Source organism: Dama dama, chromosome 9 (assembly GCF_033118175.1).
Source record: "Dama dama isolate Ldn47 chromosome 9, ASM3311817v1, whole genome shotgun sequence".
NCBI lineage: Eukaryota > Metazoa > Chordata > Mammalia > Artiodactyla > Cervidae > Dama > Dama dama.
In genome coordinates, this window is record NC_083689.1 from 16,497,936 (window position 1) to 16,570,024 (window position 72,089).

General features: G+C 41.5%; 1 protein-coding gene and 2 pseudogenes across 1 annotated transcript; all 3 read right to left on the reverse strand.

The window, feature by feature from the left end:
* Positions 1–855: 855 nt before the first annotated feature.
* Positions 856–20,888, reverse strand: LOC133061904 (zinc finger protein 709-like). Its single transcript, XM_061150212.1, has 4 exons — positions 20,769–20,888; positions 3,943–4,069; positions 3,680–3,740; positions 856–3,300 (listed from the first exon to the last, which is right to left on the reverse strand). The coding sequence occupies exons 1-4, from the start codon at positions 20,769–20,771 to the stop codon at positions 1,893–1,895; spliced, it is 1,599 nt and encodes a 532-aa protein (XP_061006195.1). The 5' UTR covers positions 20,772–20,888; the 3' UTR covers positions 856–1,892.
* A 13,192-nt stretch (positions 20,889–34,080) lies between these two features.
* LOC133062738 (zinc finger protein 709-like) lies at positions 34,081–39,304 on the reverse strand (annotated as a pseudogene).
* A 5,843-nt stretch (positions 39,305–45,147) lies between these two features.
* Positions 45,148–58,392, reverse strand: LOC133062739 (zinc finger protein 709-like; annotated as a pseudogene).
* Between the last annotated feature and the right edge of the window lie 13,697 nt (positions 58,393–72,089).

Consider the following 72,089-nt stretch of genomic DNA (forward strand, 5'->3'; position numbering starts at 1 on the left):
CATGGGCATATCCCATTGACCACAGAGACCACAGGCACTGCATATTATCAGATCCACCTGCTTACTTATTTACGCAACACTTTGAAAGGGGACACAAATAGCTCTAGTATTTTTTCTTTTAAAAAAAGTTTTATTTAAATATTTATTTGGCTGCATCAGGTCTTAGTTGCAGCATGTACATATCTCAGAAAATGGATGTCAAACAGTTAGTGGTGGTCTTGAGGATACTTGACCGGAAGGAAAAAATGTAGAAAATGGGCTGGAAGATAGTATACCTGAAGCTCCTATGCATTTGGCTCTCTTTAAATATGGTGACTGTGAAATCTGACTAATACCTTCCTTGTTTCTGCCTTCCAAATCTCTGGCAAGTCACACTATTGGTGGACTCTAAGAGGAACCACAAAGAGGATGAGTTCTGGAAAATCTAATTCCTAACATTACCTACAGAGAGGATAGCTCTATCCTCTAGCTTTAGATTTTGTTGCCCCACCATAAGCCTCTCTTCTTTTTTATTTATTTACTTGGCTGCACTGGGTCTCAGTTGGAGCATAGGGGATCTTCATTGCATTATGTGGGATGTTTCATTGAGGTACACAGGCTCAGCTGCTCCACGGCATGTGCGTTCTTAGTTCCCTGCGAAGGGATCAAACCCAGGTCCCCTGCATTGCAAGGAAGATTCTTAACCACTAGACCACCAGGGAAGTTCCTAGGCCACTCTTCTTAATTCCAAGTCTATTCACCAAATTACAGTCAGAAGGAAAGATACAAAGCAAGATATAAATATGAAAATAATTATTCACATAGAAACTATATTCATTTATAAGTGAGGCATACACAAATATTTATTGAACAGTTTATTAGCATAGAAAATGTTAAAAGGCTCTTATACTCTTCACTCCAACAAAAGAGCTTGGTAAGAAAGATAAATATATATATTGGACTAGAGATATCCGAGAACTGCCATAAGGCTGTTAGGAAAATCCAAATACCAAACTGTCATTTCTCAGTGGTCCCTTAACACAGAGCAAATCAAACATTATAAAATAATTTTTACCTAATTGAATTATTAGGCATTTACTCTGATTCACCTATGATCCAACTGGCTTCAAAAAGAAAAAATAAAACTGATTTAAAGAAAAAGCTCTATCTATTAATTTTATGTACCACTGTGGAAACATGACTTACAGAGTCATCTCCCCTCATATTCATTTCTGAGAGTAATTACTAGAAATCCACTGTCCAATAGTGCACTTTAAGAAAGAGGATTGATAAACACAATGTATTTCCAACTTTAATAACTTTTTCCTGTTACACATAGATTAATTTTCATCAAGCTTTCTCATATTACTTATATTTCTTTCCAATGTGAGTTTTCACATGTAAAGATGTGGGCTCATTGAAATCTTTCCAAAACTGTTTAACTCAGGGGTTTTTGTCCAGTGAGTCCTTTCATTCTTTTGGAATTGGAATGACTGAAAGTCTTCTGACATTTTTTTACATTATACAGTATCTCTCCAGTGTGCACTCTCTTCAAATAGTTTGTGACAAATGAAGGCTTTACCATACTCCCTCCACTCTGATCTTTTTCAAGTCATCAAAAATAAATAAAAACCTCTGGTAACATCTGAAGGCTTTTCCATATCCCTTACAGTCACAGGGTTTCTTTTCAGTATGAATTCTTTCATGCATTTCTAAGGAGGTATAATTTTTGCAGGACTTCCCACATGGTTTACAAGGTTTCTATTCTATGGGAATCCTTTCATGTGTTTGCAAACTTTGAAAATATCTTAAGGTTTTCCCACCTTGTTTACACTGATAGGTTTTTCTCTCCAGTGTGGCTTCTTTAACATTTTCAAAGTGAAGTTGGTTGACTAAAGGCTTCTCTATATTCCTTATTCATAAAATTTCTCAGTGTGAATTCGTTTGTGCTTTTGGAAGGAAGTGTAATATCTGAAAGCTCTGCTGCACTGTGAGCATTCATAGGGTTTCTCTCCAGTGTGCAGTCTCATGTGTACTCTCAAGGTTTGGTGATGGGAGAGGGCTTTCCCACATTCCTTGCATTCGTAGGGTTTCTCTCCAGTGTGAGTTCTTCCATGTGACTGTAAGGAATTGTAATGACTGAAGGCTTTACCACATTGTTTGCATTCGAAGGGTTTCCCTCCAGTATGAATTTGTTTGTGTTTGTGAAAGGAAGGGTAATATCTGAAAGCTTTACCACATTGTTTACATTCATAGGGTTTCTCTCCAGTGTGCAGCCGCATGTGTATTTTTAAGGTTTGCTGATGGGAGAGGGTTTTCCCACATTCCTTGCATTCATAGGGCTTCTCTCCAGTATGAGTTCTTCTGTGTGACTGTAAGGAATTGTAGTAATTGAAAGCTTTACCACATTGTTCACATTCATAGGGTTTCTCTCCAGTGTGAATCCTTTGATGTATTCGAAAGGAACTAGGAGAAATGAAGGCTCTCTCACATTCCTGACATTTATAAGGTCCATCGCCAGTGTGAGTGATCATGTGTGCTCGAAGGCTTGAGAGACCTCTGAAGGTTCTCCCACACTCCTTACATTCATAAGGCTTTTCCCCAGTATGAATTCTTTCATGTTTCCGAAAAGAACTAGGACAACTGAAGGCTTTACCACACTGCTTACATTCATAGGGTTTCTCACCTGTGTGAGTCCTTTGATGTGTTCTAAAAGTATGGTAGTATCTAAGGAATTTTCCACATTGCTTACACTGATAGGGTTTCTTTTCACTGTGGGTTGTTTCATGTGTTCGCAATGAAGAGGAACAATTAAAAGCTTTCCCACATTCCTTACATGTATATGAAGCATTTCCAGTGTGTGTTACCATGTGTCTTCGAAACCCTGTGCTCCACATGAAGGCCTCCCCACATTCCTTACATTCATAGGGTTTTTCTCCTGTGTGGATTCTTTCATGTGCTTGAAAGGATGCACGGGAATGGAATGCTTTCCCACATTCCTCACATTTATATTTTTTCTCTCGATTGTGATTTTTCTCATGGGTCTCCAAAAATTGGAGATAGCCAAAGGCTTTACCACATTCCTTACATCTATATGGCTTCTCTCCATATTTCTGATACTCAGGTGGTTGACGTTCAGTGTGATATCTCATATGTCTCTTAAGGGATGAATGACGTGTAAACACTTTTCCACATACACTGCATTCACGTGGTTTCATTCTATTAGTTTTCTTGCTCCGATTGAGGTTTGGAATAATGCTGAAGTTTTCTCCACACTGACTACCCTCTTTACTTTCACAGAGTCTTTCAACTACATGACTTCTGTGGGAAACAAACAAACAAACAAGGAGTACATTATTAATGAGTTCTTTATTAACAATTTTATACTTAGTAGGACATTTGAAGTACATTTTTTATCACTTATAGCAATAGTGTAGGTTTTATGCCTTGTCTGAATGGTTTCAAGTTTAATATAAGAAATGCTCTTGCAATCATCAAAGCAGTGACAATTCATATAGAGAATTTATTTAAAGTGTTGAACTATTTTGTAAACACTGAACATCTATGTCACATAAGTAATTTTGGTGAAAATTTTCCGAGAATAACTAAATTTGGAGCACTAGTTATTTCATCCTTTTAAAATTTCATAACATAACAGAATACTCACGAGTTACTATATTATATTGTGGGTACGACTTACCTTAATTTTCTCCCCTGATTTTTGTACTGATCTTCAATGTCATGATCTTCCCATTTTTCTCCTAAATTGCAGATCAAGGAAAATGATTCCAAAATATTATTAGTTATAGAAAAATGACTAGATTCTATATCCACTGTTGGCTGTGGCCTTGCCTAGTTTTATTTAACAATATTCTGCATTTCCACATTTAATATCTTGGAACAATGAGTAAGAAACACTTGTTGTTACTAATTAACAAAGTAAAGGCAAATTGTCATCCTCACCTATTGAGATCAGGTTCCTCAAGGTTTCCCGCATCACATCTCTATAGAGCTTCTTCTGTGAAGGATCCAGGAAAGCCCACTCTTCCAGGGTGAAGTTCACAGCCACATCCTCAAAGGTCACTGAATCCTAAAGCATCCCAAATGTGTGCATAGGAGGATGTGTGAGACTAACAGCCCTGGACATCTATACACCATTTATATGAAGGCTCATTTTATGTATGAGCCTGTCACCTCCAAACATTTATTCTCTGGCTTGATTATGAGAAAGTACTCTCTGTCCACACTTACTTCCTCGTAAGTTTAACAGCATCATGAAAACATGCAAATTATTTACACAGTTTATTGTGATCTCATCAGATATTATTTCTGTCTCATCTCAGGGTCCAAGCATGTTGGGAAATGACAGAAATGCTACACATATGAAACAAATATTATCATTTTAAGATCATGGATTCCTTGTGAGGAAAACTTCCCTCTCCCTTATTACCCACTATTAACAGCACTCTATGAGGCAGAGGGTGAAATTTGCATAAAACTTTACTAAGTAAAAACACAGTGAAGAACTAGAAACTTTTACTTCTATCCCTATCACCAAACATGAGTGTCTAGGACAAGTAGAAATCCAACTTTTAATAAGATCCAACTGGCCATTTAGTCCTGAAGTTCCAGGTTTTTAGAAGTAGTATAGTGATAACAGCTGGTAGAATGAAAATATCCTGACTACCAGGACGTATTGCTTTTAACTTGTGTAATATTTACCACAGGCTCAGCTCTCCCTTTCTCTCTCTGATTTTATGGACTCGAAGTTATTTGGTATTTAGAAGTCAGACACCAGGAAGAAGATGTCACAACTTAGACCACAAATTCCCTATACTCATGCCCCTTGGGGCTGCTCAGAGGCACACAAAGTCACACAAAGCGGGATAATATGCCAGAAGCACTCTTTATGGCAGAACCGGAACACTGTGCCCTGTGCTTTGCTGACCTTGAGTAACAGGTTAAGAGCTGCAGACTGCAAGTGTGTTCATTGAAAATCACATAGCAATTTGACCTTAAAATATAATGAAGGATTCAGCAGTGCTTTCCTCCAAACAACCCTAAAATCTGTTTTCAAACTGCAAGAAGTGGTTTCAAGACCAGCCATTCTAGAGGCTGTTCTCCCAAGTTCTCTAATTCTCAAACACTCCTATCTGATCTACAGAAGTATGATGGCTTGACCACTGAACATATGAATCCCTTCGCTGATGACAGCACACAGTGCCAATAGTGTATGAAAGGGTTTACTTCCCATAATTGAGGTCTTCGGGAAAAGTAAGGCCTACTTCCCCAGCAGTCAGGAAATGCCTTAAGAGAGAAAGGAGCCTGGACTTCTTTTAAAAATTAGGGGGTAGGTTTGGGTTCACACACAGGAACAGGATCTTATGAGGGCTTAATGTCTTGTTACTGCCAATAGAGAGGAGCACCAAAGGCACTCCTATCACTATGTAGAGGTGTGGGTCAAGCAGAAATGAGGGGAAGGGCCCTGCATACACTACCTCCTCTCTGAGGAATCCCGAGTTTTTCTCCAGTGCACGTAAGGCAGAATCTTCCTGACACCAGTGTGGATTTTAAACACTGGTGAGTCTGAAAGGACCACAGGTTCTTCTGCAGCTTTTCTCCTAGCATTTGCCGCCCCGAGTCTTGACTGATTTGAATACTGTTTCTCCCTGTGCCACTTCCCCTCCCACTTCCACTTCCTGCCTTCCACTGCCCTTGTATGAACGGAGTTTTGTAATTCTAGCTGTTGTATTTTGTGGACCTGTTATTTTTGTTTTTCTGTGAAGTACAAATATTAGATGTGGGAAGTAAAGGAGACTCCACTGCTCTCGTCACTCCCTTTATAGCCAGCCATCACTGTCTTGTTTCTTGGAACTAAAGTTAGATTTTGGTCTCTTGCTCCACTGCAAAAAAAAACAACAACAACAACAACAAAAAACCCCACAAGAGATGGGACAGGAGGAAAGACCTCACAGCCAGATCTGCCGGGTTTGAGGAATGATTTTCTTTCTTCCTCATAAAGAGGAAAAAGCTTTTTCCACTGGTACATTTAAAGTTCCCCCAACAATAGGGAGGTACCAATTTTGGATAAGTGCCACTGTAACATGGAATGCTCAGAGAACCTGAACTTTTATTTATTTATTCTTTTTTAGAACCTGAACTTTTAAACTCTGGAGGTCTAAACTTGACTGTTGGCCACTGCTGAGTCTGATGTTTCAAAGGAATACTGGGTGCTGCAAATAGGAACTGAAGGGGTAAACTTACAAAACCCATTAAACCTATGGGGAAAAAAAGAGAAATGGGTGGGGGGGAAATGAGACTTTAAAGTTAACAGCAGTCAGCCATCAAAAACAGGAGTCTGAGAACTCTGGTTTTGGGTCTGGTATTTAAGGGACTTGGGGGACTTCCCTGGTGGTCCAGTGGTTAGGAATTCTTTGCCTTGAAGTACAGGGGATGCAGACTGGATCACTGGTCAGTGTCTAAGATCCCACATGTCTTGGAGCAGCTAGGCCTGTGTGCCACAACTACTGAGCCCAGGTGTCATAACCAGAGAGAGCCCAAGCACTGCAACAAAAGATCCTGCCTGACACAACAAAGATTCTGTGTGCCGTGACTAAGATCTGAGGTAACCTAAATAAATAAATAAATATTTTAAAGACCTTGGATGCCATTCCCAACTTCATAGAAAAAACGTGAAAACATTTGAAATCAATAACTCTTCTTAGATCCATCAGAGCACTGAAGTCACAGGAAAACCACTGTTTTCAAAATTGAGAAAGAGAAAATAAAGGTACAAGGCCTGGGAACTTCCTTGGTGGTCCAGTGGTTGGGAATCCACTTTGCAATGCAGGGGTTCAAGAGCTGGATCCCTGGTCGGGAACTAGGATCCTACATGCTTCAGGGCAGCTAAGCCATGCACAGCAGCTGGAAGGCCCACTTGCCACAACTACTGAAGCCTGCCCACTATGTAGCCTGAAGGCCACAATTAGCCTGTGTGCCACACCTGGAGAATTTGTGTGCTGAAGCAATGGATCCCAACTAAGACCCAATGGAGCCAAAACCAAACAAATATTTTAAAAAAGTCATTGATGGCAAACCGCAAATGCAGCAAGTTCAGAAAACACTCTATAAAATAGAGTCTGGCTGCCAGTACAGGAGACACTATTGAACCTGTGTACCAGAGCACAAGAACTGCAACTACTGAGCCCACAAGCCACAACTACTAAAGTTCGGGCACCCTGGACTCTGTGCTCCGCGATGAGAGGAACCCCAGCTTGCCACCACTAGAGAAAGCCTGCACAGCAACAAAGACCCAGCACAGCCAAAACCAAATAAATAAAAAGAAAATTATAAAAAAAGAAAATGCACACCCAAGTATTTCATATTGACATAGAAGAAAGAATATATTTAAAAGATGTAGAAGAAACACCTTAGTTTACACAGATTTTTAAAAAATTTACTTTAAGTATAGTTGATTTACAACATTGTGTTAATTTCTGCTGTATAGCAAAGTGAATCAGTTACACATATACATTTCTTTGCATATTCCTTTCCATGCTGGTTGATTGGAAAGTGAAAGTTGCTCAGTTGGGTTCCATGGAATTCTCCAGGCCAGAATACTGGAGTGGGTAGCCTTTCCCTTCCCCAGGGGATCTTCCCAACCCAGGGACCAAACCCAGGTCTCCCATATTGCAGGTGGATTCTTTACCAGCTGAGCCACAATGGTTGATTACAGGATACTGAATACAGTTCATTGTGCTATAGAGTAGGATCTTGCTGTTTGCCCATTCTATATATAATAGCTTGCATCTGCTAATCCCTATACTCCCAATGCATCTGTCTCCAATCTCTCTCCCCCTTGACAATCACAAGTCCGTTCTCTGTATCCATGAGTCTGTTTCTGTTTCATAGATAAGTTCATTTGTGTCATATTTTAGATTCCACAGGTAAGTAATATCATATGATATTTGTCTTTTTCTTTCTGACTTACTTTACTCAGTATGATAACCTCTAGGTCCATCCATGTTGCTGCAAATGGCATTATTTATTCTTTCTTTACGACTGAATAGTATTGCATTGTGTGTGTGTATACATTTGTGCCTCCATACTGTTTTCCATAGAGGTTGCACCAATTTACATTCCTAGCAACAGCGCAGGAAGATTCCCAGTTCTCCACATCCTCTCTAGCACTTTTTATTTGTAGTCTCTTTAATGATGGTCATTCTGACTGGTATGAGGTGGTACCTAACTGCAGTTTTGATTTGCACAGAGAAAAAAAGATTTGAATTAAATCAGACATGTTTTCAGAAACCATACAAGGAAGAAGAGAGTGGACTGAAATGCTTGCTATACAGGCATACTTCATTTTATTGTGTTTCACTGTAGTTTGTGGAAACCCTACATTGTCAGATGATGGTTAACATTTTTTAGCAATAAAGCTATATAAATTGCTTTTTAGACATAATGCTACTGCATACTTAATAAGCTATGATATAGTTTTTTTTTATATGCACTGGGAAACCAAATAATGAGTATGACTTACTTTATTGCAGTGGTCCTGAACAGAACCCCCAATTTGAGGTATCCTTGTATTTCAAGTTTTGAAAGAAAAAAACACTCTTCTACTTTTCAAATCCCAAAGGTAATCCTTTGAAAATATTAATTTAGTAAAATGAAAAACAGCCAGTCAAGACAATGAAGAAGGAAAACAGAAATTACTAACTCAGAAATAAAAGGAGAAATAAGCATGAGAAAGGATTTGACACTAACCAACATCCATTTATGATAACAAACAATGCTCACTATTTGCTGAGCAAGTTTAACAAATGTACCACGGTCAAATAAGAAATAAAAAACAATATAGTGCAAACTGTGGATGCAGAGGGGTAATGTATACTTTCTGATACATTTCTCTATACTTTCTGATCAATTTTCCTTTAAACTTAAAACTGCCCTAAAAAAACTAAAGTGTACTAGAAAAAAAAAAAAAGATGAAGCAAAACTCATTACCCCTGATGACTGACCGATGACTGAAACAGGATACCTTTCATCCAACTGATTTGCATTTATTCAGTAAGGCAGCAGGGTGCTCCATGAGCCTAAGACAGGTAAGAGAGGTGAAACTTCCACTGAATGCCCTGTTGGACAGAATTGCACAGCATATTCAGAGAAGCGCCATGGTTACTATCAACATCTCCAGAACTCTCATGTGGATGAGGAGTGTCCTGGCAAGACTGTGAATGGTGCCCCTAGTACATGTACAGAAGAGAGTTACCTTGTGACTTCCCTGGTGGTCCAGCGGTTAAGAATCTGCCAAGCAATGTGTGGGACATGAGCTCAATTCCTGGTCACGGAACTAAGATCCCACATACCTACTGAGCCTACACATCACAAAGAAAGATCCCACCTGATGCAATGAAGATCCCATGTGCTGCAACTAAGACCCAATACAGCCCAAAATAAATATATATCTATTTTAAAAATATTACCTTGATTTATATTTTGGGTTATCTATTGAGTTCAGAGGTTCTTAAAGTTCTTTTTACTACAAAGGGGGCAACTCTTAGACAAGTGTCCAAGAATCTGTGAATACAAGTAGATAAAGCCAGTTTTGGGCCAGTATCAAGATAACTGCCTGATGTTTGGGTAGCTGTGTGACCCTGGGGTTTGGATTTTTTTATCAGGGATATCATAAACAAGGGATGCAGAGCACCAACTCTCTTCTGAACCTGTCCTGCAGGAATGCATATGGTCTTCCTTACAGTCTTGCATATACCCCAGAACTGAACCTTCAATTAACCCCAGGTAAGACTCCATCTGGGAGAATGGGGACCTTTCCCAACACTGCAGCCAACTTTTAAGGGAATAAGTAGAAGAGGCCTCCTTCTGCAGGAGACTCAGGCCAGGACAGATGTGACATCATCATGTCACATGGAGGTGTTGGTAGGCATGCTGACCCGATGGGGTGCTGTTTCCAAGGTCACAGGCATCATGAGCAGCTTAGCAGAGGATCACATGTTCAGTGCTTGCTGCTGCTGCTGCTAAGTCGCTTCAGTCGTGTCCGACTCTGTGCGACCCCACAAATGACAGCCCACTAGGCTCCTCTGTCCCTGGGATTCTCCAGGCAAGAACACTGGAGTGGGTTGCCATTTCCCTCTCCAATGCATGAAAGTGAAAAGTGAAAGTGAAGTCGCTCAGTCGACTCACTCACATGGGGTTGGACTCTTAGCGACCCCATGGACTGCAGCCTACCAGGCTCCTCCATCCATGGGATTTTCCAGGCAAGAGTACTGGAGTGGGTTGCCATTGCCTTCTCCTGCTTAGTGCTCTGTTCTCGAAAAATGCAAGTCTGTGTGCCTGATGCACAGTGAGGCCAAACAATACTAAAACACCACAGTTTGGAACAGAGAAAAATTTATTACAGAGCTATGCAAAGAGATGGGTGGCTCAAGAACCTCAAAGTTACTGAAAGCTTTCAGCAAAGCCCTTTTATAAGAAAGGTGAGGGAGAGGCCTGATTAGTTGTTGTCAGATCCTTTGTTCCTGAAGTTAGATCAGGATCAGGAAACAATGTTCTTGTAAATCTCTACCAAATGAATGTTATTCTTTCTTCTGACAAGAAAGGGCAAAGTCCCAAGGCAAAGCTTTCACCCTCTGGGGTCCTGGTCCTGGCTAAGAGGAGGTAGCTCTCACTTGGCAGCTTGGGGCCAGGTTCCCAGGCTGCCCAAATGTCATCACTGAGGGAGCCAGGCACCGAACCCAATAGCCCTTAGGCTGCCCAAAGAGGGGGGAGACCAGGTCCCACAGACTGTGACCCAGGCAGACTGCCGCTGCTACTATTAGGTCACAGAGGCAAGAGGCGGGAGAGGTTCACTGTTGCCTCAAGGCCTGGGCCAAGACTAGCTTTAGTGAGTGGCTTTAGTGAGGGCTCTGGAGCCCCACCAAATAGATTCGAGGGATTAGATCTGATAGACAGACAGATAGATCTTCTGCCTGAAGAACTACGGATGGAGGTTCATAACACTGTACAAGAGGTGGTGATCAAAACCATTGTCAAAAAAAGAAATGCAAGAAGGCAAAATGGTTTTTGGAGGAGGCCTTACAAATATCTGAGAAAAAGAGAGAAGCAAAAGGCAAGGAGAAAAAGAAAGATATATCCATCTGAACGTAGATTTCCAAAGGATAGCAAAGAGAGATAAGAAAGCCTTCCCAAGTGAACAATGCAAAGAAACAGAGGAAAACAATAATGGGAAAGACTAGAGATCTCTTCAAGAAAATCAGAGAACAAGGGAATATTTCATGCAAAGACAGGCACAATAAAGGACAGAAATGGTATGGACCTAACAGAAGCAGAAGATATTAGGAAGAGGTGGCAAGAATACACAGAAAAACTATACAAAAAAGATCTTCATGACTCGGATAACCACGATGGTGTGATCACTCACCTAGAGCCAGACATCTTGGAGTGTGAAGCCAAGTGGGCTTTAGGAAGCATCACTACGGACAAGGCTAGTGGAGTTGATGGAATTCCAGGTAAGCTATTTCAAATCCTAAAAGGTGATGCTGTGAAAGTGCAGCACCCAATCTGCTAGCAAATTTGGCGAACTCAGCGGTGGCCACAGGACTGGAAAAGGTCAGTTTTCATTCAACACCAAAGAAGGGCAAAGTCAAAGAATGCTCAAACTACCACACAATTGCACTCATTTCACATGCTAGCAAAATAATGCTCAAAATTCTCCTAGTTAGGCTTTAACAGTATGTGAACCAAGAACTTTCAGATGTTCAATCTGGATTTAGAAAAGGCAGAGGAACCAGCAATTAAATTGCCAACATCCATTGTATTATAGAAAAAGAATCCCCAAAAAACATCTGGTTCACTGACTATGCTAAAGCTTTAGTCTGTGTGGATCACAACAATCTGTGGAAAATTCTTAAGGAAATGTGAATACCAGACCACGTCACCTGCCTCCTGAGAAACCTGTATGCAGGTCAAGAAGCAAGAGTTAGAACCAGACATGGAAAAACGGACTGGTTCAAAACTAGGAAAGGAATACATCAAGGCTGTATATTGTCACCCTGCTTATTTAACATACATGCAGAGTATATCATACCAGGGGAGATGAAGCACAAGCTGTAATCAAGATTGCCGGGGGAAATATCAATAACCTCAGATATGCAGATGATATCACCCTTATGATAGAAAGCGAAGAGGAACTAAAGAGGCTCTTGATGAAGGTGAAAGTGAAAAAGCTGGCTTAAAACTCAACATGCAAAAAACTATGATCACGGAATCCGGTCCTATCACTTCATGGCAAATAGATGGGTAAACAATCAAAACAGTGACAGACTTCATTTTTTTGGGCTCCAAAATCAATGCAGATGGTGACTACAGCCATGAAATTAAAAGACTCTTGCTCCTTGGAAGAAAAGTTATGACAAATCTAGACAGCATATTAAAAAGCAGAGACATTACTTTGTCAGCAAAGGTCCATCTAGTCAAAGCTATGATTTTTCCAGTAGTCATGTATGGATGTGAGAGTTGAACCACAAAGAAGGCTGAGCACTGAAGAACTGATGCTTTTGAACTGTGGTGTTGGGGAAGACTCTTGAGAGTCCCTTGGACTGCAGATCCAACTAGTCTATCCTAAAGGAAATCAGTCCTGAACATTCACTGGAAGGACTGATGCTGAAGCTGAAACTCCAATACTTTGGACACCTGACGCAAAGAACTGACTCATGAGAAAAGACCCTGATGCTGGGAAAGATTGAAGGCAGGAGAAGTGGATGACAGAGGACGAGATGGTTCATGGCATCAGTGACCCAATGGACATGAGTTTGAGCAAGCTCCAGGAGTTGGTGATGCACTGGTAAGCCTGGCATACTGTAGTCCATGGGGTTGCAAACAGTTGGACATGACTGAGGAACTGAAAAACAACTGGGGCCCCACAGGACACATCCTCCAGCCTGTTCCCTGGGCCCCAGCTCACCTGCTGGCCCAAGGCCCAGTGAGCTGAAGGGCTTCCAGGAGAAGGCCAGGATCCGCCTCTTACCTCACTCTCCATCTGATGACCACCATACCACAGACTGATGGCTGAATCCCTTCCCTTTAAGTTAGTTGCTGAGTCACATTCCACTCTTTGTGACTCCATGGACTGTAGCCCGCCAGCCTCCTCTGTCCATGGAATTCTTCAGGCAAGAATGCTGGGTGAGTAGCCATTCCCTTCTCCAGGGGCTCTTCTTCACCCAGGGATCCAACCCAGGTCTCCTACATTGCAGGTAGATTCTTTACCATCTGAGTCACCAGGGAAGCCTGAATTCCTTCCCCAGTGGTCCCTTATTGACTTTTACTTGTGGGCAGGGCCCACTGCAGTACTGACCAATAACTGAGCAGAACTACTAACGGTTGCTCATCCACAATTGGTTGCTTGTAGGTGAGGCCCACTGAGGCACCAACCAAATGCTAAGCAGAACCGTTGCCTGGTAACAGGGTGAGCAGTAATGACAAGCACAGCAATGGCTGTGTGTTCACTGCATTCTATTACACTTGTGAGAGTCTCAGTTTTCAAGAGCGCCTAGTACATGGTGGTAATTGTACTTCTGAGGCAGTTCTTTGCACCAGAAGCCTATAGACAGCTTAAGGCCATCATGGGTCACCGTAGGAGGCATAAGAAGAGGCCACTGTATCCTCTATACTGAGGGAGACTCCAAGGGAACTAACAGGAGTGCTTGTTGTATGGTCATTTAAACACAGTCCAGAGCCTTCTGTGGTAGGGGTGTTCTCAAGGTGGGGGTCAATTTCCAAGTAATAGTAAAAATGGGCTCAAGTAAAATTCCTAAATAAGGAATATGTTGTCTCCCCAACACCAAAAGAACCTACTAGGCCTTGTGGGTGCTGAGAATGACTACAAATATTTCTTCACATTGTAAAGGAGGGAGCAGTTGATAACTGAAAAACATACAGAAACTTAACTAAGGGCGTCACATTGCATGGGTTAATGGCCCAGACACTTTTTGTGAGATCCTTGTTTCCATATTTGTGTATTCTGAATGAAAATGAAATGAATGTACTCAGAGGAAGATGTCCTTAGTGTGATGTCATACCTGTGTTCCTGAAGCAAAGTGCATGCAGTTCAAATCTTCCTGCAGAGACTGTGGGATGGCAAAAGTGCTGAGGTTCTCTGAGGGTAACCAGATAAAGATGTCCCTTCAGAGGGGAAGGCCTCTGCAGCTGAGAGAATGTTGAAATAGATACTCAACAGAACAGACTTATCAAGTCTGTGAGAGCAAGATGTTTACTGAGTGGATGAAGTAATATCCACAATGATAGGGACTAGGAATAGGGGCTAATTTGATGTAACCACAGCTCAAGGTTGTTGTAATCCACTATGAGGTATCATTCATTCTTTCCAGGTTTAAGGACAGATCAAATAAGGCTATTAAAGGAGAAAATTGGGGGCTATCACTTCTCCTTTAATATGTTTCTTTATAATGTTTTTCAATATAATTCAATGTCGAGGTCCGTGTGTGGGTTGGAAAAGAATTTTCAGACATGAGGTACAGTGAGAGGGAAATAAAGTTTATTAGAGTGGGAGACACTGTTAGAACAGCAGGCCAGCTCAGGGGAGAACCAACGTTGAACAGGGGTCCTTAGTATACTTTTATACCCAGGGTACAAGGAGTGGGATGGGGTCTTGCAGGTCATTTGCTGATTGGATGAGGTACATATCCTGGGTGGGATAAGAGTAAGGCAAATACCTTCTCCTTGTGAGGTAGGAGGGAAAACAGGTTATATTGCTCAGGAGGACCTGAAATCCGTTAATGTTAGAACATGGAGGAGGGAAGGACAATGAGCAACTGGCTTTTCTGTCCCTGCATTCCAGGACCCTCCTTGGTTTTATTTGCTCTTTTGTCCTTGGGTTACCACACTCAAGGCCCTGTTTAAAACTTAAAATCAGGCCATATTAATGAATTTAACTGTTGGGTAACATCTGTGGAGTCTTATTTTGTCTTGCCAATTTGGAAGTAGGAGACAATTTCATTTTACTTAATGAATCATGGGTTCAGAGCTTCCCTGCTCACTACGGGATATTTTGGGACAATGAGTGATACAACCATGAGAAATTTAGGCAATAAAAAATTTAGGCAATAAAAAAAATTTGCTGCTGAAGGCAAAGTATACCTATTTGTCCTTTATACTCTATTCAGTCATTCCCCTGAGATGATGAGGTAAACTGCTTAAATTTAGTGGGATCCTCACAAATACCTGCAATTTGAAACCGAGTTTAATTACATGAAGTTTCATGAATTAGAGTGCGGTATACAGGAGATGTTAATATTAAACTCGTATTACAGAGGACAGGCCAGGATGAGGTACATATCCTGGGTGGGGTAAGAGTAAGGCAAATACCGTATTACAGTCAGGCAGGCCCCTTCTATCTTTTTGCTATGGAAATTCTTCTAGCATATTTTGGATTTACAATTGAATGAAACTGTAGTCCTTTCTTTCAGTACCTTTTTTCCTCTGGTTCTCTCCCTCCAGTCTTTTTTTGTTTGGTATTTTAGGTCACTGAATATACTCTGGGGGAGAGAGTGTCCCTTCTACCCTAGCATTGATAATTTTTTTCCTCTAGAGAGCCTCACGCCAGTGCCATCAGGGTCAGAGGCCTCCTTCATGACAACTGGTTATGTTATAGAAATTAAGTACCCCAGGCTTAAATTGGTTTAAATTAACCCCTTTTCTGTGCCAGTGAGGCTATAGGTGTTGCCCACCTAACTCAGAGGGTCAGCATCTTTGTTGCAGGTGCTTCTAGCAGGTGCAGCAACAGCAGAGGTACTGAAGGGTCCTGGTGAGCCCTCTGGTATTAGGAATGGACTCAGCCTGCCACCTACTGGCTGCTGTTACTCTCGCCTCTCTTTCTCTCTGAAATCATCTTTGCAGAGAGATCATCTGAGGGGTTCGCCTCACTCACAGGGTATAATCAGCCAAGTAACCCCCGAAGATCCCTCCCCTCCAAGGCCTGGGTGAACCCAGGGTCAGTCACACCTGCACTAACACACAGACAGGTTCCATCTGGATCACTAGGAGGGTCCCATCCTCATTCTGCTCCCACAGGAGACACTGTCAGCTGGTGCCCTCTGTATATAGAACCCAGGTTTGGTGGGGTCAATAATGCCACCCAGGGCACAAGCCACTGGCAGCCCACAGAGCAGGAGCCCCCAGGCTTTCTTATCAGCCTGTCCAGGTAAGAAGGACTAGGGGAAATGGGAGCAGTGAGGCTCTTCTTTCAGTACTAGTCAAACATCAAGTATGTGGAACCTGACTACTCATTACAAGAACCAAAGCCAGGTAAGAAAAACATGCATCTGCACTGGCTTCTTTCCATATAAAGAAACATCAACAGGATGATCAAGAAGCAATCAGAACCGGATATTTGTGCATGGGTGGAGTAAGAGCACAGGGGTGGAGGAGGACATGCAGGCTAAGAGTCGTAAGCTAGTTTCCCATTTTAGAAATATTTTTAACATTCACATGCATTATTTAAAATCAGTAGAGAAACTGATATACATCTTATTTTCCTATGCTTAACATTATTTTAAATTAATTTTTGCTTTTTAAAATTAATCTTAACTTTTCTACATAGGAAACCATTCCAAGATTTAACCCTTTAAATGCTAACAGATATAAAACTGCATACCATAAAAGATTTACAAATCCCCTTCTAACTAAAAGGACAAGAACATTATAGTTTGTCCCTCCACTATATTTCATACTGGGGATATTTTCAGGAACAAGTGGCATAATATAAAACATTAGGGGTTTGGAATTAAACCCAGAAATAGACTTAAAAGATGTATATAAGCTTTAAAGTGTTCTTCATATCAACAAAAATATAAATTCAATGGCTTTTTCCTCACATTCATTAAAACAATAATTCATTTGCTTTAGGAACAGCATGGCCTTCTAAATGTCTAGGGATAGGAGGGCATTATGTTAAGTGAAATAAGTCAGACAGAGAAAGATAAATACTTTATGACATCACTTACATGTGGAATCTAAGAAACACAACAAACCAGTCAATATTACAAAAAAGAAGCAGACTCACAGATACAGAAAATAAACTAGTGGTTACGGGGTTGATGGGGGCAATGCAAATGTAGGGAAGTGGGAGTCACAAACAATTTGGTTGTAAGACAGGGTACAGGGATATATTGTACATCATGGGGAATATAGCCAGTATTTTGTAGTAACTGTAAATGGAGTATAACCTTTAAAAATTGTACAATAAAAAAATTTTTTAATGGAAAAAACATTTGAGCACTTAAACACACCCATCTCACACTGAGGCTCTCTTTGCCTTAATAGAACAAAATTCTAGTTGGTTCCAGAATTTTCTTGCTTTACTCACATAGTATCTCTCAATTAACTTACACATTAAAAGCCCCAAAGCTAATGGAAACTAGAATCAAAGGACTGCAACGTTTAGCTAAGAAAGAAACATATATTTGAAATGACTGATTTTGAGATTCCAGTATTTATGTGAAATTGTAACAATTTTTGAGAAGTGCCTGGAAATTGTATTGGCTTATTAAACTTCCTTATGGTAGAATTGTAGAGTTTTTCATGCACTGGAACTCTACCCGCCTTTACACACACACACACACACACACACACACACCCTCCCTGATGCAACACACACACACACACCCCTCCCTGATGCAACACACACACACACACACACACACACACCCCACCCCCCCACCCCCCACCTCCCTGATGCAATAAACCTGGAGAACTTGCAGGAGGAAACTCATTTTAAAAGGAGAAATGGTAAAGTTCTTTTTAAACTTTTTATATTGGGGTATAAGCTGATTAACAATTTGTGATAGTTTCAGGTGAACAGTGAAGGGACTCAGCCATACATAGACATGTATCCATCAGGAGAAATTAAATAGTTTAAAAAGCATATTAGGAACTTCCCTGGCAGACCAGTGGTTATGACTCCACACTTCCAATGCAGGGGGTATGGGTTTGATCCCTAGTCCAGGAACTAAGATCCCCCATGCCATGTGGTGTGGCCAAAAAAAATTAATTTAAAAAAGGACATATTAATTTTATAAAATAATTTATTCTGCTATAAATCACCATTAAAAAGCAGTGCTTTAATTTTTTAAAAACTTAATTAATCTATTTTAATTGGAGGCTAATTACTTTACAATATTGTAGTGACTTTTGCCATGAATCAGCCACAGGTGCACATGTGTTCCCCATCCAAAACCCCCCTCCCACCTCCCTTCCCATCCCATCTCCCAGGGTCATCCCAGTGCGCCAGCCCTGGGCACCCTGTCTCGTGTATTGAACCTGGACCAGCGATCCACTTCACGTATGATAATATACACGTTTCAATGCTACCCTCTCAAATCATCCCACCCTTGCCTTTTCCCAGAGTCCAAAAGACTGTTCTTTATATCTGTGTCTCTTTTGCTGTCTCGCATATAGAGTAAAAAAAACAGTGTTTTAATTTGGTATGCAACACTTTTGGATTAAAAATTGTCATGAAAGTAATTAACAAAAAACAAAGAGAAAATACTGGAATAAAAACAGATAAGTAGCCTTCTTGCTACAGTTCAGAAGAAAAACCCACTTTCAGAAAGATGACCAAATTCCCAGACTTGGGGTCCAAGATACAGTTCCTAGAGCAAGTTAGTCACTGGAGGAGGGTAGGGACAGTTGAGGAGCCACAAGAATGATTTCTGCACTCTACACGCTCTCCTGTGTCCCTAAAACATGGAAGCACAGACTCTACTAGGTTCTAGTCTCACAAGTGAGGAAACTCTACGTCTGATTCAGTTTAAGATTCTGATCCAAATTCATAAACCCTTTGTCCACAACACAGAAGACAAGATCATAACAGCCTCTTTCAATGTGCGTACATTACACTAAGTGTACCTACACTGTGAACGCAAAACTGAAGTTCCGAGTTTTGTGTCCAGTGTCCAACTTTTTTGTGACCCCATGGACTGTAGACTGAAAGGCTCCTCTGTCTATGGGGTTCTTCAGGCAAGAATACTGGAGTGGGTTGCCATTTCCTTCTCTAGGGGCTCTTCCCAATTCAGGGATTGAACTCGCACAGGAAAGTTTTAGGCCTCCAACCTCAGAAATGAAATCAGTCCTCACCACTGTGTGCAGGTACATCCTCAGCTTTCCAGGGCTCTGTAGCGTCTCTCAGTATAAAGTCTCCTTCCATTGTGGGTGTGAACATGTAAGACCTGCCGGGGTGGGGTGGCGGGGTGGGAGGGTTAGGTGTTGCCCCCCAACAAGAATAACTGGGTCTGCAGATCGTTCTCTTTACAGGAGCCTTGGCATGGATCATTGACTACAGGCCTCTGCTCTGCACTGGAGTATCTTTAGAACACTCTTGATGTTTTAATGGACACAAACTTAGTGTTTGAACAATCCAGCAACACAATTTAAACCTATCATTTATGTGGAAAGGAGGAAAGAAAACTGTAGAGCATTTTCACTAGTTCAACCAGAAAACCTGAAATATTTACTCCTTTCAGGAGGAAAAAAAAAAAGATGTCAGTCAGTGATTATTTCTACAGTGAGAAATCGGTCTGTAAATAATTAATCACACCTGAACACTTGGTCTGGACGTCTAAGCAGACACCACACAACCAGAGAATTTCATCTGAAATTACCTAAAAGTAAAGAATAGTCCTGAGAAACTTACTACACATGCTCCAGGGGAGAAAAAAACAGCAGAACAAAACTTTTTAAATGAAATGTGATCCTGGAATTTTTTTTTTTTCCTAAAATTCACCTCTTTTGCCTCTTGGGAAATGTTTTATACTATCTTTTAAGCTGTATTGATTAAATGCATTTTACTCTGATTGAAAAATAGCGTTTAAATATGTGAATAAATCTTTTAAAGGTGACAATCTTTAAATCTTTAAAGTAGGGCCAACCCTGACAGGACACATGACCCAGGCAAGTTTTAAAAGGAACCTCCACGAATTAGATGTCTGTGCCCAGAAAAGTGTGTGGGAGGAGAGGCACCAAACTGTTGAACAAAGTAGTTTCAAGTGGTTATTTTTTGCTTTCTTCTAGTGGAAAACAGCCACAGACAAAAAAAAAAAAAAAAAGGAAAAAAGAGCCATCCAAGGCTCTGGGAGGAAAATGATAAACAGTTAAAACACTGCGTCTGTTTGAAACGCACCACGGAGGACAAAGCGTTGATAATGATGCTGTGAATGTGAGAGGGAATTTGGCCTTGGGGATGTAGGGTGAACTCCGAAAATTTAGGGAACTCACTGCCAGCCCTAGGAAGAGCCAAGCTTGAGCGGACAGGGGCGTAGACTTGAGACTCTTGGTACTCAAATAACTGGAAAACTGAAGAGAAAGCGGGAGCCCCCTGGGAAAATGTCAGGGAATGGGGACCCCACACACCAGAGCTCCTCTCACGCACGAACCACGGAGACCGAGTCACGAGGGTCCCCCGACAACCCTCCCCGGGGGTCACAACACATTCTGAGGCGGACGCGGGGCTGCGGGGTCGGGGCCGAAGTCGGGGCGCGCAGTGACTGGACAGGACGCCCGGGGTCCTGGCTGCCGGCCCCGCCCCCCACGCGACCCGACGGAGGAGACTGAGGTCCGAGCAACGCCCCTCGGGTCCGCAGGCTCCGGGGTTGACAGCGGGGAGGCCCGACACCACCACAGCTGGTTCGGATTCACTCCAACCAACGCCTCCCCCCCTCTCGCTCCAACTCTGCACCCGGGTAACGCACACTCACCATTTCTAGGTTTCCTGGGTCTCCCTGAGTCCTTCCTACGACTCTCACAGCAGGTCACAACAAGACAGACTCTGAGGCAGTGCCGCCAGCGTCTCTGAGAGGTGGGAAAGCGGATCGCTAGCCGAGCCTGCGGGAGTGAAAACGGAGCCAAAGCGGTGCGTCGCCCCACCTACCTACCCAAGCGGCGCCCCTGATTGGACAGTTCTCAAAGCCCCACCTCCTAGTACTTGAGTGACAGCTGGACCGGAGGACTTCTGTCTCCAGGGAACTAGCTTCCGCGGACCTCTCCCAACAGGCGCCCAGACCCGCGCTGAGGGCAGTGGGTGGGGCAGAAAACTGACCCAGCCAGACGCGGTTAATTAGAAACGAGTTTTTTGCAAGCCTGGGGCAGCCAATCTCGCATTCACCCAGCTCTTTGTGCACACGTGAGGGCAGGGAATTTCTCACTGAGTTTCCAAAAACAGAGCATGAGGGTGACATGGCTGTTCTCTTGCTCTGTGCAACCCCTGCTCTATCAGTACACCTACTCACAGGACTGCTCCTCCCTCTATATCTTAGAGCCCAGGCACTGAGTTGACCCAGGCCACTGATTGTTCTGCTCTTTCCATCAGACTATCTCCACTTGCGTACTTCGTCAAAGGGGTGTTGAGGGGTGTATGCCTCTGCTGGTTTCCTTGACAACCGATGAGCCAATTTGAGGTCAGTTTTTCTCTGTAGCTGGTTATTCCCACCCAATTTTCTGTATAACCTTTCCTGCCTGACATCTGACCCTCTTGCTTCAGATGTGTAAGATCCCCTATCCGTTAAAGCATTGATGCCTCTGTCGCTGAATCCAGACTCTTTCTTTGGTCTTGGCAATTATTGAGCTTGCAAACCTGCAGGGTGCAGTCCAACACCCCAAGACAGGGCCACACTGTAACAAAAGGGTCTTACTGTTGCAGGGAGAAGCCAGTTCTGACTCCGTGTTTGAACTGTTTCTTTGACGTGTTTTTTGTTGCTTTTATTATGAAAACCATACGGAATAGTCTGCCTGAGGACCCTGCACCTCTACCTGTTAAACTAAAGGGTCTTACTTCTTATGTCTTAGAGACATAATCTGACCCTCCCCATCTGTGAATAATTACAACAAAAAGAAGAGTTTAACACATCGCTTCCAAAGGCTGGCCCTTCCTGAAGATGTTTTACTGAAGACTGAAGACCCTTTTTACTTTACTTCCTCTTTACATCTCCCTCCTGTTCTGCCTTTTGACTTTAATTCCTCATTGCTTCTCTCTGACTCTATAAAAAGAACCTGGCATCCAGACCCCGGACAAGATACTTTCAGACATTAGTCTGCCATCTTCTTGGTCAGCCAGCTTTCCCAATTAAGTCATATTCCTTGCCTGAACACCTTGTCTCTCAGATTCATTGGCCTGTCATGTGGCAAGCAGAGTGAGCTTGGACTCTATAACATTATATCCTCTAGGGGTCAAGGAGTTAAGGGTGAATTTAAGGTATTTTCTTGATCACCAAAGCAGAGAGCTTTTAAGTAAAATGAAATCTTATTTAAGCAAGAGGGAGAGCAGGTAGGCATGTGAGGAGCTGCTGTTCTGGGTTTCTTTTGAAGCTTGTAATTAGAATCATATAAATGAAGGGATGGACTGGGGAAGGAGGAGTTTGGGGGTCATCTTCCCTGATTTTCATCCCAGCTCCACTTTCTTGAGGGAAAGAGGGATTTTCATCCTCATTTAGCTTAGATCAGACATGTCTGGGTGTTGCAGAAACCAGTACCCAAGAAACCAAGCACCACACTTGGAGAGTTGGAGAACTCAGGTTTATTACGCCAATGGGCCCAGAGGAGTTAACACTGTAAGTTCTGAGCCCTGAACAAAGGGGTTACAGAGTGCTTATAGACAGACTATAGAGGGCAACACCAGCTGCTAATAGGCTGGTTTAAACTAAGGGGTTTTGTGCGAGTGGGACCAGCAGTCAAGATGGGGAGGGGGATGCATGATTAAGCAGGTTTGCTGGGCCTGGGCAATTGCAAAGAGCAGGACAAGGGTGAGATAAGCTCTAGTTCCTAGTATTCTAAGTCCCCACTTCTTGAGACTACGTGACCTATGTGATCCAGACTTTGCAAGGAGTAAGCTGAGTTACAGAGGCAGAACAAGCAGGAGGTTATGTAAAATTTTAACTTTTCCTCTTCATGGGGGCTTCCCTGGTGGCTCAGTGGTAAAAAAATCCACCTGCCAATGTAGGGGACATGGGTTTAATTTGTGGTCCTGTTCCAGGAAGGGGAACCCCTTCCAGGGCCCGAGAGTGGGTTCTTGTCTAACACTTGGAAATGAATTGTCCATGGAGACATTCATGCTGACAAAGCAAGAGACTTTATTAGGAGGGGCACCTGGGTGGAAAGCAGCAGGATAAGGGAACCCAGGAGGACTGCTCTGCCACTGGCTCACAGTCTCAGGTTTTATGGTGATGGAATTAGTTTTCAGGTTGTCTTTGGCCAATCACTCTGACTCAGGGTCCTTCCTGGCAGTGCACGCATTGCTTAGCCAGGATAGTTGCCAGCAAGAGAAATTCTGGGAGGTGGAAGGACATGTGGTGTCTCCTTTTGACCTTTCCCGAACTCTTCTGATTGGTGGTGGCTTATTAGTTCCATATTCCTTCCCAGGACCTTCTGTCATAACATAACTCAAGTAAATGGTTACTATAGTACCTGGCTAGATTGGGTGGTTTCAGTCAGTGTGCTTTCCCTAAAAGTCCGGGAAGACCCACATGCTATGGGCAACTAAGCCTAAGAGAAACTACTGCAGTGAGAAACCCACGCACTACAACCCTAGAGAGTGGCCCCTGCTCGCTGCAGCAAGAGAAAGCACAAGCATATGCACAGCAATGAAGACCCAGAGCAGCCAAAAATAAGTAAATCTTTTTTTTAAACCTGGTTTATTTGGGGGGTGGGGGCAGAATCACTGGACTATGTAAGTTAGATGAGGTTCTTGGCTTTTATTCCTCACCTTTGGTCTGATCAAAAACCTGAAGGGTCAGTATGTTGTCTCACCGCTCTTTCCCCAATCAGATAAGGTTCAGGCAAATTAGTTTTCCTTGAGGAATGGCCTAAGTTGCGGAGAAGGGAATGCTTTGTGTGTATATCAGAATGTACCCCCCAACACCATTTCCGGCATGCAGTGGGAGGCCATTGTTCCCAGTCTTCACAGTGAGAACCTGCTTGGGCTCCTGTAGGAAAAGTTAATGAATCTGGGGGTGGGGGGTGGGGAGGCTCCAGAAGATTGGCTCCTCGTAGAGCTTTTAAATGTCAAGTTAATCTGTACTGTGTATCCAGCAAGTCTTCCATCACACTTTATGTGTTCCTAGAAGTTGCTGGCTCCCATGTTGTCATGAAGCATTTAACAGGAGGCTTCCTATGTGCTGTTTTGGATCTGTCAGGAATCTTCTGGTCCTTATTAATTCCTGAATATTCAGGAATTAAGAGGAGAGGCACGCCTTTCCCTGGGCTGAGGAATCCAGGCATTTCCTTTGTTAGTTTTTCAATATGGTGACAAGTACCCTCTTCCTTCTTATGAACCATATGGTAAAAAGGGGTTGTTTACAACTCTCTCTCTTTAATAGGGATTGCCTTATGTTTTTTAAGTCTGGAATTTTAATTTTTATCTTTGCTGAGAATAACTACCTTGTAAGACAGTATATATGCCCACACCATGTTGATTAAAACACCTTTGCTCCATCAGAGCTTTGGCCCCCGCGTCTCTCTCTCTCTCTCTCTCTCTCTCTATATATATATATATATATTTCTGGCTGATTCCCTGGCGTGTGAAAGCCGGCTGTGTAACCCAGAGAATATTAGCCTCTTTCTTTCTTTCACTCTCTCACCGTCGACTCCGGACCACCAGGTTCGGTCCAATAAAGGACCAACAAGTGGCGCCCAGAAATGGGGACTCTGGTACACGTGGCAAGATTCGGACAGAGTGACCCCAGAGAGCCTATTGAGGCCGGTAAGTACTAAGACATGGGTCAATCTGCTGGAAAGCCCCCTCACTTTTCTACTTTACTTTACCACTTATTTAAAGTTCAGGGATTTTCGGTTTCACGCCAGCGAATAGAGGCTTGCCTTCAGAGAGTGGTTGAATGTAACCCTTGGTTCCCTGATGAAGGTAGTTTTGATTTAGAAATTTGGCATCGGGTCAAAGAGAATGTTGAACGAGCCGTCAGACAGGGTAAAAATATTCCAATAGATTTCTGGCCCCTATTGGCTCTCATTGAAGCCGTGATTCTGCCATTACAAGGTAATTCTAGCCCTCCTGATATTCAGCAACAGGCAGAACACTTATTACATGAATATGAATTAGACCATGAAGCCTTACAAAAGGCCCAATTAGAGCAACATAAGATATTTCAGAATTTTCCTACTAACCCTGCCCTGGTTGCTCCAAGTGCTCCTCCCCTGCCAGTGGGCACAAATCCCAAAGTCTCTAGAAACTGCTATTTCCCATACTGTATTTGAAAAAAAGAAAAAGAAAAAAAGAAAAAAGCTATGTCAGGCGATTGTATGCTCCTCGGATCTTTGTCTCGTCACAACAAAGATTTGGAGTGATGGACATTAAAGCCCCCTCGGCGGATCACAGCTTTCGGGTCTTGGACAGATGGTGTTATAGCTCTTAGAGAAATCAGTGTTATAGCTCTATTTTATTTAGAAGATAGCAGGAAAATCCATCATCGAGGCGTGAGGGCACGTCGATCCAAAGATGCGAAGAGAAGAGCGACCCATCGCGTGGGGGTGGGGGTGGGGGGAGAGCCCTTTGGCTCCTCTTTTTATATGTTTTTTTCTTCCCCCTGGGCCTGCCCCATGCAAATTGGGCGTAGGCGGGAGCGCTGTTCTACCTGAAGTCCTCACTCGGGTCTTCGGACCTTCCTCTGACCTTCCTCTGTTCTATCTTCGCGGGCTTTTCCCTTCCTTGTCTTTTAGCCACCACCATTTTGGACTCCTTTTCCCTATTCTAACTACGTAACAGCTATAAGACAACTAAAAAAAAAAAAAAAAAATTACTTGTTTATGATAATACAAACAGGAATATCAAAAGGCTGTAGCTCCAACTCGTGAGACAGGGACTATTTTAAGACTTGTCTCCATATAATATCAGAAACTCAAAAAATGCAAATACTAGCTGAGACAATGGCTGCTTGCTTTAAAAAGGGAAATGAAGGATGCTTTACATGTGGAGATAAAAACCATTTAAAAAGGGACTGCCCTAAGAAAGTTAATAAAAACTTCCAAAAATCTGCCCTCACTGCTGTAGAAAAATGCACTGGGCCAAAGAGTGTAAATCTAAATTTGATATTGAAGGGAAACCTATTCCAGGAAACTCCAACCAGGACACCCCCCACCCCCACCCCCCACCCCACCAGGTCCCCTTCAACAAAAACCAGGGGCAAATTCCACCTTTCCCCTCAAACCCTCAACATCCATCAGTGCTGCCGTCAATATATCAGCCCTAAACTCCTTTACCCTCAAGCAGTCCCCTCTAGAATACCTACTGGACTTTTTTGGGCCCCTGCCCCCACCGACCTTCAGTCTTTTACTTGGCCGCTCTAGTTTGACTTAACAGGCAGGAAGGCCAGGGGTCTCCAAATGGAGAAAATAGGCAAGTGTCAGACATTTTTATCTCTCTTAAAAGGCAGGAGGAAACAAACTTGCGATATTTCTTCTTCTTTTCCCTTCTCTATACAAATTTAAAAGAAGGTTTCTCTTAAAATACTGTGTTGCCATAATGACACCTGGTTTCACTTGAAGTTAACTATTCTCAAACTCTGAGTTAATCAATGCACTTTTCTTATGGAAATGTTTGTCTTAAGCTATGTTAATGTGCTATACATTTACCCCAGACTGTATCTTCAAGTCCGTTCCGACTTGACAAACCGGTATGTTTTACTCATGCAAATGTTCTCTTAAGCTATGTTAATGAAACTGTATTTGCTTGGAAACCTGCCTTTCTTCAAGATTCATGTCAATCATTTTGTGGCCCGGGACAACTCACCTGGTGCCAAGGTCATCTCAAAATGCATGTTGTGGGTGAGGGGCCTGGTGTTATTCTCTTCAGTTTTGAGACATTTCCTTTCTCTAATTAGCAGACTGCTACCTTGCTAAAGACCAGCAAGGGGGCACTCTTTCTGCCCCCCTTCTGATGCCTATGTCAGAAGCTTTCTCTATCTCCTTTATACTTTAATAAAACTTTATTACAAATAAAAAGTCTCTTACACTAAATTCCATTCTGCTCAACAAAATGAATTATATGCTCTTATTCAAGTTATTTGCCTACATCCTTACCCCATTAATATAGTCTCTGATTCTATACATTGTTTTTGTATTAAAAAAATATAAATACCTTCACCATAAACTCCAATCAACCAATCAAACTCCAATTCAACAACGTTTTTTAACTACAATCTATTATTAAAAACCGCACTTCTCCCATTTATATTACACATATACGAGCACATCACATGCTAAAGTCGCAAATAAAAAAATTTTAAAAGGGGAATACACAGGAACACTACCGTCTTTCTTATCTAAAGCAGACTTAACTAGATTACAACATAAGATATTTTCTAAACCTATAACTATTGTTCAGTTTCAGTTCAGTTCAGTCGCTCAGTTGTATCCGACTCTGCGACCCCATGAATCGCAGCATGCCAGGCCTCCCTGTCCATCACCAACTCCCAGAGTTTACTCAAACTCATGCCCATTGAGTCGGTGATGCCATCCAGCCATCTCATCCTCTGTCGTCCCCTTCTCCTCCTGCCCGCAATCCCTCCCAGCATCAGGGTCTTTTCCAAGTTAATACAGCTTTATTTGTTTAAAATTTTTCTTTAAACTTACTACAGGGAGATATCTTAACAAGAACAGAAATACATTTCGAGGAATTGAAGGACACTTCTCTTCCTCTGCCCATTTGATATCAAGACGGGTTCAATAAACAATGGAAATCTGGGAAATTAATCTTGTGGGGAAAGGGATATGCTTGTATTTCCCCAGACGGATTCAACAAACTTTTTCCTGAGAAAACTCGACCCAAAGGGGCCCCCGACATTCAAAATGGAGACGAAACAACAAAAACCCCAGGAGGAAGAAATTCCAATATGGGTCATGGCGCCTCTAAAGATCTCCAGAAAGCACCGCCCTCGGCGGCATCAACCCTATGATCTCCCTTCTTGGGGACAGATAAAAACCCCTACTAATGAAGCTGAAAATTTGGTCTCTCAACAGGGAATTCCTCGGAGTCCTGAATACATTTTCCTGCTAGCCTGTGCCTCCCAAACTTAACTGGGCTTTCTTACCCAATCCCCCTTTATTATAGGTCATAAAATGGACGGAGAAAAGACCGATCACATCAACCAATGACTCCACCCATATGCCCCCTCCCTGGAACCCTCACACCCTGGGGAGGAGGGAAAGCTAATTAACATTTCTTTAGGCTGTGAAGTCCTTCCATTGCCTGGGCCCAGGAAAATTATGCATAAACATCGGCGACAAACTTGGGCTTTTGTCCTGCCTCCAAAAGAAGACTTTTGGACATTGCTGCCCTTTCTCTGTCTGTGAACCATGTTTATACTACTGAAACTTTAGCGAAAGAGTTAGGGAAAGAACAAAAAACATTATATATTATGCTCCTTAAGTGGCTTTAAAGGTTACTAACACTATGTTGAAACATTACCATGACAAAGGACTTCTTGGCTGGCTTGACGGTGGAATGGCACCCCCTCCTCGAATCATCCTCGATAAACAGAGTGGGCCTAAACAATGGGACATATGGAAACTTGCTGCCAGCACCTAAGAAACTTGGGACTTAGACCGGACATTTCACAGGGACCAGTTGTGGTCACAGTAACTATTTCTTTCGCTGTAATCAGTCATATTTTATACAGGCCTGGGTCCCACTTCCTTTTCTTATAGCCATAAGAAATTTAGAATTTAATAAGACTTTAAATTCTGTAACTTGTATTAATTGTAAACTATATACTTGTTTTAACTCTTCTATTTCTTTAAGCTACTCAATTTTGTGTTACTCCTGTTCAATTCAATCATAGTGCCTACAACTGGGAACAAATCAAATTTCATTTACATGATAATGCCTCTCTAAATGTACAATTACTGCAAAAGGAAATCTTTAAAACTTTTTCTAAACATCTGCCCTCTTCCACTAATTTGGAAACTTTCCCTGAACAAATTATCTGGGCTAGACCCATGAGGATGGTTTCATAGTATTACCCACAGCATCGGGTCTGGAACTGTAACTTTGTTGATTGTCTTGATAATTATATTTGTTGTTTATCATCGCCTTTCTATAAGGTTGGTTAATACTAACCAAATTCATTTGGTCAGGACCTTTTTTTTCCTTTTCTTTCTTTCTGTCTTTTTTTTTTTAAACAAATATAATAAAATAGGGGGAATTGTCAGGAAGCATTTAACAGGAGGCTTCCTGTGTGTGCCTGGAGAATGAAATGGCAACCCACTCCAGAACTCTTGCCTGGAAAATTCCATGGACTGAGGAGCCTGGTAGGCTACAGTCCATGGGGTCGCAGAATCAGACACGACTGAGCGACTTCACTTCATTCACATGCTGTGTGCTATTTTGGATCTGTCAGGAATCTTCTGGTCCTTATTAATTCCTGAATATTCAGGAATTAAGAGGAGAGGCACGCCTTTCCCTGGGCTGAGGAATCCAGGCATTTCCTTCATTAGTTTTTCAATATGGTGATAAGTACCCTCTTCCTTCTTATGAACCATATGGTAAAAAGTGATTGTTCACAACTCTCTCTTTAATAGGGATCGCCTTATGTTTTGTAAGTCTGGAATTTTAATCTTTATCTTTGCTTAGAATAACTACCTTGTAAGACAGTATATATGCCCACACCATGTTGATTAAAACACCTTTGCTCCATCAGAACTTTGTTCCCCGTGTCTCTCTCTGTCTCTCTGTCTCTGTCTGTCTCTGTCTCTCTCTCTCTATATATATATATTTCTGGCTGATTCCCTGGAGCGCGAAAGTCAGCTGCGTAACCCAGGGAATATTAGCCTCTTTCCTTCTTTCACTTTCTCATCGTCGACTCTGGACCATCAGGTTCCAGTCCAATAAAGGACCAACACCATGGCTTCTGCTTTCAGTAATTTGTTATAATCAACTAACTCTTTTGTTTGGAGGGAACTGGTTTACCATATAACCTCAAATATTTTATGGAGGGAATTCCCTGGTGGTCCAGTGGTTAGGGTCCAATGATTAGGCTCCACACTTCCACAGCTGGGGCCACAGATTCTATCCCTATTTGTGAAAATAAGGCTCTGTACATGAACAGCATGGCAAAATTAATAAATAAAAACATTAGAGCCACTAAGTGGTTATGGATTACATGCACTCACAGTCAAATTTAATACCATTAGATCTCAGGCATAAGTATGTAGTCAGAAAGTCCAGTAGGTGTATTGCCCTTAGCAGTGAAATGAGCCTCTGCAGATTGACGTTAATATGTGAAGAGTAAGAGCGGCACTGATTTGTACTTGTATATCGCAGGCTTCCTTGATGGCTCAGTGGGTAAAGAATCTGCCTGCAATGCAGGAGACACAGGTTTTATCCCTAGTTTGGGAGGATCCCCTGGAGGAGGAAGACGGTAACCCATTCCAGTATTCTTGCCTGAAAAACGTCATAGACAGAAGAGCCTGGTGGGCTACAATCCATGGGGTCACAAAGAGTCAAACATGACTGAGCAACTAAGGCAAGTTAACCTTATAGAGTTCTTTATGCCTGAGGAGGAAACTTTGAATAAAGAGTTGTTGTTATTGGTAGAATCAGACAGGTATATTGTGGGCAATAGTCAAAGGATCTGTAACAATGGAATTGATGCTTTTGAACTGCGGTGCTGGAGAAGACTCTTGAGAGTCCCTTGGACTGCAGAGAGATCAAACCAGTCAATTCTAAAAGAAATCCATCCTGAATATTCATCGGAAGGACTGTTGCTGAAGCTCCAATACTTTGGCCACCTGATGCGAAGAGCCAACTCATTAGAAAAGGCCCTGATGCTGGGAAAGATTGAAGGCAGGAGGAGAAGGGGATGATAGAGGATGAGATGGCTGGATAGCATCACCGACTCAATGGACATGAGTTTGAGCAAGCTCTGGGAGATGGTAAAGGACAGGGAAGCCTGGCATGCTGCAGTCCATGGAGTCACAAAGAGTTAGACATGACTGAGCCACTGAACTGACTGACATGTTTATTTAGGTGTGCTGAGTATTAGTTGTGGCATGTGGGATCTAGCTCTCTGACTAGGGATTAAGCCTGGGTCCCCTGCACTGGGAGCACAGAGTCTTACCACTGGACCGTCAGGGAAGTCCTGAGTTTGATTCTTGGCAAGGAAATTCTCTGCTAGCATGATTGATTAGTTTGACAGGTCGTCTGTCATCCCAGGACTGCTTGCTCTAGAGACAAAACATAGCCTCTTTGCGGTGGGCCCCATCGGGTGCAATGGCAGCACACTGTATACTAGGTATGTGAATCCTCTGGTGAGCCGTGTGATGCCAAGTGGCTCCCCAAACGGCCACTATGTCTAGAAAAGAAATGCCCTACTCCAGAACAGATGGCATCCATCACAGGACAGGTCAACACACTTCCTCCTCTAGGTGGGATATGCCAGAAGCACCATGTTTGGCTCTATTCTATAAATTCCAATATACATCCAAAGAGAAGGCCTCTAGTTAGAAAGCTTGAGAGATCCTGCATTTATGACCCAATGGCAAATGGAAAGCTGACTTTAAGGGATCATTAATTCAGACACTGGGAAGTGGGAGGTCCTCCATTACAAATAAACTGTCAGTTGCCCGCAGTGGCCTCAGTAACTGCGTTCACTAACAGCTGAGAATAGTTTCTGGCCTAAGAATGCTTTGGATAATACTTCTCTGCTGGGTTGGTGGTAAAGTATCTGTCTGCCTTCAATTCAGGCACCAGGTTGGATCCCTGATCCAGGACAATCCTATATGCTGCAGAGCAACTAAGCCCATGTACCACAATTATTGAGCCTGTGTTCCAGAGCCTGGAAACAACTACTGAGCCCAGAAGCCACAACTACTGAAGCCTGTGCATCGTAGAGCCCATGCTCTGAAGCAAGAGAAGCCACTGCAATGAGAAGTTGGTGCAACACAACTATAACAGGCCCCCGCTCGCTGCAACTAGAGAAAGCCTGCATGCAGCAACAACGACCCAGCACAACCAAAAATAATTTAAAAAAAAAAAAAAAAAGCCACAAAAACAGAGTTTCCCCAGGGTGGAAAACAACAGGGAAAGAAAGAGCTGCTGTAATTGGGAGCACAAGGGGTCCCCCAGAGGGAGCCATAGCTCAACAGCTCTGCCTTAACCATGGCCTCCCCTCCCTCCCTCGGGTGGGCAGGAGTCCCTGTCCCCCACCCGTTTTCCCTAGGTCAGTGTCACCAAGAATCTGTAAGTTGCTTCAGGTTTGAGAACACAGCTCATTCAGGACTCCCTCCCTCCCCATTATCCTTCTAGTTTCCACACACTAGATCAGTCTGAGGAGCTCCCTGGGACCGGGCAGTGGAGAAGCAGCTTGGTGCCCTGACCACCCAGTGTCTTGCTCTAGCACTGGGAAGCCACCCTTGTCCTTGTCCCAAGGTTATGAGTGGAATATGAGACCTTGTCCTTTGCTTTGATGTCATATGATTGGAATAGGGTCCCAAAGCCCATGTGATTACTTCTCCAACATCTGCAGGATCCTGCTTCTTGCAGGTAGGGGAAGAGGGCTCCAGGGCTGGTCAGGAACGTCTCCTGAAGGAAAGTGGGACCTTCTGATTCTAAGGCCCTGGTCTAGGCCTCTCTCCCAAACCCCAACCCTAGGGGTCAGGCCTTGGGCCAAATCTGCTATGGTGGGGGTTGGAGTGGGGTTCTGCCAAGCTTTTCTGACTAAACAAGCAATAAAAGGTTCTAGGCTGACAGTGTTTTGAGGACCCTTTCTGCCCTCCTTTAGGTCTCCTTGTCTCCAGGTGCAGGAAGAACCAGTACCACCTGCCTTCCTCTCAGGCTTGTCCACGGTCCTGAGGGACTCATGACCAGAGCCCAGGATGGCTTGGTGGGAGGTTTTCCGCTGCTTCTGCATGAAGCTTGGCTCCACAGGCCTCATTCTGACCAGAACCCTGCCTTGATGCCCTGCAGTTCCTCACTAGAAATGCTGCACCCCCCACTCAGCCCCTCCTCCCTTTCCTGGAGAGGCAAATAAGTCTAAGCAGGGTCCATCTGTGTGCATCAGAGCCAGCCTGAAGTCATTATGTGCTTTCTGGTCTCCAGTGTCAGTGTGTTAGGGGCAAGAGATGACTGCAAAACTTGTTCCTTAGAGGTATCAGGAACTTCGGAGGGCAAGACTCAACATTGGAGGAGGGCAAGACTGAGAGGGAACCAGTTTATCACAGGATCTGTTTCAGGGTTTCCTACCAGCCCTTCCTGTTTGAGGCTAGTCTTTGGGAATCAACAGGCCACCAGGTCTGGTAACGCCAGTTCAATCTAGTGTCTGCCTGCTGGAAACTGCAGCCAAACCCCAGGGTGGTTGGCTGGAGGGTCCAAGGGGTCTTGCAGCTGGTGGGTGGGGCTGAAGTCTAAGGGGTCCTGGAGTTAATGCCAGATCCTGGAGTCTTTCACTGCTGTAAGCTGGGGGTCTCAGAGCTGGTGTCAGCCCACTGGTGAACAGGGCTTATTTCTGTTACAGATGGCTACAAGGCCTGTGTGTGTTAGTCACGCAGTTGTGTCCAACTTTGTGACCCCATGGACTGTAGCCCACCATGCTCCTCTGTCCCTGGAATTCTCCAGGCAAAAACACTGAAATGGGTTGCCATTCCCTTCTCCAGGGTATTTTCCCAACAGAGAAGATAAAATTCAGGTCTCCCACATTGCAGGTGAATTTCTTACTGTCTGAGCTACCAGGGAAGCCCCAAAAGATCTAGGGTATCCCAAAGCTGATATTGCCCCACTGTTAATCGGGGTTGGATCCCAACAATTGGCTGTGGGGCCACAGGGGCCCCAGGGCAACTGGGGGCTCAAAATGTCTTCAGGCAGCTGGTCATATGGTGCGTGAGGCTGTGACCTTGCCTGGCTAGCTGCCTGGCCTGAGGCATCCCAGTACTGAAGCCAATAGGCTGATGAGTAGCACAGGTCTCTCACAGTAATAAACTAGAAGGACCAGCACCAGTGTCCACCAGTGTCCTTGTGGTAGAATGAGCTTCCCAAAATGGCTGTCATCAGTGTCTGTGTCCCAAGGATAAGCATCAGTTGCCTCCTGTTTCTCCAGGAGTCTGCAAGATTAGCAGGTGGGTCAGACTTATGCCCCTTTCAAATTACCGCTTTTTCCCTGAGCATGTGAGATTTTATGTGCACCCCTTAAGAATGAGTCTCTATTTCCTACAGCCCCCTTACTCTCTGGTAAGCAAGCCCTCCAGCCTTCAAATGTTTTGGGGGCTCATCTACCCAGTGCAGGACACCTAGGCTTGGGAGTAAGATGGGAGCAGGGGTTGGACCCCCTTGCTCCTTGGGACAACTTCTGCAATTATAACTATCTTCCTGTTGTGGGTCATGGGTCTTGACTATAACTTTTATCTACCCTTCCTACTGGTTTCACTGTGGGTCCTTCTTCCTATCTTTACCCGTAGATCTTTTCTGCTAGCATTCAGGTCTTTCTCATCAATGGTTGCTTGGCAAATAGTTGTAATTTTGGTATCCCTATGGGAGAAGGTGAGCTCAGGGTCTTCCTACTCTACCATCTTGGACTCTTCAGTTTTGAGGATATTCTTGACTGGCAGAGCAAAAAATGAGGAAAGTAGGCTTGAAGCAAGTGCCCGCAAAGGCCCTATACTTCTTGTCTCTTTCCATACAGGTGGCTCCAAATCTATCTAATACTATTTCACTTCTGCATTTCAAGTTACCTGTCTATTCAGCTTTGGTGAATTCTAACATGGGACCATAAAAGCAATAGAATCTAGAAACTAGTTCACATTACTCACATTGACAAAACAGTTAAAAAGAGTCATCTCCAACTCTAGATTTTATTGTCATCACACAGGTCTCTCAATATTCCAGAGCCCAAATCCTAGCCAGAAGGAATGACAAATAACAAAGGACAAAAGATGAAAAGAATAATTCACATGAGACTACATGAAGAACTCTGTACACTTACAAATACATGCCCAACTCTTTACTACATCTCTGTTAGGAAGCAATGGAATAAAGCTCTTAAGGCAATGAAAAGTTTGAATATAATGTAAAAGGGATGTTGAGTATTGAGTACTTGCCACAAGAAACAAACAAGTACCAAAATGTCACTTTTTAGTGTTCCCTTATTTACATAAAAATTACAAAATTATTTAAAAATGAAACCTACTTGCATATTAGAAATATACTGCAAATCACCCATGGACCAAAGAGTCTTAACAGTAAAAATAAAAAAATCTAACTGATAAAAGGTTATTTATTAAACTTAGGAATGACAGCCTAAAGAGTATCAACACAATTATCTTACTTCAATATTTACTTACAAAAATAAGTAGAACTCCATACTTCAGAGAATAACTTTAAGAGTATGCCACTGGTAGGGAAAATATATGTTTAAAGTTTATAACATTTCCTCCATATTGTAACTTTGAGAGCATTCTACATGGATTTGCAGAGGCTTACCCATATTACTTACATTAACATAAGTTTTTTCCAGTGCAGTTTTCATATTACTATAAAGATATTTGTTTCAAATGAATAGTTTTACTTTTCATTTCAGTTATATGGTATCGATCCAGTGTACATTCTTAATGGTTTTAAGAATGTAAGGCAAATGAAGGTTTTCATATATTGTTTACATTTAACAGAATTCTCTCTAGAGTGAGTTCTTTCCCAAGAATATGAGAGAAAATTCCCCAATTTCTCACATTTACATGATGTGCATCATCTTGCATCCTTAAAATGTCATGTGACAAAGGTATTCCAATATTCCTTACGTTCAGTTTCTGTTATGAGTTCTTTCATACATTTGAACATAATAGGAATTGCTGGAGGCTTTACCATATTTTTTTTGCATTCAAAGCAATTCTCTACAGTGTGAATTCCTTTCTGTATTCAGAATGAACTGAGACAACTGAAAGTTCTCCTACATTTCTTACATTCATAGGCCTACTTTCCATTATGAGTGTTCTCATGGTTTTGAACAGAACTAGGACCATTGAAGGCTTTCCTATAATTTTTACATTCATGTGGTTTCTTACCAGTGTGAGTTCTGATTTCATAATGAACTGAAAAAAATTGAGGGCTTTCCTACATTTCTTACATTATCCAGTGTGCTTCACCACATGTCTTGAAAATTTGGTGATAGAACTAAAGGCTTTCCCACTTTGTTACATTCATAGGGTTACTCTCCATATGAGTTCCTTCATGGTTTTGTAAAGAATGAACTCGACTAAAGGCTTTACTACAATTCCTACATTCATACGGTTTCTTTCCAGTGTGTGTTCTTTCATGGTTTTGTAATGAACTGGAACAACTGAAGGTTTTCCCACATTTCTTACATAAATAAGGTCTGACTCTAGTGGCTTTATCATGTGTAAATGAAATTTTGAGGGAAAAATGAAGGCTTTCCCACATTCCTTACATTCATAGGGTTTCTCTCCACTATGAGTTCTTTCATGACTTCAAAGGGAACTGAAATAAGTGATGGCTTTACCACATTGTTTACAGTGATAGGATTGCTCCCCAGTATGACTCCTTTCATGTTTTTAAAGGAAGCTGGGATAACTAAAGCCTTTACCATATTCCTTACATATATGAGGTTTTTTCCCAGTATGAGTTCTTTGATGTTTTCAAAGGGACCTAGGAGTACTGAAGGTTTTATAACATTCCTTACATTCAAAGGGTTTTTCTACACTGTGAATCCTTTCATGACTTTGAAAGTAACTGGAACAATCAAAGACTTTCCCACACTCCTTACATTTGTAAGGTCTGTCTCCAGGGTGCTTCATTACATGTCTTTGAAATTTGGTGAGAGAACTCAAGGCTTTTCCATGTTCTTTATATTCATAAGGTTTCTCTCCGCTATGAATTCTTTCATGTTTTTGACAGGAATTTGGACTACTGAAGGCTTTACCACATTTTTTACATCCATAGGGCTTTTCTCCACTGTGTCTCCTTTCATGGCTTTGAAAGGATCTGGAACAATTGAAGGCTTTACCACATTGTTTACACTTACAGGGTTTCTCTCCACTATGACTTTTTTCATGTCTGTGAATGGAAGTAGGCCAACTGAAAGTTTTCCCACATTGTTTACATTTATAAGGCTTCTCTCCTGTGTGAGTCCTTACATGTATTTGAAATGAACTGGGAGTAATGAATGCTTTCTCACATTCTTTACATTTATAAGGTCCATCTCCAGAGTGACTTATGTCTGCTCTAAGGATTGAGAGAAAAATAAAGCCTTTTCCACACTCCTTATATTCGTAGGGTTTCTCTCCAGTATGATTTCTTTCATGTTTTCAAAGAGAACTGGAATAACTGAATGCTTTACTACATGTTTTACATTTATAGAACTTCTCTCCATTGTGATTTCTTTCATGGTTTTTCAATCCTACAGGAGAAATAAAAGCTTTACCACATTGCTTACATTCATAGGGTTTCTCTCCTGTGAGTCCTTTCATGTATTTGAAACGTTTGATGATATCTAAAGGTTTTTCCACATTGTTTACATGGATAAGGTTTCTCTCCCATGTGGGTTTTTTCATGTATTCGTAGTGCAAATCTTAAAAAACTAACGATTTCCCCATTTCCTTAAATTTATAAGGAGCATCTCCAGTGTGCATTATCATGTATCTTCAAAAGGTTGTAAACCACTTAAAGAGTTTCCCACATTCTTTACACTTATAAGGAGTATCTCCTGCATGGGTTATGTGTCTTTGAAGGGTTGTGAGCCACACAAAGGCTCTCCCACATTGTTCACATTCATAGGGCTTTTCTCCTGTATGAATCCTTTTATGGGTTTGAAAGGAAGTGTGAAAACGAAATGCTTTCCCATATTTCTTACATTTATAGTTTTCCTGTCCATTGTGTTTTGTGTTTTTCAAAACATTGAAGATAACTGAAGGCTTTACTACATTCCTTACATTTATATGGCTTCTCTTCATATTTCTGGTACTCATCTAGTTTATGTCCATTGTGATGCCTAATATGTCTATTAAGGGATAGATGATGCATAAAGACTTTTCCACATGCACTGCATTCATATGGTTTCACTAGAGTAGTTTTCTTGTTCACACTGAGTTTTGGAATAAGGCTGTAGTTTCCTGCACACTGACTACCCTCTTTACTTGCATAGAATCACATGACTCCTGTAAAAAATGGGGATCACATGAATAATGATTTCTTTACTAACAATTAAATATTTATTAGCAGGGTACTTGAACTACACTGTTATGATTTATAGCAAAATCAGACAGGTTATTTCCCTGTCTGAATGGTTTTCAATTGAAAAAGGAATGCCCTTCAAGATTTCACTCTTGGAATTATCACAAGTGACATTCACATATAGGGCTTGTTAAACACTATTTTCAAGAGAACTATTTTCCAAATGCTGGACATCTATGTCCCATATTGTAAAGGATTTGGAGAAAATTTTTTCAGAGAATAAATAAATGTGAAGCAGGCATTATGTGTTTAGGCCCCTCCTTTTAAAATTTTACCACAAACGAGGAGCCACATATGAGGCACTACTTTCTGTTATGCGTGTGACTTACCTTAGTTTTCTCCCCTGGTTTTTGTACTGATCTTCAATGTCATGATTGCTCCCTTTCCCCCCTAAATTGCAAATGAAGAAAAATGATTCCAAAATATTAGAAATTATACAGAAAGCGTTAGATCCTACATTCATTGTTGGCTGTGAACAGGTCTAGTTTATTTACCAACTTCCTCCGTTTCACATAAGTCATCATGGAAGAATATCAATGAGTAAGAAACATTTGTTCTCTAATTGACAAAGTAAAGGAAAGCTGTCATCCTCACCTATTGAGGCCAGGTTTCTGAAGGTTTCTCGCATCACATCTCTGCAGAGCTTCTTCTGTGAAGGATTCAGTAAAGCCCACTCCTCTGGGCTGAAATTCATAGTCACATCTTCATTAGCCACCAAGTCCTAAAACACCCCAAATATGTGTATAGCAGGATGTGTGACCCCAATGGGACTAGACATCTATACACCATTTATATGAATAGGTTATATATGATTCTGTCATCTCCAAACACTTATTTTATGACTTGATCACCAGGAACTTACTCTGTCTATATGTCCTCACAAATTTAGCAGCATAATGAATGTGTAAATATTTACTCTGATCACATTACATCTTATTTCTCACTAACAACAGGGTCCAGAACATGTGGAGAAGTGAGAGACATGCTATATAAATGAAACAAATGTTACCATTTTAAGACCATCAATACCTTGTCAGGAAAAACTTCCATATTCTTCATTTTACCCACCATTTATAGCACTTATGAGGCAGAGGGTCAAATCTGCACAAGATTTTATGAATAAGAACACAGTGCTGAACTGAAAGCTTTTTCTTCTATTTCTATCACCAAACAAAAGAGTCCAACAAACCTGTAAAACTTTTAATAGGATCCAGCTAGCCAATTTGGCCTTAAAGTATTCTAAGCCTTTAGAAGTAATCAGATGTTGATGATGGAAAGAAAATATTCTTGTGGGGAAATATGCCTTTCACTTCTACAATATTTACTACAGACACTTTTTTCTCTCATCTGATGCACTAGAAAGTTAAGGCTTTCCAAGTGGCTCAGTGGTAAAGAATCTGCCTGCCAATGCAGGAGACATGAGTTTGATCCCTGGTCCAGGAAGATGCCACATGCTGCCCAGAGCAACTGAGCCTGTGCACCACAAATCCTGAGCCTGTGCTCAAGAGCCTGGGAGCTGCAACTACTGAGACCACGTGTAACAACTACCAAAGCCCTCATGCCCTAGAGTCCATGCTCCACAAGAGAAGCCACCGCAATGAGAGGCCCACGTACTGCAGATAGAGAATAGACCCCAGTCACTGCAACTAGAGAAAAGCCTGTGCAGCAATGAAGACCCAGCACACCCAAAATGAATAAATAAATAAAATCTATCTATAGAAAGTTAAATGGCACTTACAGTTCAGACACTAGGAAGATAGTCTGAAAACCAAACCACAAAACCATGTGCCTTATGTACCTCAAGGTTGCTTAGAGGCACATACAGGCATACAGAGTGAGATAATATGCTGGTGGAGCTCTTTATGGCAGATTTAGAACACAAGTGCCCAGTGCCTATTCAACCCTGAGGAATAGATTGAGAGTTGTAAACTGCAAGTGTGTTCATTAAAAATCTTAAGAGTTTGATGGTAAATCTGCCCTAAGTATTTATAAAACACATAAAGGATTCAGAAGTACTTTCCTCCTGAAGAATATGAAATCACCATTTTCAAATTGCAGGAGGAAGTTATTTCCTGACCAGCCACTCTAAAGGCTGCCCTGCCACAAGCTCCCACAAGGTATACAGAAACAGGATAGCTTGAACCCTGGGTCTAAGAATCCCTTAGATGATGACAGCACATGCTGCCAATAGTGTATAAAAGGTCTTATTATCTAAATAATTGAGGTATCTGAGGACAGTAAGGCAGACATCTCCAGCACTTTCATGAAATGGCTTCACAAAGCATGGGAAAGTATCTGGACTTTTTAAAAACTGAAGTTAGGGGCTGGTTTAGGATGAGGGTTCACATATAAGAACAAAATCCTAAGAAGATAGAATCTCTTGCCACTAACAACAGAAGGAAGACTAAGGCTTTCCAATCACTTTGTATAGATGTGGGTAAAAGCCAAAAGAGGATAGGCAATGATTTTTAAAGCAGTCAGCAATCAATCATCAAAAATTGAAGACAGAGACTTAACAGGTTTGAAGCTGGCATTTAAGGTACTCAGAAGCCGTCATTCTTGGCCTCAAAGGAAAAAACTTAGATCAGTGAATTGAGTTCATAGGCAAAATACTCTCTCCAAAACTGGAAAAGAAGAAATAAAGACAGCATTTAAAAATAAACACCAAATATTCTGTTCTTAAGAAGGCCTATACTGAAAATAATCCATTTTACCAGAGGCTAACAAAAAGCTCAAAACACCAAAACCAAAACCCAAACAAGACAGGACACAAAATCCATAAACTGTAGAGCAATGACAGAGGCTTAAAATACACAAAATGGGAATATCTAAAAGAAAAGGTACACAGAAATGAACCGAAAAAAATAAGTAATAATCATTGAGAGTCTCCTAAAATTGATGATTAATGGCATGCTGTAGATCCAAAAAGCTTAGAGAACACTAACCATCAAAAATGTACACTAAGTCTCATATTCTAACTTAGGAAATATCAAAGAGAAAGAGAACATATCGAAAAAAAGTCAGATGGGAAAATCCACTTTACTTTTATAGGAAAAAAAAAAAGATTAGACTTAGATCAGACTTCTCGTCAGAAACCAAGCAGGAAGAGAGTAGAGTGAAATTTTTCAATTTTTGAAAGGAAAAAACCACTCTTCTACTTTTCAAAACCAAAAGCTGGTCCTTAGAAAATATTAATTATAATAAAATTGATTGACATCTAGTCAAGGTAACAGAAAAGGCAAAACAGAAATATCAGAAATGAAAGGAAGAGGAAATGAACATAAAAAGATTTGATACAATTCAACATCCATTTATGATAATAAACTAATAATACAGGGAACTCTTTGTTCTTGAGAAAAACATCAACAAGACACCTGCAGCTAACATCATACTTAGACATAACATCAAAAACAAACAAACCATGAAAGGAAAAACTGGTAAGTGTCCCTTCATTAAAAGGAAAACTCCTGTGGTGGAGAAAGTGTTATGAGAATGAAAAGTCACAGACTAGGAGAGTGTCTCTGTAATACACATACCTGATAAATGACTAGCAATCTCAAATACACAGAGGCTTCTTAAAACTCAACAGTAAAGAGATAAGCAACTCAATTAAAAATGGGAAAAAGATCTGAATAGACACCACACCAAAGAAGATATACAGGTGGGAAATAAACAATATGAAAACATGCTGAACATGTCTTTGGGGAATATTAATATAAATAAAACAACAATAATATGTCATTACACACTTATTAAATGAATTCAAAACACCCAACATTAGTGAAGATAAGAAGCTGCTGGTAATCTTCATTCCTCGGTGGTGGGAATGAAATTGGTATGCCTACATTGGAAGATAAGAATTTCCCATGAATCCTTAACATACTCATATATATAGGAAGATCCAGCAATCCTGCTCCTTGACAGAGACACAAATTAGCTGAAACCTTAAGTGCACACAAAAGCCTAACACGAATGTCTGTAGGTGATTTATTCATAATTGATAAGAGAGTTAAGCATGATGTACTTCAAGAGTCGAATGGATAAACAGTCAGTGTCATTACACTATAAGATGAAATATTGCTCAATGAAAAAATGAAATGAGGTATCAAGCCATAAAAACACATGAAGGAATCTCAAAAGTACATCGCTAAGTGAAAGAAGCCAATCTGACAAGGCAACATAAGATTCCAAGTAGATGATATTTTGGAAAAGACATTATTATGAGCCATAAAAATATCTTTGGTTCTGAAGAATTTGGGGTTTGGAGGGAGAGATGAATGAAAACGTGAAACAGAAGGGATTTTGAGGGTAGAGAAATGATAGATATGTGTCATTAAACACTTACCAAAACCTATAGATCCTATAACCCAAAAAGACATTGATAACGAAAACTGTGGACTTTAATACATTAATACTGGTTTAGTAATTGTTATAATGTAATGCAGCAATACAAAATTTAACAAAATAGTGCAAATAGAGGGGTTATGTAGGAACTACTAAGGAAAAAAATTACAGAACCACCTTGTTCGACAGATAAAGGAATCCAAAGGAGAGAAAAGTAAATATTTGAATCAGCTGAGATAAGCAGACTGCTCCCTTACAGCTGAAAAGGAAAACCCACATTCAGAAAGTTAAATATCTTCTTAAAATCTGGTCTACAAACTTCCCTGGTGGTCTAGCGGTTAAGATTCTGCCTGCCAACGTAGGGGACATGAGTTCGATCCCTGGTCCTGGAAGATTCCACATGCTTCAAGGCAACTGAGCTCATGAGCCAAAACTACTGAAGCTGCAACTGGAGCACAGCCCCATGTGCTGCAACTAGAGAAAGGCCAAGCGCAGCTACGAAGACCTGGCAGGGCCAAAATACATACATGAAGTAATTGTAAAAATTGTGGTCCAGATACTCCCAACTGCAATAGAACCCTAAAAGTGAGTCAGTCTCTGAGGAAGAAGGGTATGGACCCCAAAAAGGCCATCCCCTCTTCCATTCTCACAAGTGAGGAATTTTTCAGCAGGTGTCAACCCAAAAGAACTCCCAAATTCCCAAACCCTTTGTCAAGGAAACAGAACACCAACCTCCACAGACTTCCCTGTGCGCAAATTACACTGAATGCACCGCCATTATAAACGCAACACTTAGGCAAACCATGATTACAACTTCAGAAAGAGAATCACAAAATCTCCTCCATCTCCCTGTTCAGTCACTAAGTCATGTCTGTCTCTTTGCAACCCCAGGACTGCAGCATACCAGGCTTCCCTGTCCTTCACTATCTCCCAGAGTTTGCTCAAACTTATGTCCTTTGAGTCAGTGATGCCATCTAACCATCTCATTCTCTGCCCCTGCCCTTCTTTTGCCTTCAATCTTTCCCGGCATCAGGGTCTTTTCCAATGAATCGGTTCCTAGGAGGAGCCAATGGGCCTTCACTTCTAACTCTCTTTGCAGGCTCACAGTGGGGCTTAGTTTGGCTCACCCACGACAGGCCACACTCCCCACTGGAGTCACTTGGCACCACTATTATTACATTTTAATTATACAAACACACTGAACAATCCAGCACATTCAATCAAACAGTGTTTATGTGAAGAGTAAGAAGGAAAACTGAAATACACTTGTATAATCAGAAAATCCCCAATATATATTTTTTTCAGCAAAGAAGATGTTAATTATTATTTCCATGATAAGACTTGTTTCGTAACTAACCCTATTTGAACACTTCTGGTCTGCAAGTCTAAACTCTGCAATTTCTTTGGAAATCACCCAAAAGTAATGAACAGCCCTCTGAAACTTAACTACAGCCAGGTTAAGGGATGACACCAGGATCTTAAATGAAATGCAATGATGAAATTCTTTTTTTCCCCCTGAAATTAACCTTTTTCTTGCCTCTTTGTAAATGTTTTATACTGTCTTTCAAGCTTATTGATTAAATAAAAAATGTATTTACCCTTACTGAAAAATGGACACTTAAAGCAATAAATCTTCTCGAGTCAACAAAAGCAGGGAGGGGCAAGGTAAGGACAGATCAACCAGGAAAGCTTCAAAAAAGGAATCTCCAACCAAAGGATTTTTCACAGGATGACGGTGCCCAGGAAAGATTCTGAAGAGCAGAGGCTCAAAGATTTCATGCAACATAGTTCCAGGTGGTCATTCTCGGTTTTCCTCCCATGTAATATATATCCACAAACAAAAAAATGAGGTTTTAATAAATACCCATCTGGGAACTTCCCTGGAGGTCCAGGGGCTAAGACTCTGCTCCAGAAGCAGGAGTCCTGGGGTTCGATCCCTGGTAATGGAACTAGATCCCACACACCACAAAAAGACTCGGTGAAGCCAAAGAATTAAATGAGTAAATATTTTAAAAATAAGGAATAAAATGTATTATTAATTTTATTAATAGCCATCTGTGGCTCTACTGACAAAAGGATACATTAAAATACTGAGGAAATATGAAATGCACCACAGCAGGCAAACAGTAGAAAATGCTGTGAATCAGAGTGATCAGAAGCTGGTGTTTGGAAATGCGAAGTGAAGTGAAAGTCGCTCAGTCGTGTCCGACTCTTTGCAATCCTATGGAATTCTCTAGGCCAGAATACTGGCATGGGTAACCTTTCTCTTCTCCAGGCGATCTTCACAATCCAGGAATCGAACCCACTTATCCCGCATTGCAGGCGGATTCTTTACCAGCTGAGCCACATTGGAAACCCTTGGAAATGCGAAAGGGATTTGGAGATTTAGGGATGTATTGGCAGCCCTAGGAAGTGCTACGTTGGTGAAACCTGGTTGTGAATTTGAGACCCTACTCCCTCAAATTTGAAAAACTCAAGAGAAATCGTGTCCTATTGGGGAGGGATTGGAGACCCCACACACCACAGCTCCTCCCTCGCATAAAGCCCAGACACGGAACCTAAAAAACGTCCTCATGGTCACTGCACATTATGGGGTAGAAGCCGGGCTGCGGGCGAAGAGCTGCCCAGGGAGGCGGCGGGGTTGGGGCCGAGGTGGCCGCGTGAGAGGACAGGACGCCCGGGTTCCTGACGGCCGCTCCCCGCCCCCCACGCTGCGAGCCGGGCAGGACAGGTCTGAGAGATGCCCCGGGGGGACTCGGACCAGCAGATTCCGAAGTTGACTGCGGGGAAGCTCGGTCCCCGCCATGGCCAGGCCAGTTCCAAACAGTCCCGCCTCTCCGTCTTCGCACTCGGAGACTCACACTCATCATTTCTAGGTTTCTTCGTTCTCCCTAAGCCCTTTCTACGACTCCCACGACCAGTGCATTTCACGGAACAGCAGAGCCCGCGGCCGACGAGAATGACCATTAAGCATGCTCAAGTTTCCGCAGCAAAGCCAGAGCGGTTGGCTACGTCTCACCGGTTGTGATCCGTCACCCCATCTACCGTCGGAGGACACTTGGCTTGTGCAAAATGGCTTTGGCCTTTGCTGGTAACTTGTCCCGGCGAATGTGTGAATTTCAATAGAACTTTTTCCTATTCTAAAGCTGACTGTAGTCTCCCCTCAGCTTGATCAGAACGCGAGGTCACAGATGCACATAGGGGATTCCTGATTCAGTTTCAAGATGAAGCAAGTATAGACAAGAGGGTGCCCACACCAGGATAGACTGGAACCAGAGGGCTTTGTGTCAGCTCTGTGTGCAACTGGGACCCTTTTGTAGAAAAATAGCCACTTCAGTGTGACATCACCATCTGCAATAAAGAGACGGACTCCGTTTTAATCTTTGAAATTTGACAACTTTGAGCTTTCTTCCCATCTCTTCGCCACTCCCATTCGTTTGGTACTTTTGAGTCCTAGAGCCCTTCCTTGGCCCGGGTGAGAAGTTTGAGCCAGGCAGGCATAGCTGGGGGTACTCTTCTCTAAGCAGAGCGTGTGAGACATGTCATTAAAATATCAGGTTTCATTAAATTCAGTTTACATGGGAAGGAAATTTATTTTAGATCAATGTTAGCTTGTGTCCCGAAAGAATTTTTAAACAGCTATAAGACCCCTAAGGTAACTGAATTCCTATTTTCACTAATTATAACAAAAACAAAACAAACGATAATGTAAATGTGAGAGGCCCCTGGAAACTCTTCCTTCTCTCCTAGCTCTCCTGAGGTATAAATGACTAACAAAGTGATCTGTATTTGAGTATGGCAATATGAATGGCAATACAATACAACACTGTATTGTATAAGTGAAATTTGCTGAGAGGGGGATCTTAAGAGTTCTCACCATATACACACACACACAATAACAATCTGAGGTAATGGATGTTTTAAATAATCTGGAAATTCTTAGATGTCTAAGAGCCAGAATTGCAGAACTCTGCATTGCAAAACTCTTAATGCATTTATCCACTTACCTGGAAACTTCATTGAGATCCAACACACATACTATATAATGGACCCTATAATGTCTATAACTCACTGGTTTTCAGTGAAACTGAGTCTCCTCTAAAATGAAGTTCCCTCACTGAGCTTATGATTAATCTCTCTATTCAAAACTTTATTCCCTTTATCATCCCTTTTGATCTCAATCTTCGGACCTCAGTGCTAACTGACCACTAATCAACTAGAGTCAGATGACTACAATTGCTGTTGTAGATAACATTGTTATTCTTGTTTAGTCGCTAAGTCCTGTCCAACTCTTTGCAACCCCATGGACTGTAACCCGTCAGACTCCTCTGTCCATGGGATTCTCCAGGCAAGAATATTGGAGTGGGTTATCATTTCCTCCTCCAGGGGATCTTCTTGACCTGGGGAAGGAAGCTGCATCTCCTGGATTGGCAGGCCGATTCTGTACCACTGAGTCCCCAGGGAAGCCCAGATAACATTCTTAATGTACTACAATTGCTATTATAGATATCATCATTAATGTACATACTCAGGTTGTCTCTCCAGGTCAGGATAAGCTAACAGACCTCCAGGCCATGGCCCATCTGGGCTGAGACTCATAAACCAGGGACATCTTGATTCCCAAAACTATGATTAAGAAATGTCACAGGACTGTCACAAGATGATGATCAATTCCAGCCTCTTTGTTCTTCTCCCTTAAAAAAAAAAAAAACCCTTAACTCATAGACTAAGTTGGAGTGGATCTGAGACTTGTCTCCCACTCCCTTGTTTGGCTCCCTGCAAACAAACCCATATTTTGTTGCAGATACCTCGTGTCAGAGCTTGGCTTTCTGTGCTGTGGGCACATGAGTCCTTGCTCACAGCATCAGTATATTCACAGGCAGATGTAACCACTACTAGAGTCAATTTCTGAGTATTTTCCTGTCCTTAAAAAGAAACTCCTTTCAAGACTTCCCTGGTGGTCCAGTGGCTAAGACTCCTCGCTCCCAATGCAGGGGGCCTGGGATAGATTCCTGGTTGAGAAACTAGATCCCAAGTGCTGCAACTAAGACCCAGCACAGCGAAATAAACACACACACACACACACACACTCCTCTGCTCTTTAGCTATCACTCCCAATCTTCCCAATTTCTTCCTCTAGTCCCTGTGCCTAGACTACCACTAATCTTTCTACCTATATAGATTTCCCTATTTAAGGCTTTCAAAGGAATACAATTGTATAATTCTTTGCAATTATACAGTTTGCAATTGACTTTGAAATTGACTCTTTGCACTTGCAATTGTCTTTGCAATTGACTCCAGTCACTTAGCCTATTTTTTCAAGGTACTTCAATGTATCAACACTTCATTCATTTTTATGGACAAAGATTGAGGGCAGGAGAAGGGGGCGATGGAGGATGAGATGACAAAGAGTTTGACACAACTTAATGACTGAATAATAATATTCTGCTGGGTGGATAAAACCCATCGCATTTATCTGTTCATCTGTTGTTGTTCAGTTGCCAAGTCGTGTCTGACTCTTTGCGACCCCATGGACTGCAGCATGCCATGCTTCTCTGTCCTTCACTACCTCCCGGAGTTTGCCCAACTTCATGTCTGTTGAATTGGCGATGCCACCCAAACATCTTATCCTCCGTCACCCTCTTCTCCTTCTGCCTTCAATCTTTCCCAGCATCAGGGTCTTTTCCAAAGAGCTGGCTGCTCGTAACAGGTGGCCAAAGTATTAGAGCTTCAGCTTCAGCACCAGTCCCTCCAGTGAGTATTCTGGGCTGATCTCCTTTAGGGTTGACTGATTTGATCTCCTTGCTGTCCAAGGGACCCTCAAGAGTCTTCTCCAGCACCAGTTTGAAAGCATCAATTCTTCAGCACTCTGCCTTCTTTATGGTCTGACTTTCATATCTGTACATGACTACTGGAAAGACCATAGCCTTGACTATATGGACCTCTGTTGGCAAAGTGCTCTCTAGGTTTGTCATAGCTTTCCTTCCCAGAAGCAGTCATCTTCTAATTTCATGGCTGCAGGCACCATCTGCTATGATTTTAGAGCCCAAGAAATCTGTCACTGCTGCCACCTGTTCCTCTTCTATTCTATTTTCCCCTTCTATCTGTTCGTCTATTAACATACATTTGGAATGTTTTTACTTTTGGCTATTATGTTTTCATGTACAAGTTTTTGTTTGAACATACGCCTGTATTTTACTTGGGTGTATAGGTAGGAGAGAAATTGATGAGTCATATGGTATTTCTGGGTTTAATTTTTGAGGAAATGACCAGACTGTTTTCCTAAGTGACTGCACCACTTTTTAATTTGCACCACCCCTGTGCAATGGTTCCAATTTCTCGATATATCCTCAGCAATGTTTGTTATTGTTAGAGTTACAAGGGGACAACACCAATGGCATTCTTGTGGCACAGGTGAGGGATTAGTTTACACCTGACTTAAGTTTGGGCTCCTTAAGCCTTGTAATGCAACCAGTTGTCCTGGGGAAGACTCCTTGATGGCACTGTTTTGAGGCTCTCAAGAGGAAAAAAATGATAAAAACCAGGGTAGAGAGGTATCCCTTCCCCAAAGTATATCCAGTGAAGAAGAAAACAAAACAGGGTAGACAGACAAAATACTAAAAAAATGTCCACATTTTGAGCCAAGTGGAAATCTGAAATGTACTAAAACAATTTACACAACAAGGACTTCCCTGGTGGTCCAGTGGCTAAGACTCTACTCTCCTAATGCAGGAGCCCCTGGTCAGGGAACTAGATCCCACATACCACAACCAAAAGAACCTGCACACTTCAACTAAGACCTGGTGTAGCCAAATAGATTTTTTTTTTCAATTACAAAAAAAAAAATTTTTCCCCCCAACAAAAAAAAACATGAAAGTACACTGCCAGGCTCAGAATTACAATAGGCTCAGAATTAATTTTGCCAGCTGATGTAGGGTACTACGTCACGTTTAAGTAGTTAATCAATGTTGTTGTTTAGTTGCTCAGTTGTGTCCAATTTTGTGACACCAAGGACTGTAGCCCACAAGGCTCTTCTGTCCATGGTATTTCTCAGGCAAGAATGCAGGAGTGGGTTGCCATTTCCTTCTCCAGGGGATCTTCCCAAACCACAGCTCGAACCCATGTCTCCTGCCTTGCAGGCAGATTCATCACTGAGCCACCTAATTTAACCTGAGATCCCAACAAATTTAAGCAAGATACCTCTGATAATCTTAGAAGCACTAATGAACATAGCACAGAGGACAAACAGGACAGTGTTTCTCTTTTACTATCAAAACCATGGTTGTACCTAGATTATCCATGGTCACAACACCCACTGTCCTAAAATATTCCATATTGAACTGGGAAGCTCTGAACCAATGATTCTTAGATCAAAATTATGGTTTCTGTTACTTAAAATTTGGCTTGGACCTCACAGACCTTATTCCCCAAATAACTTAGCTAATATCAGTTCAGTTCAGTTCAGTCGCTCAGTCGTGTCTGACTCTTTGTGATCCCATGCACTGCAGCACGCCAGGTTTCCCTGTCCATCACCAAATCCCGGAGCTTACTCAAACTCATGTCCATTGTGTTGGTGATGCCATCCAACCATCTCATCCTCTGAAGTCCCCTTCTTCTCCCACCTTCAATCCTTCCCAGCATCAAGGTCTTTTCCAATGAGTCAGTTCTTTGCATCAGATGGCCAAAGTATTGGAGTTTCAGCTTCAGCATCAGTCCTCCCAATGAACATTCAGGACTGATTTCCTTTAGAATGGACTGGTTGGATCTCCTTGCAGTCCAAGGGACTCTGAAGAGTTTTCTCCAACACCACAGTTCAAAAGCATCAATTCTTTGGTGCTCAGCTTTCTTCATAGTCCAACTCTCACATCCATACATGACTACTGGAAAAACCATAGCTTTGACAAGATGGACCTTTGTTGGCAAAGTAATTTCTCTGCTTTTTAATATGCTGTCTAGATTGGTCATAACTTTTCTTCCAACGAAGAAGTGTCTTTTAATTTCATGACTGCAGTCACCATCTGCAGTGATTTTGGAGCCCCCCAAAATAAAGTCTGTCACTGTTTCCACTGTTTCCCCATTTATTTGCCATGAAGTGATGGGACCGGATGCCATGATCTTAGTTTTCTGAATGTTGAGTTTTAAGCCAACTTTAAACAAAAAATTAATTAATTTAATTGGAGGCTAATTACAATATTGTAGTGGTTTTTTCTATACACTGACATGAATCAGCCCTGGGTGTACATGTGTTCCCCATCTTGAACCCCCCCTCCCACCTTCCTCCCCATCCCATCCCTCAGGGTCATCCCAGTGCACCAGCCCTGAGCACCCTGTCTCACGTATCAAACCTGGACTGGTGATCTGTTTCACATAAGATAATATACATGTTTCAGTGCTATTCTCTCAAATCATCCCACCCTCACCTTCTCGCACAGAGTCCAAAAGACTGTTCTTTACATCTGTGTCTCTTGCTGTCTCGCATATAGGGTCATCATTACCATCTTTTTAAATTCCATATATATGCATTAGTACACTGTATTGGTATTTTTCTTTCTGACTTACTTCATTCTGTATAATAGCCTCCAGTTTCATCCACCTCATTAGAACTGATTCAAATGCATTCTTTTTAATGGCTGAGTAATATTCCATTGTGTACATGTAGCACAGTTTTCTTATCCATTCATCTGCTGATGGACATCTAGGTTGCTTCCATGTCCTTAAGCCAACTTTTTCACTCTCCTCTTTCACTTTCATCAAGAGGCTTTTGAGTTCTTCTTCACTTTCCGCCATAAGGGTGGTGTCATCTGCATATCTGAGGTTATTGATATTTCTCCGGGCAATCTTGATTCTAGTTTGTGCTTCATCCAGCCCAGCTTTTCTCATGATGTGCTCTGCATATAAGTTAAATAAGCAGGGTGACAATATACAGCCTTGATGTTCTCCTTTCCCTATTTGGAACCAGTCTGTTGTTTCATGTCCAAACTGTAGATTCCCGATCTGCATACAGATTTCTCAGGAGGCAGGTCAGGTGGTCTGGTATTGCCATATCTTTCAGAATTTTCCAGTTTGTTGTGATCCATACAGTCAAAGGCTTTGGCATAGTCAATAAAGCAGAAGTAGATGTTTTTCTGGAATTCTCTTGCTTTTTCGATGATCAACGGATGTTGGCAATTTGATCTCTGGTTCCTCTGCCTTTTCTATAACCAGCTTGAACATCTGGAAGTTCACGGTTCACGTACTGTTGAAGCCTGGCTTGGAGAATTTTGAACATTACTTTGCTAATTACTTAGCGTGTGAGATGAGTGCAATTGTGCGGTAGTTTGAACATTCTTTGGCATTGCCTTTCTTTGGGATTGGAATGAAAAGTGACCTTTTCCAGTCCTGTGGCCACTGCTGAGTTTTCCAAATTTGCTGGCATATTGAGTGCAGCACTTTCACAGCATCAGCTTTTCAGATTCGGAATAGCTCAATTGGAATTCCATCACCTCTACTAGTTTTGTTTGTAGTGATGCTTCCTAAGACCCACTTGACTTCACATTCCAGGATGTCTCGCTCTAGGTGAGTGTTAATGGCCCAACATAAGTTACACGGGGCCTTGATGGACTGAAAACTATGTACAAAAGCTAGTTAGTAAAGAGTTAATTATTCCCAGTCCTCCTTCTAACAGCCCAACTTATCCTATTAAACCAAGGAAGGATGACACCTCACAGCGAATTAAGGCAACCTTGAGGTTGTGGTCATACCAAACAGAACCCTATATCCAGTCTCCAATATTACAGAAATCACTGACTCCATCTAATAAGCTGGTAACTGATAAGTATTTTGCTGTCATAGATTTGATAAGTCTCCTGTGTTCAGTGCCTATTTCAACAGCCTCTTGGCTGGACTTGGCCATCACCTCTGAAGGGTCATGATACCCCTTCACTGGGTTATCCTCATGGATCCTTTTGATGCTGATGTTGCTGAGGCAGCATCTTTACCTATGGCTGCTTTGACCTGACAGGTGAAATTACATGCTGTTCCATGATCCTGTACGTTAGCCAAGGACCAAACTGCTGGTGTTTGTACTGCTGAGAGATATACTTTCACAGTAACTCATGATTTTGGAATGTTGTGGAAGCAACATGCCTCCCTTACTTCCAGTGAAAAGGAAGTTAAAAATGGCCTCCACATTCAGGAATTACTGAATGCAATACTACTCCCTGCCACATTAGCTACTGTTAAGGTTCTGAGGTTTTTTTTTTTTTTGCCTCACTGCACTGCTTGCAGAATATCAGTTCCTCATCTAGGGATTGAACCTGTGCCCCCAGTAGTGGAAACTGGGGAGTCTTAACCACTGGACTGCCAGGGAATTCCCCAGTGAAGCCTGTTTGTACTGCTCCTGAATATTGAAAACTGCCTAATGAGGCTTGGCAAATGGATTTCATGCAGCTTCCTCTAATGGATATAAATATGCTCACATCATGGTCTATGTGTTTTCACACTGGACTGAAATCTTCCCTTGCAGACACAGGAACTCTAACCCTAATCTATACAGTGGCTAAAATTCTTCTTGAAAATAGTATTCCTACCAGAGGAACTCCTCTTGAATTTCATATTGATCAAAAAACCTGCTTTACTGGTTAGGTGCTTTGACAAGTCTCTTCTGTATGACCAATTTTACAACATTATCACTGTGATTACTACCCTCAATACTCTGGTTTAGTCAGACACACTAATGGCATAATTATGACACAGTTGGCAGAATTTGTTGAGGCCCCATAAATACCCTGACCAAATGTATTGCCATTAGTTCTAAATCTCAGAGCCAGACCTTTTGGAACTCATAAACTCTCACCCTTGTGACAGTCACAAGATGCCCAATGCAGGGCTACTGATTCTTTTGACCTACAACTGATAAGAGGAGATGCTTCAATATTGCAAAGGCCTAACTGCTTCTATGAAAAGTAACCATGTTTTGCTAGAACAGTCTTTTCACAGTACCCTTGGGAAACAAAGACCTTATGGATCACATCTTGCAACTTAGAGGTTTTGTTGATTCAAGAATGCACTTCTAGGGACTTCCCTGGTCCAGTAACTAAGACTCCACACTCCCAATGCAGGGGGCCAGGGTTTGATCTCTGGTCAGGGAACTAGCTCCCACCTGCAGTAGCTCTAAGTTCACATGCTGCAACTGAAGATTCCGCATGTCACAACGAAGATCAAAGATCCTTTGTGCTGCAACTAAGACCTGGTACAGCCAAATAAATAAGTTAATTAATGTAAAAACAACACCTTCCAAAAGAACTCTCTTCAGCCTCTCTATATCTGGACCAGGTCTGCTGGAAGTTTGTTACCAAACCCTTGATGATAACATAACTCTTCAGATGATATCCAATGGCTATGATCTTAATAACATACAGACTAAAGTGCTTGAAGGTTCTTCCTCTTACCTCTTTTTGTTACTCAAATATGACCTTAGTAGGTTTCTTATCTGGGTACTTTCCCTTTGCCATGAGACACTAAACCCCAGCAAAGGTTTTTCCTAACATTGAGGGGGAAAAGCTGCTAAAACTGGAAAACCTGACTCTTGACAAATGATGTTTTCAGAAAAAGATCTTGTGCAGAAGGGGAAAATGTAAAAAATTTAATAAACAGAAACCACAAATAGGATGGGCAGATCAGAAGGGGGAGCTCTCATATCCTGCAATGATAACAGAGCCCAACAGGAAGAAAGCAAGATACTTCTTTCCTGGCAAGGACTCAGCCAACGAAAAGTCATGGTTTCTTTGTTTATTAGAGCCCTCCCAACTTCTTTTTCCACTCTAAAAGTGTTCAAATTCCTCTGCTGGGTGAGGACTTGCAACGTGCCCTGCCATACTGCAGACTATGAGTTGCAATTCTCTGCTGATTCTGAACAAACCCTTCTTGCTGGAGAAATACATAGTGGTCTACTTGTTTCAGATTGAGAAGGTATAAGGTTAGATTATTGATTTGAGGTCTCTTTCTCTCTTTTTTTTTTTTTTTACTATAGGCATTACCTGCTATAAAAACATTTCTATTTATTGTTTTAGATGCAAACTATAAACTTCGACTCTCTGGGCATGATAATTATATCTTAAACAAAGCAAGGTGTTTACTACACAAATTAGACCTTAGACTAATAATATCTAGAGAACAGTGCTTCAGAAAATATTCTCAATCATGACAGTCTAAATTTCTTGCCAAGTGGACACACGAGGGTTTTCAGGAAAATCCAAACTGCTGGATCTTCAGTGTTGAATTTGGGGACAAGTGTAGAAGCCTACAGTTCAGATCAAGTGGAAGACAAGCAGTCTGTGGAGGTTTTAAGGATATACTTAATTGATGGGGAAAAGAATGTGGAAAATGGGCTGGAACCAAGTGTCTGTAAAGGCCTGTGCTTCTGACTGCTTCTATACAGTTGACTTCAAAACCTGACTAAATCATATTTCTGCTTTCCAAGTTTCATATAAGTTATGCTTTAGTGACTTCTAACATAGGACCATAAGGCAACACATTCTAGAAAATATAGTTCATAGTACTCACATTAATATAATAAGAGTCATTGCCAAATCTAAATTTTATTGTCCTCTCATAAAGTCTTTCTTCCTAATGGAAATCCCATAGTCCAAATATTAACCAGAATAAATGACAAAGTGTAAAGGACAAAAGATGAAGATAATAATTCACAAGAGACTGCACTGTGATGAATTTTGCATACTTATAAAGTAGAATAAGTTTCTTCAGGCAGTGAAAAGGTAGCTTCTGCTAAGGAAGGTAGAAGATATTACATGTAAAATAAATTAGGCATATCCAGTACTTGCCACAGGAAGCCAGTGGGGAGAAAAAAAACCAAAGTATCATTTTTCAATGTCCTTTTCCTTACACATAGCTTACAAAATTAGGTAAAAATTAAACCTACTTGCATATTAGAAATAAACTTCAATTCATGGTTCCAACAGACTTCAAAACAGACACACAAAAAATTACCAGATGACTAAAGGAAAAATTACCTATTAATTTTTTAGAAGTATTGCTAAAGAGCCTCTTGATGAAAGTGAAAGAGGAGAGTGAAAAAGTTGGCTTAAAACTCAACACTAAGATCATGGCATCCGGTCCCATCACTTCATGGTAAATAGATTGGGAAACAGTGGAAACAGTGACAGAAAAAAATCACTGAAGATGGTGACTGCAGCCATGAAATGAAAATACGCTTGCTCCTTAGAAGAAAAGCTGTGACCAATCTAGACAGCATATTAAAAAGCAGAGATATTACTTTACCAACAAAGGTCCATCTAGTCAAAGCTATGGTTTTTCCAGTAGTCATGTATGGATGTGAGAGTTGGACTATGAAGAAAGCTGAGCACCGAAGAATTGATGCTTTTGAACTGTGGTGTTGGAGAAGATTCTTAAGAGTTTTATGGACTGCAAGAAGATTCAACCAGTCCATCCTAAAGGAAATCAGTCCTGAATGTTCATTGGGAGGACTGATGCTGAAGCTGAAACTCCAATACTTTGGCCACCTGACGCAAAGAACTAACTCATTGGAAAAGACCTTGATGCTTGGAAAGATTGAAGGCAGGAGGAAAAGGGGACGACAGAGGATGAGATGGTTGGATGGCATCACCAACGCAACGGACATGAGTCTGAGTAAGCTCCAGGAGTTAGTGATGGACAGGGAAGCCTGGCATGCTGCAGTCCATGGGGTCGCAAGTCAGACACGACTGAGCAACTGAATTGATTGCTTAATGAGTACCTACAAAATTATCTCACCTCAATGAATACTTGTAAAACTAACTACAAATCCATACAATAGAAAATCACTTTGAGAATGAGTCAAATTACAAAGAAAATGTATGCACGAAATTTATTTCTTTCATGTTGTGAATTTTCTGACAGCTTACCCATAGTAGTACTTACATGGATGACTTCTTTCCAGTAGAATTTTCACATGACTTTGAAAATATTTGTTAAAATTGGCAGTTTCCCTTGTTTTTCAGTTACAAGGTTTCTATCTTATGTACATTTTTATATGGTTTTTCTGTAGGGATGTAGGGCAAGTGAAGGTTTTCCTACATAGTTTACATTCAATACAATTTTCTCCAGTCCTTCCATGGCTTCCCAAAGAAATGGGACTAAAGGCTTTCCCACATTCCTAACATACATACCACTTCTCTCCAGTGTGTACTCTCATGTGTCCTGGGAGGGTTGGGTGATATATGAGGGCTTTTCCACATTCTTTTCATTCATTTTCTCCCTGGTATGAGTTCTTTGATGTATTTGAACATAACTGGGAGTGCTGAAGGCTTTGCCATATTGTTTACAAAAATAGGGTTTCTCTCTAGTGTGAGCTCTTTTATGTATTTGGAATGAACTGGGACAAATAAAGGCTTTCATACATTTCTTACATTTATGGCACTATTCTCCATTATGGATTTTTTTCATGGTTTCAACAAGAACTGGGAAGGCTTTACTACAAGTTCTACATGAACAGGGTTTCTCTCCATTGTGAGTGTTTTTATGTGTTTGTAATGAACTAGGACAATCAAAGCCTTTCCCACAGTCCTTATATTTGCAAGGTCCATCACCAGTATGCACGATCATGTGTCTTTGAACATTTGAAGAATAAATAAAGGCCCTTCCACATTCCTTACATTCATAGGACTTCTCTCCAGTATGAGTTCTTTCACGTTTTCAAATGGAACTGAGGTAAGTGAAGGCTTTACCACACTGCTTACATTCATAGGGCCTGTCCCCAGTGTGATTTCTTTCATGTATTTGACGACAACAAGGAAAACTGAAGGTCTTAACACATTCCTTACATTTATATGGCTTTTCTCCACTGGGAGTCCTTTCATGACAGTGAAAGTAACTGGGACAATCAAAGACTTTCCCATAGTCTTTACATTTATAAGGTCCATAGCCCGTGTGCTTCATCATGTGTCTTTGAAATTTTGTAAGAAAACTGAAGACTTTCTCACGTTCCTTACATACATAGGGTTTCTGTCCAGAATGAGTCCTCTCATGTTTTCGGCAGGAATTTGGACAAGTGAAAGCTTTATCACAATTTTTACATGTATAGCGCTTTTCTCCACTGTGTCTCCTTTCATGACTTTGAAAGGATCTAGAATAACTGAAGGCTTTAGCACACTGCTTATATTCATAGGGTTTCTCTCCAGTATGAGTTCTCTCATGTTTTCAAAAGGAACTTGAACAACTGAAGGCCTGACCACATTTTTTACATTCATAGGGCTTTTCTCCAGTATGTGTCCTTTCACGTCTTCGAATGCAACTGGCACAACTGAAGGCTTTACCACATTGCTGGCATTCATATGGTTTCAATCCACTATGAATTCTCTCATGTTTTATACAGTAACTGGGACAACTAAAAGCTTTACCACATTGCTTACATTTACAAGGTTTCTCTCCAGTGTTATTTCATGAATTCGACAGTATCTGAGAGAACTGAGGGCTTTACCACAGTGCTTACATCTATAGGGTTTCTCTCCAGTATGAGTTCATTCATGTTTTTGAAAGTTGTGGTGATATCTGAAGGCTTTTCCACATCTTTTACATTCATAGGGTTTCTCTCCAGTGTGAATTCTTTCATGTCTTTGAATGGATTGGCAAAGCTTGAAGGCCTTCCCAGATTTCTTACAATCATAGGGTTTCTCTCCAGTGTGAATCTTCTCATGCGTGTGTCTAGATTGATGATGCTTAAAGGCCTTCCCACATTCTTTGCATTTATATGGCTTCTCTTCATACTCCTGATACTCACATGATTTTGGTATAGTATGAGATGTCATGTGCCTATTAAAGAATGATGCATGAAGACCTGTCCATATACACTGAACTTGTATAGTTTTATTCCAGTAGTTTTCTTTTTCTGATTATGATTTGAAATCTGGCTAAACGTTTCCCCATACTGATTACCTTCTTTATTTTTACAGCATCTCTACTATATGACTGCTATAAAAAATAAGAAGCATATTATTAATGAATGGCTTATTAATTATATTTATTAATAGTTATGACAATGAAAATTTTACCATTTTCAAGGAAAGTGTAGGTTTTCTGCACATTCCAATTGAAAGTGAATATAATAAAGCTCTGAAAGATAATCAGCAATTATTAAAACAGTAATACTCATATTGGTAATTCTGAATATGATTTCAAGTGTACTATTTTTCATACACTCAACATTTAGGATAAATTTGAGGGAAAAAAATGATGCAACAATTCTAAGATTTATTAGTTTTAAGGCTGGGCTGATGTATTTTCTTTGTTTTAAAATGTCATGGCATAGATCATCTTGAGAAAGAAGAATGAAGCTGGAGGAATCAGGCTCCCTGACTTCAGATTATATACCTCAAGACCACAGTAATCAAAACAGCATGGTCCCGGCACAAAAACAGACACATAGATCAATGGAATAGGATAGAAAGCCCAGAAAAAAACTCATGCATTTATGGTCAATTAATCTATGACAAAAAAGGAAAAAATATACAGTGGAGAAAAGTCTCTTCAATAAATGGTGCTGGGAAAACTGGGCAGCCACATGCAAAAGAATGACATTAGAACATTCTCTTAAGACCATATACAAAATAAACTCAAAATGGATTAAAGCTGCAAATGTAAGACTGGATACTATAAAACTTCTGGAGGAAAACATAGGCAGAACACTCTTTGACATAAATCACAGCAATATTTTTTTGGATCTGTCTCCTAGAGTAATGGAAACAAAAGCAAAAATAAACAAATGGAACTTAATTAAACTTAAAAGTTTTTGCACAGCAAAGGAAACCATAAACAAAATGAATAAACAATCTACTGAATGAGAGAGAATATCTGAAAATGATGTAGCTGACAAGGGATTCATTTCCAGAATGAAATAGCTCATAAAGCTCAATATCAAAAAAGCAAAGAACCAATCAGAAAATGGGCAGAAGACTGAAATAGACATTTCTCCAAAGAAGACATACAGATGGCCAACAGGTACATGAAAAGATGTTCCGCATCACTAATTGTTCAGTTCAGTTCTGCAAATCAAAACTACAATAAGGTGTCATTTCACATTTCTCAGAATAGCCATCATCAAAAAATCTACAAGTAATAAATGCTGGAGAGGGTGCAGAGAAAAGGGAACATTCCTACACTGTTGGTAGGAATGTAAATTGCTATAGTCACTATGGAGAACAGTATGGAGATTCCATAAAAAAATATAAAAAGAATTACTATATGATCTAGCAATCCCACTCCTGGGCATGTATCCAGAAAAGACAAACTCTAATTTGAAAAGAAACGTGCCCCCCAATATTCATAGCAGCACTATTCACAATAGCCAAGACATGGAAGTAACCTAACTGTCCACTGACAGATGAATGGATAAAGAAGATGTGGTATCGCTTACATGTGGAATCCAAAAAAATTATACAAATGAACTTAACTACAAAACAGAAACAGACTGACTGGCATAGAAAACAAACTTATGGTTACCACAGGGGAAAGGATGGGGAGGGAAGACAGATAAACAACAAAGACCTACCGTATAGCACAGGAAATTATATTCAATATCTTGGAATAACCTATAATGGAAAAGAACTAGAAAAAGAATGGACATTATATATGTGTGTGTGTGTGTGTGTGTGTGTGTGTATAACTGAATTACTTTTCTGACTACCTAAAACTAACACAACACTGTTTATCAACTATACTTTAATAAAAAATAAAATTTAAAAGATGCCATTGCATACTAATATTCTGTCATGCGACAATGCTTTCTCCTGTCAGTGTAACTCACCTCAGATTTGTCCTATGATTTTCATACTGATTTCCAATATCAAGGTCTTTCTGTCTTTCTCCCACAATGCAGACCAACAAAAAAGTCACTATAAATTATAAAATATTAGAGAAAAGTTATACATGACAAACCTATGACGACCCATGACCATGCCTGCTTTATTTACCAACATAGTCTCTTTCCACATTTTACCTCCTGAACATGTTGATAAGCAAACAACATAGGTTATCTAAAGGATTAAGTAATTAAGAATGTCATCATCCCTTACCTACTGAGGTCAAGTTTTTGAAGGTTTCCTGCATCACATCTCTGTAGAGTTTCTTCTGGGCTAGGTCCAACAGACCCCACTCCTCCGTGGTGAACTTCACACTCACATCCTCAAAGGTCACTGAACCCTAAAACATCCCAAGTTTGTGTGTGAGAGAATGGGTAGGATGAAGAGCACCAGCAATCTATACTCAGTTCACAGGAAGTTCACTGTGGTCTCCAAACATTTGTTCTGTAAGTTTGTCATTAGAACTCTCACTCTGTGGTGATGCTCTTGGAATGGTGATATCATTAATTCAAGAGCATCATTACACAAGGAATTTAATGCTACATTTGTCTTGTGATCACTGCCAAGTCTTTATTGCTCTCTTTGTCAAGACAGAACACCTTATACTTCCCTGATGATAAGAGCCCACCTGCCGATGCAGGGAACATGCGTTCGATTCCTGGTCTGGGAAGATTCCACATGCTGTGGAGCTACTAAGCCTATGCATCACAACTAATGAGTCAGTGCTCTAGAGCCCACAAGCTGTAACGACTGAGCCCACATGCCGAAACCACCAAAGCCCATGTGCCTACAGCCTGTGCTCCACAACAAGAGAAGTCACCACAATGAGAAGCCCATGCACTGCAATGAAGAATAGTCCCTGCTTGCTGCCACTAGAGAAAGCCCACACACAGGAATGAAGACCCAGTGCAACCAAAAATAAATAAATAAATAAATAGAGCACCTTGGAGAAATAAGAGAAACGCTCTACAAATGAAAGAAATAACTCCATTTTAAGTACACCAGTTCCTTCTGATAAAAACTTTTCCACTCCCTCTTTAATATTCACCATATTGTACAGCACTGTGCTATCACAGGTTCACATCTGCATGAGGTTTTAACAAATAAGAAGTGAAGAATTGGAAGGTTTTTCTTCTATTCCCATCACCAAATGTGAGGCTAAAAGTCCTGTGGAAATCCAACTTGTAATAAGAGCCAACTAGACATACTGTCCTGAAGTATTCCATGCTAATGGAAGTAGTCCAATCCAGGTGGCTGAATGAAAATATTCTTGAGGAGGAGTACAAATTAAAATTTGTATAATATTTATCACATGCTGGGTTTTACCTTCCTTTCTCTATCTCACTTGATGGGGCTAGGAAATTATTCAGTGTGACAGTCCAGGCGTGAGGAGGAAAACAGGACAACTTGCACCTCCACAAAAATCCCTATATTCATGTGTCTTGGAATGGCTTCTGAATAATTTTAAGACACAGAGTTGCCCATACTGAGATGGTATGATCACAGAAGACCTCTTTTTGGCAGAATCATAAAACTGTAATTTGGGCCTTGATGACCTTGAGAATCGGGTTAAGACTTTAAGTCTGCAAGGGCTTCATTAAAATCTACAATAGTTTCAGAGTGAATTTGCACAAATTATAAAAAACATAAAGAGTTCAACAGTTCTTGCTTCAAAAAATAAAATATCCTTTCCCTAATTTCAGCAGCAAGTGATTCCTGACGAGCCACTCTCAAGGCTGTCCTTCCACCTCCTCTCATTTCTGAGCTCCCCCATGGGATACAGCAGCTTGATAGCCCATCCTATGTATAGGAATCCCCAATGGCAAAAGTTTCCTAAATGCTGGTCTCTAAAAGAGACCAATTATCCGTTGATGTTCATGAGAAGGATACAGAAAAAAGGCTCCCATTTATCATGACAATGCTTGAAGTAGAGTAATATGAATGAAGGAACATCTCTCTTGTGGGTGTTATGCCCGATGTCCGAATCCCCGAGCGGGAAGAGAGAAGGCCTCCAAGACAATGCCAACTCGCAAAAAGGGAAGTTTATTGCTGACTCGAGTCAGGGCTCCTGCTGCATCCAACACAGTGGTGTGGGGTCAGAGAGCCCCGAGCCCAAGCTGTTACACAAATTTATAGGGTGAGCACACGCCGTTGGTAGTTGGTTTAAGCGGATTGGTTACAAGTTTGCAAAGCAATTTCATTGGTCAAACACACTCAAAACTTTCGCACGCGCGGGACTTTCCCGGGGGTTTCCGCCCCGTTCCTAATTGGCAAACAGCAGTCAGTGTTAAGCTGATTGGTTGTATCCAGGTGGCCTGATAATCTTACCACCCAGAAGTAGGAAGGCCTACTCCTAATCTAAGCTGTCTGCCATGGCGTTACTTCTGCTCGCCTCACAGTGGGTCCAGGGAGTAAGAGAAGCTGCCTAAAGGTAGCCCTGATTACTCTTTATTCACTGGAACAACAGTGCTTGCTCATAACAAATCCAACTACATCGTGTGCAAAAGACACAGTGAACATTAGCAGGCCCAAGACTGCTTATCCTTAGAAATGCTTGCTTACAAATTTCACCTTTCAGTAGGATCCGTGGTTTTGGGAGTAAGCTCAACAACTTTATAGATAAACATGCCTCTGTGAGTCTAATGTGTCTATGCAAAAAACAGGGTATATAGTAAACTGATCAGAAGACGCCTACCTGAACAGCCCCACATCTCCTCAAACAACTCTGGAAACTGGGTAGACCATAATACACATGTATACTCACAATTTATTTGGAACTGAGCCCATTCTATGTGATTACAGCAAGAGACAACATTTGAGAGCTGACTTCTGGTTTTCTCCACGCCAGATTTAATACTAAATAAGACTACTACAAAATATGTAGTGATTCTCATAAAAAATTTTTAAAAATTATTGGGTGATGTCAAAGTAGACTGAAATAAGTAAAGTGATGGCATGTGTTCTTAGAAAGAACTCAGCATTGCTCAGACGTCACCTCTCCCAGATGATATATTATTAATTTTTTTTGATATATTATTAAATACCTAAATATATTAATATATTAAATACCTAAGACAGTTCTTTTTTCAACTTTATTTATTTATTTATTTATGGCTGCACTGGGTCTGTGCTTTTCTCTAGCTGTGGCAAGCGGGGGGGCTACTCTTCATTGTGGTGCGTGGGCTTCTCATTGTGGTGGCTTCTTCTGTTGCAGAGCACAGGCTCCAGGTGCTCAGGCTCAGTAGTTACCCTGTGGCATGTGGGATCTTCCTGGATCGGGACTGAACCTGTGTCCCCTGCCTTGACAGGCAGATTCTTAACCACTGAGCCACCAGGGAAGTCCCCCTGAGACAGTTTTTAGGGACTCAATAAAGACTACTTCTCTAAACTGAACAGGAAGAGGGAATGTCCAAAAATGGACAGTCCCCTATGGAAAAATGTGATGGCCTACCTCTATGGTAATTCAAATGATACAAGTATTAACAGAAAGAAAAACAAACAGAACCAAGGAAAGGAAAAGTGTCTTCCATAGGCCAGATTATATGTGGAGAGTTGGTTAAGGAGAAAGCAGGAGAGCAGTGGCAAATATCATGAATGTTTGGCTATGTAAGAGACAAACTGTTATCCAACTGGAAAAATGCAGCATATTTCCCTCCACTCCATAGACAATAGGCTGCTCACTGTAGATTTAAATGTGAAAGACAAAACGAAGCCACTGTTAGAAGTTACAAGTAAATATTTTATTGATAATAGAAAGAATATTGTCATATAAGCAAAAGAATGAGCTACAAAGTCAGAGGCAAATTCAAATATATTAAAATTAAGATAATTACAAGATACACAAAAAAAGGGAAGAAAAATACCCTTTTGAGAATTAACTGAAGCTTAATTGAAAGATCAAGAATGTGGAAATATTTAAAACAGCAAGAATTTGAAATTATTCAAAATATATTGGGGACTCCCCTGGTGGTTCAGGGGTTAAGAATCTGCCATCCAATGTAGGGAACATGAGTTTGATCCCTGCCTGAGGAAGATTCCACAAGCTGCAGAGCAACTAAGCCCATATAGGACAACTACTAAGCCCACGCCCTAGAGTCTGTGTTTCCCAACAAGTGAAGCCTGTGCACCAAAACTAGAGAGTAGCTCCCACACTCCACAAGTAGAGAAAGCCCACATAGTGCAGCCAAAAATTTTAAAAAATACATTTTTTTTTCCTTGAAAAAATGAGGAATCCATTTATCTCAGAAATTGTTCAGTTCAGTTGCTCAGTCCTGTCCGACTCTTTGCGACCCCATGAACTGCAGCACGCCAGGCCTCCCTGTCCATCACCAACTCCCGGAGTTTACCCAAACCCATGTCCATCGAGTCGGTGATGCCATCCAGCCATCTCATCCTCTGTCGTCCCCTTCTCTCCTGCTTTCAATCTTTCCCAGCATCAGGGTCTTCTCCAGTGAGTCAGCTCTTCACATGAGGTGGCCAAAGTATTGGAGTTTCAGCTTCAACAACAGTCCTTCCAATGAACACCCAGGACTGATCTCCTTTGGGATGGACTGGTTGGATCTCCTTGCAGTCCAAGGGACTCTCAAGAGTCTTCTCCAACACCACAGTTCAAAAGCATCAATTCTTCGGTGCTCAGCTTTCTTCACAGTCCAACTCTCACATCCATACATGACCACTGGAAAACCATAGCCTTGACTAGATGGACCTTTGTTGGCAAAGTAATGTCTCTGCTTTTTAATACGCTATCTAGGTTGGTCATAACTTTTCTTCCAAGGAGTAAGCATCTTTTAATTTCATGACTGCAATCACCATCTGCAGTGACTTTGGAGCCCCCCAAAATAAAGTCTGACACTGTTTCCCCATCTATTTCCCATGAAGTGATGGGACCAGATACCATGATCTTAATTTCTGAATGTTGAGTTTTAAGCCAACTTTTTCATTCTCCTCTTCCACTTTCATCAAGAGGCTTTTTAGTTCCTTTTCACTTTCTGCCACAAGGGTGGTGTCATCCGCATATCTGAGGTTATTGATATTTCTCCCAGCAATCTTGATTCCAGCTTGTGCTTCCTCCAGCCCAGCGTTTTTCATGATGTACTCTGCATATAAGTTAAATAAGCAGGGTGACAATATACAGCCTTGACATACTTCTTTTCCTAATTGGAACCAGTCTGTTGTTCCATGTCCAGTTCTAACTGTTGCTTCCTGACCTGCATATAGGTTTCTCAAGAGGCAGGTCAGGTGGTCTGGTATTCCCATCTCTTTTAGTTTTCCAGAGTTTATTGTGATCTACACAGTCAAAGGCTTTGACATAGTCAATAAAGCAGGAATAGATGCTTTTCTCGAACTCTATTGCTTTTTCGATGATCGAGCAGATGTTGGCAATTTGATCTCTGGTTCCTCTGCCTTTTCTAAAACCAGCTTGAACATCTGGAAGTGCACGGTTCATGTATTGCTGAAGCCTGGCTTGGAGAATTTTGAGCATTACTTTACTAGCGTGTGAGATGAGTGCAATTGTGTGGTAGTTTGAGCATTCTTTGGGATTGCCTTTCTTTGGGATTGGAATGAAAACTGACCTTTTCCAGTCCTGTGGCCACTGCTGAGTTTTCCAAGTTTGCTGCCATATTGAGTGCAGCACTTTCACAGCATCATCTTTCAGGATTTGAAATAGCTCAACTGGAATTCCATCACCTCTACTAGCTTTGTTCATAGTGATGCTTTCTAAGGCCCACTTGACTTCACATTCCAGGATGTCTGGCTCTAGGTGAGTGATAACACCATCGTGATTGGGTCGTGAAGATCTTTTTTCCACAGTTATTCTGTGTATTCTTGCCAGTGATTTTGGAGACCCCCAAAATAAAGTCTGTCACTGTTTCCACTGTTTCCCCATCTATTTGCCATGAAGTGATGGGACCGGATGCCATGATCTTAGTTTTTTGAATGTCGAGCTTTAAGCCAACTCTCTAACTTTCATCAAGAGGCTCTAGAGTACTTCTTCACTTTCTGCCACAAGGGTGGTGTCATCTGCATATCTGACGTTACTGATATTTCTCCTGGCAATCTTGATTCCAACTTGTGCTTCCTCCAGCCCAGTGTTTCTCATGATGTACTCTGCATATAAGTTAAATAAGCAGGGTGACAATATACAGCCTCGACGTACCCCTTTCCCTATTTGGAACCAGTCTGTTGTTCCATGTCCAGTTCTAACTGTTGCTTCCTGACCTGCATACAGGTTTCTCAAGGGGCAGGTCAGGTGGTCTGGTATTCCCATCTCTTTCAGAATTTTCCACAGTTTATTGTGATCCACACAGTCAAAGGGTTTGGCATAGTCAATAAAGCAGGAATAGATGTTTTTGTGCAACTCTCTTGCTTTTTTGATGATCCAGTGCATGTTGGCAATTTGATCTCTGATTCCTCTGCCCTTTCTAAAACCAGCTTGAACATCTGGAAGTTCACAGTTCACATATTGCTGAAGCCTGGTTTGGAGAATTTTGTGCATTACTTTAGAAATAGTAGAGCTTTTTAAATATCAAAGTTCTCTAGAGCAAGGCACATAAACTGATCTAAAAAGTGGAAAGACCATCTGAGAATTTAAATACACCCATCTTACATCTTGAGGTTCTCTTGCCTAAATGAATCAAAATTCTATTTGGTTCCACAATTTTTATGCCTTACATCATCTCTCTCAATCAACTAAAATCCCAAGTGCTACTGCAAACTAGTTAAAGGGGTGCAATATTTAAGACAAAAGAATCCAAAGGAAAGGAAACTCAAATACTGGAATCAAAATAGATAAACAATATAACCAACAATGACCTACTGTATAGCACAGGGAACTCTACTCAATATTCTGTAACCACCAATATGGGAAAATAATCTGAAAAACAATAGATATGTGTGTATGTATACCGGAATCACTTGGCTGTACACCTGAAACTAACACAACATTGTAAATTAACTATATTCTAATATAAAATAAAAATTAAATTAAAAAAAAAACCCCAGGAAGCAGCCCGCTTCTGTAAAATTCAGAAGAAAAATTCACTTTCAGAAAGTTGAACATATTCAAGACTTGGGGTCTAAACACTCTGAGTTGAGATGGAACCCCTAGAGTGGGTCATCCCTGGTTAAGGAGGACAGGGTACACGTGAGCAGTCATAGGAATGAACTCTGCGAGTGCCACACGCCCTCCCCTCTCCTGTAAGCATGGAAGCTCTCCTTCTCCCAAACTTCCACTTTCACAAGTTAGGAAACTCTCAACCTGATTCACTTTAAAAATCTCACCCAAAAGGAACTTCTCAGTTCATAAACCTTTGCCCTGAGACAGAACATCTGATCTTCACAGACTTTCCTGTTGTGGACAAATTATACTAACTGCACCTCCACTGTGGATGCAAAACTCAAACACCATGTCTAAAAATGTCTAGGCCAGGGACTTTCCTGGTGGTTCAGTGGCTAAGACTCCACACTCACACTGCAGGGGGCCTGGGTTCAATCCTTGGTCAGGGAACTAGATCCCACATGTTACAACTAAAGATCCCGCAGGCTGAAACGGAGATCAAAGACCTGCCTATAGCAACTAAGACCCGGAGCAGCCAAATAAATAAGTTAAAAAAAAAAAAAAAAGTCTAGGCCTACGGAATCAAAACAACAACCCCAAAAAAGGCATCATCCCCACTCTTACGTAAAGGTGAACCCTCAGCTTTCCAAAGTTCTACATCTCCCACTATAAAGGCTCCTTCTGTGATGGGTGTGAGTTTGTAGGACACCTGTAAGAGGCGGCTTCCCAGGAAGAAGCAACTGGGTCTTGGAGTACTTTCCCTTGCAGACTCATGGGGGCCTTACTGAGGCTCACCGACCGCAGACCTCTACTCTCCCTAGACTTCCTTTGGATCACTGAGATTGTAAATGACATGAAGCTAGTTTTAGAGCAAAATTACTTAAACCCAGTGTTTATGTGGGAAGGAGGAAGTTAAATAGTAAGGCGCACAAGTAGTTCAAGCAGAAAACCCCAAATATCTATTCCACCCAGAATAAAACATGTCAGTTAATTATTATTTCTGTGGCAAGAAATTCATCTGTAAATAATTACATCTGTAAATAATTATACTTGAACACTTCTGGTCTAAGCCCTGCAGTTCCATTTGAAAACATCCAAAAGTAAGCACAGGCCTCAGAAACTTACTATACATATTCAGGGAAAGAAAGAGTGAAAGCAAAATTCTTAACAAATGAAATTAATACAAAAATATTCTATTTTCTCTCAAAGTCACCTCTTTCTTGCCTGTTTGAACTATTTTATACTGTCCTTACGGCTGTATTGATTAAATGTTTTTCCTTTCTTGGAAAACGGAGACTTAAGTCAATAAATTTGTTCAAGGTGACAAACCCAGGGAGAGAGAGTGCTGACAGATGAGAACGTTGTGAAAGTTCGCAAAGAATACGCTCCATCCTAAAGACTTCCCACAGGATGCATGTGTCCTTTCGCGGGGAGACGCAAAGGTTTTCATACAATATATATGATTCCATGTGGTTCCTCGGCTTTCTACTCATATAAAATATCCACAGATCAAAAAAACAAACAAACAAAAAACAAGTCTTTAAGAGCCATCCATGGCTCTGTGGGAAAAGGATAAACAATTAAAATATTGGGTCCCTTTGAAATGCACCGCAGAGTTATAACGATGCTGTGAATCTGAAAGGTGAAGCTGGCTCTGGGAATGAAAGGAAGGACCTGGAAATTCAGGGTTTATTGCCAGAGCCAGGCTGGGGACGGAGGCTGGGGGTGGTGCAGAGCTGTGGATTTGAGACCCCGCTCTAAAAACAAAACCACTTGTAAAACTCTGAAGAAAACGAGTTCCTCGCCCTCGGAGGGGAAGCAAGAGACGATGAACTCCACAGAGCACTGCTCCTCTCGCGTACAATCCCAGCAGACGCAGTCACGACTGTTCCCTAACGACCCTTTCTTGCGGTAACCTCACAATCCGAGGAAGACGCGGGGCTGCGGGCGCTGAGCTGCTCAGAGGGACTCCGGGCTCAAGGGCCAAGTCCCCGTGCACTCTGAGAGAGGACTCGACGCCCGGGGGCCCAGTTGCCGGCCCCGCCCCACGCTGATTGATATAGGGGACAGAAGTCCGAGCGGCGACATCCACGCACGATGTCCGCAGACCCGAGTCCCGCCACGACCGGTTCCGACCAGACCTTCCACTCCGACTCCACGTCTCGGGGCAGCCCACTCACCATTGCTAGGTTTCCTCGAGTCCCTCCTATGACGCCCACGACCACTGCGAGCACAGCGCGAGAGACACTGCGACAAAGCAGATGTCACCAGCGACTCAAGATCCGGGGCGAGGTGGGTCTTCTGCGCCTGTGCGGCACGTCTCCCCACCCACCTTACCCAGCGGGGTTCTTGATTGGACTGTTAGAGAGGCAACGCCCCACGCTTGAGTGACAGCAGGGCAGGAGGCTGCGTGTCTGCGGAACCAGCCTCCGTCGGCGGGCGGCGTCCTGACCCGGCAATGGATATTTGCATTAAAGCGGAACTTCTTCCTGGCTGGGCGCGGCCTGAGTACACGTTTTCGTCTAGTTCTTTGTGAACTCCGAGGCACAGGGAAACACTGATTGAATTCCCAAATGAATCAAGTAAGTACAGCACACGAGGATGGCCTATATCGGGCGACCCTGAAATAGTAGGGTCTCATGTCCTTATAGGGGTCAGGGTCTTAGCTTAAATCTGTCAGATCAGTCCAAATGGTGACCCTTGTTTAGAAACACAGTCACTAAAGGTGACTCCACCACCTGTAACAGTCTGGCTCCATTTTAATAGTTGGCATTTGCTAGCTTTGAGCCTTTAATTCCCCAGTGGCATTTCCCCACTCATATAAAACTATCAATCAGCTTGCCATCTACCAATTTCTTACAAAGATGTTAGCTGGCATTATGATAGGTATTACACTGAAACTTCATATCCTTTTGTGGAATAGTGCCAGTGCAACTATATTAACTTCCCTGAACCATGAATTGGGATGTTTTCCCGTTTATTTACACTTGTCTTAATTTCTTTTCACCATGCTTTGTAATTTTAAGGATACTCTCATTTTATACTTGTTCTTTTTCTAGTTCTTTGAGGTGTAAATTTAGGCTGTTAATTTGCTCTTTCCTAATATAGGTGTTTATAAGTTTCCGTTTTACTAGTCCTTACGTTGTCTACATGTGTCTTTGTGTATCTCTGCCCTGCTGTGTTTGGGTATACCTAGAAACTCAATCATAAGTAGTCTATGTCTTAAAACTCTGTTTTAAACCACTCTTTTTATACTGAGCTCTGTTTATACGATAGGACGGTACTGGTGTAGAAAAATGTTCTCTTACGATTGAACCTATAATATTTTGGCAGGACAGAATCCCTGGACTATGAGCCAGGGATTGTATTCATTCCTTCCCGTTTGTCACAGAGGACACCTGAAGGGTAAGGGAATTGTCTGACTGCTCTGTCCCATTTCAGATAAAGTTTTGGCAAATTAGTTTCAAGAGAGAGCCTGAATTAAAGGGAACAGAGCGGACTTCCCTGATGGTCCAGTGGTTAAGACTTTGACTTTCAATTCTGGGGTGCAGGTTCTATTCCAGGTTGGGGAACTAAGATCCCATATCTCTCACAGCCAAAAACCAGAACATAAAAAAATAACAGAAGCAATATTATAACACATCTAATAAAGACTTAAAAAAATGGTCCACATAAAAAACAAAAACCAGGAAATAGAATGCTTTGAGTGCATATCAAAATGGTTTCTCCTGATTCCTGCATGAAGAAAGAGGCATGTTTTTCCATCATTCAGCCCTGGTTGGGCTCCTGAATGAAAAATTCATAAATTTGAGGGGTTCCCTGAGACTAAATTCTCAAAAGGTTTTAAATCTCAAGCTGGTCCAATCCGTATCTCCAACAAATTCAAGTTACCAATTTAAATGTTCCCTGAGGTTTACTAGCACTAGCTGTTTCACCTCCAGGTAATTGACTGTCTCTGATTCTATGTCTGTCTCTGATTTAGGAAGCATTGTTGGCCATGTACTCAAATCTCTCATGAATCTAAGAACAGGTTTTGCTTTTCAGGTTTTTCACCTTTTTTTTATTGTTGTGAAGATAACAATGATCACTCAGAGCTCTTTACATATTGGAGCAGAAACCATCCACTCAGGTTTTTTTTTTTTTTTTCCTTTTAAGACTGTTTATCATTTTTACTATTCATTCCTCTGCTTGTGATCATGTTGGTGGTTTCTAAGTTTTTCTTCTCTGATCATACTTGGATATCTTTCCTCATGTTCTAAAATATCCTACCTTGAATACATGTTTGTCACAGAAGATAATGTCACATTATCTGTGCATTATCTTCTGTTTTATCATTACCCAGTGGGATCAGATGTCAACACTGATGTCAACTGTATCAATAGAAAGATGACAATGTTGTGAAGTAATTAGCCTTCAACTAATAAAAATAAATGAAAAAAAAAAAAAAAAAGAAGTTTATTACTCAAAGGTACTTTCTAAGGAGAATATGGCAAGCTAGTTCAGGTGCCTTGGTTTGGCTCTTTAATGTCTGTAGAAGTAAACCAAACATGGGCATCCAGGAGGCCTGTAGAAATCAAATTTTTACCAAAGC

Bases quoted from the DNA above. Each gene is read 5' to 3' on its own strand.
- LOC133061904 (XM_061150212.1), bottom strand. The intron at 3,741-3,942 runs GTGAGGATGACA...TCTGCAATTTAG, and splicing joins GAGGAACCTGATCTCAATAG to GAGAAAAATGGGAAGATCAT. The intron at 3,301-3,679 runs GTAAGTCGTACC...TGTTTCCCACAG, and splicing joins AATCAGGGGAGAAAATTAAG to AAGTCATGTAGTTGAAAGAC.